The sequence below is a fragment of the Notothenia rossii genome (assembly GCF_949606895.1).
Source record: "Notothenia rossii genome assembly, chromosome: 3".
In the NCBI taxonomy this organism is placed as follows: Eukaryota; Metazoa; Chordata; class Actinopteri; order Perciformes; family Nototheniidae; genus Notothenia; species Notothenia rossii.
This window is the reverse complement of record NC_136901.1, coordinates 88,266,876-88,338,964: the sequence shown is the minus strand read 5'-3', so window position 1 is coordinate 88,338,964 and position 72,089 is coordinate 88,266,876. Positions and strand designations below refer to the sequence as shown.

General features: G+C 39.5%; 1 protein-coding gene and 1 long non-coding RNA gene across 7 annotated transcripts; one reads left to right on the top strand and one right to left on the bottom strand.

Annotated features, from left to right (window-relative positions):
- Positions 1-39,687: 39,687 nt before the first annotated feature.
- Positions 39,688-42,161, bottom strand: LOC307034484. Its single transcript, XR_013806932.1, has 2 exons — positions 40,318-42,161; positions 39,688-40,161 (listed from the first exon to the last, which is right to left on the bottom strand). It is a non-coding gene; the product is annotated as an uncharacterized lncRNA (long non-coding RNA).
- An 8,880-nt stretch (positions 42,162-51,041) lies between these two features.
- tlx2 (T cell leukemia homeobox 2) lies at positions 51,042-66,210 on the top strand. Of its 6 annotated transcripts, none has more exons than XM_079670100.1 (5): positions 51,042-52,160; positions 59,309-59,521; positions 60,799-61,036; positions 65,254-65,431; positions 65,843-66,210. In XM_079670100.1, the coding sequence occupies exons 1-5, from the start codon at positions 51,653-51,655 to the stop codon at positions 65,849-65,851; spliced, it is 1,146 nt and encodes a 381-aa protein (XP_079526226.1). In that variant the 5' UTR covers positions 51,042-51,652; the 3' UTR covers positions 65,852-66,210. The 6 variants fall into 6 exon arrangements, with proteins under 6 accessions (XP_079526226.1, XP_079526223.1, XP_079526228.1 ...); XM_079670099.1 differs by having other exon boundaries at positions 51,044-52,160; positions 65,251-65,431; XM_079670097.1 differs by lacking the exon at positions 65,843-66,210 and having other exon boundaries at positions 65,251-65,834.
- The last annotated feature ends 5,879 nt before the right edge of the window (positions 66,211-72,089 follow it).

Below are 72,089 nucleotides of genomic sequence, written 5' to 3'. Positions count from 1 at the left end.
AAGTACACATCGTAAAAAGGATTGTAATTAGAATTTTCAGACCTCTTTGGAACTCCAACGACTTTCGTGCTTCCCTAAATTGAACATGCACTTTGATGTCTTTTGATTTTATGATTATTACTCTCATTTGGGATCTTGTTCAACCACTGAAGCTGTTGTTGCTAATACTAACTAACTGTTTTCCTTCTTAGAGAGTGGCGCAGTGATGACGTGTTTTGTAGGCCCACCCGCTAGTTAGCATCGTAATGGCTCCCTCGACAGTTATCTGTACGATTTTTAAGATTACATCGTTTTTGGTGAATATTGTAGAAAACATGATCTGTTGCAAAAATACGTTTATGATATCACCGCTAAGCTAATGTCTGCTAATGCTAATGTCTTTTAGTTAGTCACATGTTAGCTGTTTTTTAACACAAAGCTTCAGATACTCATGAGTGGGGTATTTACTGACGTATTTAATGTTGGAGAACAAAACATTACATTTCGTAAGTGTTGTGTTAACCACAGGCCTCTAACCAAAATAATTGTTCAGAAAAGCTTTAACCCCGGGGTGTCAAACTCAAGGCCCGGGGGCCAAATCAGGCCCGCGACTTCATTTTATGTGGCCCCGCAAGAGCTTGCAAAGAATGTAATACGTTTATGTCTTTTCATTTTATGATTATTACTCTCATTTGGGATCTTGTTCATGTTCAAAAACTGAAGCTATTGTTGCTAATACTAACTAACTGTTTTCCTTCTTAGAGAGTGGCGCAGTGATAGTTAGTTAGCATCGTAAGCGCTCCCTCGACAATTATCTGTACGATTTTTAGATAACATACTTTTTGGTGAATATTGTAGAAAACATGATCTGTTGCAAAAAGACGTTTATGATATCACCGCTAAGCTAATGGCTGCTAATGTTCGATGTGATGTCTTTTAGTAGTATAATTGTGTCACTTGCTAGCTGTTTTTTAACACACATTAAAGCTTCAGATAGTCATGAGTGGGGTATTTACTGACGTACATTTTTTTATCTCGTAAGTGTTGTGTTAACCACTGACCTTAATTCCGGCCTCTAGCCAAAATAATTGTTCAGAAAATCCCCCAAATATGGTAAAATGCTAATTTCGTGTCCCTGAACTACTCTATTCCAATCGAGCAGTTTGAAGCAGAGTTTGATTTGATTATGTGTGTCCGTCCACAGTCGAGATGAACATCCTCATTTATCCATTTGAAATTGTGAATTATTACTTCGCAATCTGACCATTCATCATGTTAACGCCTTTTAACAAATGACAGTTTGATTGATATGGGACAATCAATCTGATATGGGAGACATCAGCGATGTAACTGATGTGGGGCTGGATTTGTTTGTAATTGCTGTCAGAGGTGATCTTAGTCAGTGTCCTGCCACTTGGAATGGTATTACTTTGACCTAAAGATGACAGTTCAATTAAATACATTGTCTTCAGGCTGAGAGGATGTGACAGTCACGTCCATGACAGTTGCCATGAGGACATTAATGACATCGCTGCCAGTCAAACTGTCAGTAGTCTCTCCTCCAGTGCTTTGTGTTGTCATGGAATTAATTAAAATAAAGCTTTGAAGGAGGGTCAATACATCACTATATCTAAAGTGCCAATTCAGATTCAGAACAAGAGAAACATTTCAGAATGTATGCAGTTCTGGCTCATCGTTTTGGTCCGTTATGGAGAGAAGTTGCATTTTTTTAAACAAAGTCTATGGGGGGCTGAAATTCAAAATTAAAGGATTTGATCAACAATGTTCGATATTGAAATCCATTTAAAACTATTCTTGAATGCAATGCACCACAATCGATGCTGCTGTCTTGTTGTTTTTTTTGCTGCTGTTCCATTTATCCATTGGCTCCCATTCATTTCTCTCTGGTAAGGAACTGTTAAAGCTCACTTTAGATGTGTAATCCATCACAGTGAGTGTCAAGTCAGCTTTAATTTCCTTCTAAGTTGCATTTACATGAGGTAATGCAGTGCAGATGTTTCAAATCTGATTATTTTGCTCTTAAACTGCATTACCACACAAGGATAATGCAACATTGACAAAATGAATGCTAACTTCGTGCTCACTGATTATACAACTCATGCACATTTTAAAAGTCAACTGATAAGATTATTGATAGACATTTTGAAAGGAAATGAATTGCAGACAATGGCCTACCAAGTAAACAATGGTTCATCTCTTCAATGGAGAATTCTGAAGCTATTTGTGTGTCGAAATACTAACATAATTGACTATAGATTATGAACCTAAGCAAGAAATCATCGTCAAAATCACTCAAAACGCCTCTTAACGGTTTGAGGTTGTAAATGCTGATGCACTTACGTGTACTGATAATGAATCTACTCTATCTCCATCTCCATAGCCTCACATCATCACTACGTGTTTCACAAAACGCTTCCTTGTCATCTCGACATCTTCACGTTGGATCACGGTAATACCGCTTTGATTTACTACCAAAATGATCCTCAGCGATTTTATTTGTGCCTAATGTTTTTAAACCTGTCACATAAATCAAGTGGAATCAAGGGAAGGAAGAGGCAATTCTCTCCTTCCTCCCCCCCTCTGCATTAGCTCATCCTCCTCCCTCAGACTCTCCCCGCCTGGCGCTCACTTCCCGTCTGTAGGCGCTCATACCGGGACGTCGCTCGCTCAGCGCTTCCTCTTGACGACCCTCTGAGGTACATTTGATGTCAGCGTGAACAGCTTGTTTTCCCTTTCTCCCTCCGATCCCCTCTCTCTCGCTGCCTCTCCCCTCTCCCCTCTCTTGCTTCTTATTTCTGCTTTAGTCTGAAGTGCCGTGGCATTATTGGACGAAGGTTTGAGAGGCCGCGGCTCCAGATTGATGGCCGCTGGGGAGCTTGTCTGTGACATACAGGCCTGAGAAGAAGCATAGAGGAAGGGTTCCTCTCTGCCCCATCCATCATCCCTGAGCCCTAATCACCCAGTGATGGAGAACATACAGGATGGAGGTGGAGAGAGTCCTGGATGACAGACACGTGTGTGTGTTTGTGTGTGTGGTTGCACAACGAAAGCAATTCTCTGTCAGCCACTTTCTTCTTAAGATTCAGGGGAGGTTTGTGGAGCAGAGATGATCTGTCTCTGCATAACGGTTCATACAGATAAGACCACATCTCACAGGACTAATATCTGACATCCTTATGAGAGAAGTAGAGTAGTAGAGTAAGTAGTAGCAAGCACATGTTAATAAAAGACAATCCAATCACAACTCATTCATTGAATACAAATAAATAGCAGCATTAACAAAAAGAAAGCGACCGTATATAAGAAATGAGGTAGAAGAAGTGTGTGAAAAGGAAATAAGTGTAGCATGTGGCACGGTCATCTCTCAACAGTCGGTAGAAGTGGCAGCTACAGTAGTTATAACACAAGTAAATTGTAAAATAGTGTGTATTTCGCATAAATGTTGCACAAATGAATAGGTATAGGTTTGGTGAAGCAATTCCACATTTTGTCCACATTTTGTCCACATTTTGTCCACATTTTGTTATCACGTTAAGGACACCACAAATCACAGCGACTCAGCCAACACTGTGAATTGCAAAGGAAACTCTATACCTGACCTGTACCTCCGCAAGATGACACGATGCAGGATGCACGTCCTCGTATACGTCCGTCAGAACCTTTTTTCTTTATTTGGAAAATGCAATAAGGTAATGATAATGTTACCTTTTTAAAACATAATCCTATCCGTTAAAAGCTACGTAGATTAGATATATACTTTGTATTTTAGTATTTTAGTATTTTATTATATATGTTGCATTGTTGGAGGAGCTCAGGTCAGAACAATTTCATTGCCATTTCTACACTGTATGTGCATATAACAATAAAACCTTTGAATCTTGGGTCACCACCAGCATGCAGCGAACCAGAAGTCCTGTCCACTCTTCTAAAACCCAAACAGAACTAAGATCTCTACTGTTGGCTAGCTCAAGCCACAATAAGCCTAAACACGCAGCAATCTCTGGGTCTAGAGAGTAGAACATCTGTGAATGCATTGTCTCCAATATCCACTTCTCTGGATGGAAAAAATTGTAATCTAATTGTACGGAAGACTTCGAAAATATTACCCTATAACAACACATCAATGTCAACCAATACCAAAATGCCACTATTCAAGTAACTATTTATTATTTATCAGATGATATAAGAATATCTTTTAGTCATATTCACACCTTTACAACCACTTCCCAGCAGTAGGTGTAGTGGATGATGCATCGTGTGTTACCATCTTTATCCACCCACAATATGTCAGTCATGTGTCAAGAAGGCAAATCCAATCATGTTGATGCCAGAACTTGTCCTCTGATTTTATTAATTTGTCTGCTTTGGCAATCTCAATGTATTTGTGGTTCAAATGGAAAAGACATAAATGTATTGGAAAGATCTCGGCATTAAACTGGCACCAAAAAACATTGAAAACAAACTGGGTTTTTGTTAACCACTTAGCTGTCACGATCTGTCTATGTTTTATTTTGTCCTGTCTAGATCTGTCTTTGTTTTCCAGTTTTAGTTTGAAAAGTGTGTCTCCCCCCCCCCCCCCCCCCGCCGTCTTGCCTGTCTCTGTGTTCCCTCCTGCCTGATTACCCGATTGTGTTCACCTTGTGCCCCTGTGTTTTCTCCCTCCTCCTCACCTGTGTCTTGTTTGTTTGATTAGTCCTGTGTGCATTTAGGTTCTGCTTCTTCTGTTAGTCTCTGTGAGATTCTTGACGTTGTTGGACGGATTTTGTTTCGTACGAGTTTGTGTTTAGCCTGGCTTTACTTTGTTTGCCTGGCCTTTTCCGTAAATAAAGGAGTTTGATTCAACCAACGGGTTGCTGTATTTGGGTCCTATATATACCTCGCCGTCCAGCCGAAACATTAACATCTTATCAATGTCAAAGTAATTATAACGTGTCAGGGAACACATTTTTAAAAGAGTGAATATAGAAACCACATGTTACACACATAAGATTCGGAATTGAATTGCTACTGTAATTATATTGTCAAAGCCGATGTTTTATTCCAATAGTGGATGTGTTAAGAGGTTAAAAAGCTAAACACACACACACACACACACACACACACACACACACACACACACACACACACACACACACACACACACACACACACACACACACACACACACACATGTATACATCACTTCAGGGGACATTACATTGACTTACATGCATTTCCTAGAAACTTATCCTAACCTTAACCATAACCAACACATGCCTAACCCTTACCCTTAACCTTACCCTTACCCTAACCCTAAACCTACACCTAACCAAGTATTCACCCTAAAATTAATGTTTCCCCTTATGGGGACCTCCAATTTGTCCCCATAAGGGAAGCGAGTCCCCACACGTGACTGTGTAAACAGATTTAGGTCCCCACAATTATAGTAATGCTAGGCCACACACACACACACACACACACACACACACACACACACACACACACACACACACACACACACACACACACACACACACACACACACACACACACACACACACACACACACACACACACACACACACACACACACACACACAGACACACACACACAGACACACACACTTCATCAGGAATTAGGTGACAGAGAACTTTTCCTGCAGAACATCCATCATATCCAAGTCTTCTCCCACGTCTCGGCTTTATTTTGTTATTCGCCACCAAAATGATTAATAGTCACTTAGCGTATTATTGCAGCGGCTCCTGCAATTACACAATACTTATCTTCTCAGCTGTCAGCAATCCATGCAGGGAAGAGGACACGCTCACATGCAGAGGAGCAGAGGCAGAGGTTAAAACACTCGCAGAGAGGATGTGTCACCTGCAACACATCTGCTTTTATCACAGTGTCCATTTGGTTTAGCAGCGACAGAGTGACGTTCACAACAAATAATTCCTGCAAAAAGACTAACATTCACACTCATAGAAAAGCAGATTACTGGCAATGATAAATGACCTGCAATAACAGCCAAACATAATTGTTATTGATGAATTTCTCTGTTGAAAAGCAAAGCAAATGTCAGCTGTCAGATGAAAAATTGCACTTCCTTTTGAAGCATTCATCAAATCTCTCTGACAGGCTTCCTTTTGAATATTTAATACATTACAGTTGCAGATTTATGATGTGCAAAAGATTGACATGCTGATTTAATAAAACAACTAAGGATTTCAGTTTAAAACAAACAAAAGATAGCATTGAAATGTGCAGATGGTAATTGTTTTTGCATGCAAATACATAAGGAATAAAAAACACATGACCTCATTCAGACCGGCCATTATCATTGAAGTAATGCACAAGCTGTTGTTCCAGGTAGGACTGAGCCTCGTTTGTCAATGTCACATGAAAGGTTTTTGCAAGACAAAGACCCATTAAGAGCTCAGACTAAGTGTTTCTTCTTTCGGAATATTATATGATAGCCATTTGTTTTCACTGTCTCACGTAGTAAACATATGACTTTCATCTCGGGAGGCAAAGGGTTTATTTCCGACGTTGGACTGATCTAGCATCAGTTGTTAGTGCAATAGTGAAGACATGCCAATATGTTGATCACCATATTATATTAAAAGGGCTTTCACAAAAGCACACTTTCTTAATAGTCACCCAAGACCAACGTTTAGGATTATTTTAGGAATATAACTGCCAGCAAAAAGTTTTTAAAAGATCTCATATTGAAGGAATTCCTTTGTAATTAAGCACTAAACCCATTTAATATAAGAGGACACACTCTTTGTGGTTTGTTATTAAGTTCATTGTCACTCCTGCTGTTGTTTAGGTGATTTATTAAGATTATTCATTTTGTTTTATATAATCTAAGTGTTTGATGGGACTGGAAGGGTTTTTATATTTTATTATTTGAACCCTAAGTGGTTAAAAAAGACACTGAAGTACTTCAGTTTAGTTTAGTGGCAGCCACTTTGTCAGAAATAAAGTGTCAATTGTTGTATCCGTTTACAGTGCAGCCAAAACAACAAGACAACAAGATATTGGTCAATAATTGTTATTTTTCGTTCATGCTTTGTGTGAAGAAGACTGGTTAGCACATACACGTTAACAAGGGATCAGACTGTTGCAATATGGTCATATTCTCTGGTATTTCCCACTTTACATTTGACAAAGCATTGCCAGGCATTTCACCAGGTACAGGTAACCAAGCGTGTTTCTCTAACCGCCGTTGCCGACGTGTTTTCCTTGGCCCTTTTGTTCCAGCACTGCACCGACTACACATAAGTCTGGCAGAGGCTGGAACAAAAGGGCCAAGGAAAACACGTCGGCAATGGCGGCAAAAGTCTGTGCTAAAACAGTTTGCCTTTTACCATGCCCCTATGCCAACTGTGATGAAGGCAACTTCTTCACACTTTGACCAACCACCATCTGATTTCATAGAGCACACTGTGCAAGTTGTTCTGTTGAACTTTTATAAATGTCATTATTGATAAATGAATTTCAGTTAGCACCAGCCTCAGTGACAAATACATTCCTGTTTCCTGTACTGTTTCACAATAAATATCCCCCCCCCATTTTGCTTGTTGATTGTTTTGAAGGACATGTTCCTTTTGTATTAGCTGTAACTTCATAAATTCCAATGCAACTATAATCAAGTGTAAATTAAGGCTACAATTAGTGTGATGCATCTAGACTAGAGTAACACTGGATTACTTGTATGCATCTTTGTATTACTTGAGTGGAATAAGGCACAGTGTCTCCTGGCTGGTGAACGCCACAAATAGTTAATCACATATAAGAGAAACAAACAAATGAATTGATTATATTACAATGAATGTTATTCCTGAGAAATTGCAGAACAAGGAATATCAAAAACAGGATTTAATTGCATGACAATTTGAAGAATTAAAAGGTTAAAATAATATCAAGCTTGAATGCTTAATTTTGATTTATATTGTGATAGCAGAATGTTTGTTTTAAGTAGACAGCTTCGGTCATTTTTTATCTTTGTAATAACGTGTGTGTGTTTATGTTCAACCTGTCAGTAGTCCTTGAACATCAGTGTCAACTTGAGCCAACAAAACGGTACCTGAGAAAGTGAAAGGTATTTGTTTTGGCCTCCAACCACAGAAAGCACAATTCAGAAAGCCCCTCTTTAAGATTTCATGTTCCTCCTTCTCTCCGCCCTCTCTGCTGGCGTCGCCCATTAAAGCGCTCACGCTGTTCACTTTATCATTCTTATGACCCCCATCTTCGGCATCGGTACTGAGGCTTTCCTCCCCCTCCGTCTCTAATTCATCATCCTTTATAGAGACTAATAGGCTAGGTGACACCAGGGAGAGCTGCGATGACTCCTGGCTGCTCAGATCCACTCAGAGTGAAGGGTTTTCATTTGCCTCCAAGACACGGTGGTATTCATTTGTTGCAATGGCACCCAATTTTCTCCTGGCTTAGAGCACAAAACTCTGTGAATCTTTACGAGGCCGCTTAAACGGAGATGTACAGCCTGAGTTAAGGAGTGGTGTATGATGGGATGCTGTTTCCCTCGTCTGCCTCTCTCTGATAATATCACTTATTTTATATTGCATTAAATGGCATGTATTTTATTTTGTAACTGCATGATGGAGTGGGATATTTGCAAAGATTACATTTGGCTTTACATAAGCTCTCAGAGGCAGTCAGTGTAGTCAAGCGGTGTGAAGTTAAAGGTTTCTTCAATGTTAACATGACATTTCAGTTTCATTAAACCTTCAAGACGGGATTTGATTGCATATAAAGTAAATAATAAACATGGGGACCTGGAGTTGTATATTTGTTTAAAGGGTCTCTTTTATGCTTTTTTGAGTTTCCCTTTCCTGTAGTGTGTTACTTTTCTTCAAAGGCCTAAATCCCAAAGGTCCCTCCTGAATGCAGTGGGATAACTGGAGGAAATGTTAAAAAAAAATTAACTGTAGTTTCTGTTACATTTTGAGAATATACTGTAAGTTGTCACACACTGGGAAACTCACTCATGCACACATTCTAGCTGTTCCTCACAGTCAGTTGCCTCAATGGATGGGGCTTGAAATAGTTAAAAATGAGCACCAGTTTTCTTCAGCCATTATACATTTGACTTTCATGTGACTAAGGCGCTGTTTAAACGGGAACGAAACGGGTTGTATCCGCTACTTTTCTCTTTCGAGACGGAACGCTCCCGGGGGCCAAACGGCTCCGTGTGTACGTCCTATATACAGGACTGTCTCAGAAAATTAGAATATTGTGATAAAGTTCTTTATTTTCTGTAATGCAATTAAAAAAACAAAAATGTCATACATTCTGGATTCATTACAAATCAACTGAAATATTGCAAGCCTTTTATTATTTTAATATTGCTGATTATGGCATACAGCTTAAGAAAACTCAAATATCCTATCTCTAAATATTAGAATATCATGAAAAAGTATACTAGTAGGGTGTTCAACGAATCACTTGAATCGTCTAATTAACTCGAAACACCTGCAAGGGTTTCCTGAGCCTTGAAAAACACTCAGCTTGGTTCAGTAAACTAAATCACAAGTATGGGGAAGACTGCTGATCTGACTGCTGTCCAGAGGACCGTCATTGACACCCTCCATCAGGAGGGTAAGACACAAAAAGAAATTTCTCAAAGAGCAAGCTGTTCACAGAGTGCAGTTTCAAAGCACATCCACAAAAAGTCTGTTGGAAGGGGGAAATGTGGCAGGAAACGCTGCACAACCAAGAGAGATGACCGCAGCCTTAACAGCATTGTGAAGAAGAGTCGCTTCCAGAATTTGGGGGAGCTTCAAAGACAGTGGACTGAAGCTGGAGTCCAGGTATCAAAAGTCACTGTTCACAGACGTGTCCGGGAAATGGGCTACAATAGCCGTATTCCCATGGTCAAGCCACTTCTGAACTCAAGACAACGGAAGAGGCGTCTGACTTGGGCTAAGGAAAAGAAGCACTGGACAGTTGCACAGTGGTCCAAAGTCCTCTTTTCAGACGAAAGCAAGTTTTGTATTTCATTTGGAAGTCAAGGCGCCAGAGTCTGGAGAGGAGCAAAATCCAAGTTGCTTGAAATCCAGTGTGAAGTTCCCACAGTCAGCGATGGTTTGGGGAGCCATGTCAGCTGCTGGTGTTGGTCCACTGTGTTTCATCAAGCCCAGAGTAAATGCAGCTGTGTACCAAGAGATTTTAGAGCACTACATGCTTCCGTCTGCTGAAAAACTCTATGGAGATGAGGAATTCATTTTCCAGCATGATCTGGCACCTGCCCACAGTGCCAAAACCACCAGTAACTGGTGTACTGACCATGGCATTACTGTCCTCGATTGGCCTGCAAATTCCCCTGACCTGAACCCCATAGAGAATATGTGGGGTATTGTGAAGAAGAAGCTGAAAGACACCAGACCCAACAATGCTAATGAGCTAAAGGCCGCTATTGAAGCATCCTGGGCATCCATAACACCTCAGCAATGCCACAGGCTGATTGCCTCCATGCCACGCCGCATTGATGCAGTAATCCGTGCAAAAGGATTCCCAACCAAGTACTGAGTGCATTAATGGACATTTTCAAATGTTTGATTGTGTTTTGCTGTTATAAATCTTTTTTTTTTACTTGGTCTGAGGAACTATTCTAATTTTTTGAGATAGGATTTTTGAGTTGTCTTAAGCTGTATGCCATAATCAGCAATATTAAAATAATAAAAGGCTTGCAATATTTCAGTTGATTTGTAATGAATCCAGAATGTATGACATTTTTGTTTTTTTAATTGCATTACAGAAAATAAAGAACTTTATCACAATATTCTAATTTTCTGAGACAGTCCTGTATATACGATCATTTTCCTGATAACGATGAAGCCATAGCCCCGCCTCTCCCCACCTCTGACTGCTGTAGCATGGTCAGTAGCTACTGACCATGCTACAAATGTTAGTGCAACATACTCCTCTACCACAACCATCAGCAACAAGTGGACATGGAGAACTACATGAACTACACCGCGGAGAATAAAGAGAAGGGTAACCATGGCAACCATGCTCGGGGGTCTTCTTCGCTGCTTTTGGTGTATTTTGTGGCGGAAGTACAGCGCCACTTACAGGCCCGGGATATGTTCTACAGCGTCTCCAGCGGGTCGAGCGGTCTCGTGTGAAGGGACACGTTTATTGAGCCGTATCCGTGTGAACGGAAGACTCTATTAATATCGAATTCGGTTTGTTTGTGTTTCCGTGTAAATGGGGCCTAAATCTCTATTAAAAAACGTAATGGATGCACAATGGCTGTATCTTTAATTTGATATGATTCATTTGGTGCAATGCTGACTCAGAACTGACCATTTTGCCACTGATATACTACTATGATTAGCCTGTAGCAGCTTGCAGCGGAAACTGATACTCATTTGAATGATCCTGCTGGCTGTTAATTCAGTTTAACAGTGTCAAACAAAATCTTAAGAGCCCTATAAGTCATATTTACTGAGGCCTCCCCCCTAAGAGGAAGTTATGTCCAAGTATTTTGCAGAAGAAGACAGACGACATGTGAACTTGGGCTGCTAGCTACGTGCAATTACTCACTGTAAGCCTCTGTGTTTAGTGAGCTTCAAAGTTTGTTCGCAGACCTCCCATGTAATTCTCTACTGCTCTAATTCGCTACATAGCTTCAGACCCTGCTTAAAGTTATTATTATTATTATGTCTTTAGTGAGAAAGGACCATGCATAACATACATTAATCTCAAATAGCTGATTTATACCAGATTTGAGCTAATAGCTAATTTCCATCTGCGGTCCTTGGGCAAGTAGACTAATATAACATAACTTAAGTGTAATGGAGCTAAAGTACATGTACAAATGAAAAGAACAAACATTTCCCAGCTGACTAAAAGAATGAGCTGGAACAGGAAATGTATAGTCCACTAAAGTCAAACTCTTTATGAGCCCATCTTAATAAACCTTTTCATGGAAACTACCATACTTTTTGTTCTAAATGTCGTCAGATATTCAATCGATTAATTCAGAATAGTTGCATTAATATTGTTTGCAGAAGACAAGGTTATCGTATGGTTGTCATCCATGTTCTGCAGCTGTATTAAAATACAACAGCAATATAACACAGTCAGTGTAATGGCGATGCAGCTGCAGGGAGTTGGCTCTTTTTCACATGCAAGGCACTCAGTTTTGCAGTCCACATAAATCTTCACTAGCACAGTGTGGGGGTGCGCTGAAAACAGCTACAAGGAAAAAGCACATAATTAATATTTAAATTGTTATATATGAATTCATTTATCATCTCTCTGAGTTGCTGAGAAGACAGAAAATATTGCAAGCTACATAACACAAACAACAAAAAAACGTCATGGCATAGTATTGTGTTGCCGACTGTGTTATTTGTTTAATCCACAGGTACTATTAGCTGGGCGAGCTGAGTTATAAATCTCATCATCTAAATAAATGAGAAATTATTAGTTGAATTAACAAGGATATGATAACATCATTTACACGTCCCAATTTCAGACAACGTGGGAAGAAGATGCTAAATTACTCCACTCAGAAACCGCTCCTTCCTTAATAGCATTTCCAATAAAGGGTAATAACGTTTGATTAACCAGAACGCGCTTCCTTTGGGGAGAAAAATATTAGAAATGTGTTTATTTTTAAACTGAATAACGAGGGATATTTATCCAAGATGGAAAGCCTGAGGAAGAAACAGCCCTCCAACAGATTTTCTTTCTCACATGAATACTGAGTCACTGCTAATAAATACAAGTACTGTGAAAATATATACGAATCAGACATGTGCCACAAACCTGAAACCCATTGAACAGCTGTACAAGAGAGCTATCAAGGTGTTTGACAGAAAGCCACATTCATACCACCTCTGTACCATCCTTGAAAAACACAATTTCTTGAGTTTTAACAATTTTAAGTCTTTTAAAAGTATGGTTTTTTTTAGGGGAATTCATCCACAAAAAACACACTGGACGCTGCACTAGGTTAGAAACCAGAGGAGACTGTGAAGTCCACCGTAGACGGACAACTTATGGACCAAATGTCCTCTCCATTGAAGGCAGCTCATTGTGGAATAGACTCCATTGTCCCACTCTCAATAGTTTCAAAGGTCAAAGAATGGTTGAGAAACAAACAGACGTGTAATCACCGCTAAATGCACTTTAACACAGGGGCATCTCCTCTTGCACTGTACGCATCTCTTGTATCATCTCTTGCACTTAATATGTCGTTGCTGCTACATTGTACTACCATGTGATAAATACTTGTGTGTGCTGCTCTTGCTCTTTTGCATATCATGTATTTATTTTTTCCTATGTTTATAAATGTCATGTTCTTATGTCGTATGTCAGGGACTACAGATGGAAATGAGCTCAAAGCAAAAATCTGGCATATTTACACTTGAAGCATTATTTGTCTAAAGTGTTCATTAATGTGCATTTTCTCTATTCAAATAAACAATTAAATCAATTAAATCAATAAGACAGAAATAGAATAAATAGCCTGTGTTATCTAACTGTGTTTTAAACAATGTGGAATATACTGCACAATTGCAGGTTTGTTAGCCTGGCATTATGCATTTGTTTCATGCTTTCCATAAAGGACATGTCTCTAATGATAGTTTTGAACATGTTTTAATATTTGTAAATATTTTTTATTTTAATTTAAAACACACCTTTAGCACATCCAGATTCTCTTTGGATTATTTGTGAATTTTGACAGCAGCAAACATGCTATGTTGTCATGCAGGAATGTACTTTCAGTTAACTTGACAGTATGTAAAAAGAAACATTACTCCCTTTTCTGTCTCCATTCATAAACGCATGATTATTCACCAATCCCTAAAACTGCTGTTGCTGGTTTTATCCTTCCCGCCCCTGGGCAAGAAGAAGAGCAAATCGATTTGACAACTGTTTAAATAACTTTGATCAACTATTGACACTTTGCAGATTTAACTGTAATGAACAACCTTAAAGTTATATTGTATTTTCACTTGCTGCTAAAACACTTTGAAAGGTTTTTCTGATAGAACTTTGAAACAGGCAATATATCCGGGTTTTGTTCAAAAGCATGTATTTCTACTATCTGCACAAGGGAACTGCTGAATGGTAAAGCAACTAAAACACTTGTTTAAGATTAGATAAAGATTGTGGGTAAAGAAGTAAATCAATAAAAGATTATCTGTAAAGGGACACAAACTCTGGATATCTGCACCAATATCAGATAAGCCGTCCCTTCACCTCACACCCTGATGTCACCTTTCAAAATAAAAGACTGCTTGCATTGGCACCAAACGTGTGTGTTGCAGATTCCTCCATTATGACTTTGGACACTAACATCAAGTTGCCTGATACAAAATGCCATTAATTGAACCAATTTCGTCCAATAACTTATTCCCACTGGTGCTATATCTCACTACAGGTCTGTCTCAGTTTGAGTTAAACCTCAGAGCTCACACAGTTTGACTCGGTAACTCAGACATGAAAACATGAAGACAAACTGTGGCCCCTGTGAAAGGGGTCAGATCTCAGATCTCATGCAGATGATCTCTACGCAGAACTTCCCATCTGCTCTGCCATGCGGCCCTGCGGTCCCAAGAGAGTGCTTAAACAGACTGTCCAGAAATTAGGAGTGCAACCCAAACTCTCTTGATGGAAAGGAGAAAGTTGTCTAGCAGTTTCTCAACTACTGCCATGACAAAAGAGTCATGAAGAAGAAGAACAGGCTTTCTAACTGTGTGCTTTGAGAGTGAACTGTCAATACTCCACCAATCAACTGGGCGCTTGAGTTAAATGTGAAAAATGACTGCAACACTATCCGACTCAGTGGAAAAGGCATTTTCATTGGACCTTTCAACATAACTTGAGGAATGCTATGTACTTGGTGAATGCTATGAAGGGTAAATCAAAAGGATTGTGCCGCATGCTCATTACTCAAATGCAATCATTTACTTTTCAAATGGACTAACTATAACCAGATGGTACTGTAGCTGCCAGCACAGGTATTGTAGAAAGTGAGAAGTTTCATTGTGGCTCTAAAAGTTAAAACTACAAGTCTGATGCCATTTATGATCTAGAAAATGTAAAAGTACCCTGATACTAGCATTGATGTTTTCCATGAATAGTCTCTTGAGTAAGGTAATCAAAAAGCAAGTTAAACAATATGTAATCAAGGTATCTTATATACCTGTCGCTGTGCTTTTTCCATACCCGACAAGAGCCAATTGTGTGTGCAACCAAATGTGACTCTTTTACGATTAAAAACCATTAAGCCAAAAATACAAATATATTTGACGTCCTAATATGTGCCATTACACATGATACCATATTTCCTGTAATCCACACACTAAACTCTGCCTCCCCCATTTCCAAAGTTCGGATCATTGATTGGTAACTTTGACGCCTGGACCCTGGCCCCCAGCCAGAAATGATAACTGTTCATATGGGACGATGGAGCTAAGTGCTAAATCAATGGGGCCAGCCTTTCTGATGTGGATATAGCGTTACCGGGAAGGCCAGTGGCACGAGGTGGGGAAGATGTTTCCCTGGGGAAGACTTTTGGAGACACACCACCACCGCCAGCCCAAACTCCAGTCTGGGGGTTCATCATTCACACGATCAGTTACACTACCTTCGCAGAGTGCTCGTTTTGGAAGAGTCGCCGTTTGTCTGTCAATATCTTCTCATGTGGTTTAATTGATGTGACAACGATTATTCTCACCAACAGAACGGGTTGACATTTCTGGTCCAGTTAGGGTTAGGGTTAGGGTTTAAAGAAGTTCTACTGATGTATTAAATTGGTCAACAGTGTTGGTATGTGGAGTATTGTTGGGAAAATACTAAATGTGTCACGATTCTTGTGTTATGTCACGTTTTTAGTTTTGTATGTCTTGTAATGGGTTTATTTTGCTGTTCTGTTCTCCCTGTCATGTTTCCCTCCTTGTGTATTGTCTGGTCCTTCTCCCTGTGTTCTTCCTCCGTCGTTAGGTTCCCTGGTTTGTCTAATTGTCTGATTGTGTTCCCCTGTCGCCCTTGTGTTTCTCCTCCCCTGCCCGGGTGTTTCTCGTCTCGTGATTACCCCTCCCTGTATTTAGTCTTGTCTCTTCCTGTGTTCGGTGTTGGTTCGTCTTTTGTTGGTGACTGAGTTCACCGGGGAGTGTTCTGTTTGTCCAAATCATATTATTATCCTTGAACTAAATGTATTATCAGTGTTATCTGCATTTGGGTCCTGCTTGCTTCACTCAACCTTAACAAAATGTTCCTTCTGTAACAGAGTAGCGCATGATAACAGAGGCCCTACGTAGCCGTGTACGTAGCCGGATGTATGACTACATGGATGACGCTCATGAGACACTGTGTTGAAGTTATGATAGCTATGTTCCTAAGATTGGCATGATGACAAGAGAGATAGACAAATGACTGTCATGTTTATTGCTTAACCAGTATTCTTCCATCTTGTTGACTGTAACTCCCTCTCTTGTATATAAGCATATCAAGGACTCTACTCTGGGAACTATTTGTCCCATGCAGCTCTGTGTGTGATGACTACTTCCATTCTTGCAAGGGTAATAAATACATGTATTCTGATATTCAAGATCAAGCCGGTGACGAGTGATATTTTTCTAACAAGTATGTTCCTGTAAGTGTACATTTTAGAGAGTGAAAGACAGGAATTAAGTTCAGGTAAGTAGCGGGGCCCGTTGAGTTTGATTCGCCCGCAGCTGCGAGGTGTTTCTTTAACGCCAGGTTTACGGCTAGAGTCATTTTCTCTCAGGAAGGTTTCTTAAACAATCAATCAATCAATCAATGTTTATTTATACAGCCCAATATCACAAATCTGGTATTCCCTAGGTAGCAGCCATGATAAGAGCTGTTGGAATTTACTAGATTATAAGGGTGCTTCCTTTGTTAGCTCCTTTAGCATAGCATACACATGAAGGAAGATAATGCCCAACATACTCTTCCTTGCAAGTGACACAGCATTCAGACGTTCACAAAAACAACCAATGGTGACCGAAAAAACCCAAGATCTTGGAAGAAGAATTCTCCAACATATGCCAAAATCTTGCCCAATATCTTTTGAACTTTTAATATTATGTTGAACAAGGGGAACTATGCATTTTACGCTAATGACTGTAAAATGATCAAATAAAGTCAACATTTCAAGATGTTTAAACTCAGCTGGAGGTGAGTCCACTACGAGTGGACAGGAGTGTGAGCACAAGCAACAAAATGAAGTATTTTATATTTCAATGGTTTCCATGTTTATATAGCATGCATAACAAAAACATGATCAGAACGCGCAGGGTGAAGTATCTCAATGCACTTTAGTAGTTCATCTACAGCAGACGCACATTAATAATAATGATGTAAGTGCATTATAAAAATATCACTCTATGTAAGTGCAATCTAATTATTTTAGCACTGCTTTTGTCTTTTCCTAAAACCTGATGAATTCTCCTTTATGTCTTTCCTTAACCGTCTGAATCTTTTCACTTAAATTAAAGGAAGAAAGGTTACGAAAATAAATGGGATGTGACTTTTTTGACAAATCCAGAGAAACAAAGGACAATTATTCATCACACTTTCCTGTCAAGGCGTCCAATTTTAACAAAGAAAGGTCATTTTCCCAACCTCAGTTTCAGTTTCAAATGATTCCCATCTTTACAGCAATGCCTGCGCTGTGACTGGACGTCTGCATGATTTTGATCAGGGCTTGTTGATCATTAGGGCCGCACGTTGTTGTTCACGCTAAATTAGCTCGCCCGTCCCAAATGGACATTACGTGCGCACACAATGCCAAACTGCGCTGTTGGGGAGGAGTCTGGGCAATGTTGCTGCCACATTAAAGTTGCTTCCATCATTAGAATCACTGTTGCTTATTTCCCCTGTGAGTCATGAGTTTTTGTTTTGAGGGATGTGTCTATCAACGTTGGATGTGAGGCTCAATTGTAATGTTGAATGGTTATGTGTCAATGATTATGTGTCCCACTATATGTCGTTTTTTTTGTCTGTTTCTTTTATCTGTTTAAATTAAAAAACAAATCCCATGAAACACATCGACGAAAATGAGGATTTAGGTTGCAGACCACATTACCATTTGCCAAATGAGCAATTTCTTAAATAACATCACAGTATTTGTAATCAGCCCCGCTGCCAGGGTCTCTGTGTCTTACTGTGATAATGATGGCTGAACTGGTGGGTTCAAATTAGCCATCGCGTATATTCTTCCCATTGTGTTCAATGAAATGGATTTCATGGAAAGCCAAAATGCATTTGGTGGTCTAAAGCATTTACAAATAGCTGTGACTAAAGTTAAAATCTCTAAAAATGATAACCTCTAATAATTTGTAAGAGAATATGTGTTTTTCATTGAAGAATGAGGGTATAAGGGGTAAACATAGTGGGTTTTGAATAGAAAAAGATGGATTCTGAAGTCAAATTTACCAATAAATGAACAATTGAGGAACACAAATATGTCAATTTGATGCCTCCAGACTGTTAAGGGCATGGCTATTTCTGATTCAACTTTGGGATTTGTGCATCTATATTTACTTTCTTCAGCCCTAACCTGCTACCCTAAGGACCCCCCTCCACTAAACAGCTCTGGGAACATAAGTGGGGGTCTAAAGAAGGGGCATCTAGCAGGCAGACTGAGCAGTTGTGCCTGGAAACCTGATAGAGCGCCCCTCACCCAAAACTTAAAATACCAGCAGAGATCAATAGCTGCAGCATGTTATCTATAGTCCAGCAGAGCGTCGTCCGTCCAGATAGATACCCAACTCATCTGCAAAGGCTCTGCACTAGATCTCTAACTGCAATCAAACATGCACACAAGCAAGTGTGGCTTTTGGTGATCATCAGGTCAAATCACATCTATGGGGAAGTGTTTTTTTGGACCTCTAGATTAACAGGCTTTTGAATATAGGCAACTACAAGCTGTCAAAACAACACATTTTAAACACCTAAATCCCAATAACTTAGATGTTTAGATGTCTCGATGGCACTGGCTATGACTTAGGGCATTAAAGGCATGTTCTCCGTAACATGTATAACATTAACAGGAGCTTGCACACATAGCACGTGTTTTTGGGCCCTTCAGTCAGCAATGTTCTTGTTGTCCCCGGGGATAATAAGAAGTATTTTCTGTATAAGCCTTGTTAAACTTTGGACAAAGTTATTCCAAAGTGTGGAAGTCACTCTTTCTTCAGTACTTGTTGTCATCTCCCTTTTCCTATTTCATTTTAGCTGACTGTCAAGTTTGTTGGAGGTGATTCGGATCACCTGTTGTTCAGGGTGTAGGGACTGGCTCCTGATTGGGAATTGATAACAGCTTCGTCCATTTCCCCCTCTTGGCCAATCAGGGTGTGATGATGCCTTTTCTTTAAGAGAGGTGGGTAATTGCCTTCCTTGAATGATTGCACAAAGCAGATATTGTCAGCAGAATCTCTGGAGTTAGGGCCATTGTGAGACTCCTTTGCTCTCTTATCTTTTCAGTTCTTCCGATTAACTTAAGCTTGGATGAATATTAAAGAACACCTTTCCACGAGGTTACCTGCATCAGAGCAGATACTATTCTTGCAGTACTTTATGCTTTCCTAATGATAACGTAATGTCTTTTTTGTTACATTATATTGCCTTTTTACTGCAGAGGTATTTAACAAATATGTTTTGATTGTTATGAGTTTGGAAACCAGTTTTGTGGTTCTTCTCTATTTGCTAAAATCTTGGTAATCATAACCTCCACAAAGTTGCAAGAATACTTTTCCAATTAGAACAGAAAATAGCCCACACATTGTCAAACACTTCAGTCTTTAAAAAGATATTAAATGGTATGTGTTGAAACAAATGTGTCTTTTTGCTCAAGATACTTTTTAGAAGATTCCAACTCTGTCCATACTTCATGAGGGCAATCTCAGTAAACAAATATTTGGTGTGAAATGCATAGTTACGCTCATTGTTCATCAACAGAAGTAATAAAAAGAACTGTTTATTAATGTTTATATAAAACCCGCCGCCCTGCATGTCCCCCGGAGGAAAAGAAATGCAAATATCTGTACATTTAATGAGTATCGTGTCATCCTCGGCTTTTCTAAAACAATTTCGAAGAAGCAATGAATTATTTTCCTGATTTGAATAAAGACAAATAAAACATTTCCCTATAATTAAAAGCTGGTCTGCAGCCTCTGGGCGTCTCAGACATTGTCTCAAACAGTGAGAAAAGATGAAAAACAGATCCTGCATAATCTGCCGCGAGTCAGCGCGAGTGCACCTTGCTCAGACGCCTGTGAGGAATGCATTCTGGGTACCGGGCTGTCTAGCCTTCATGTCCGTCATCCTATATAGCAGCAAAGACAGAACACTTGTTGACCTCTCTGCTAGATGCATGGGCCGTTAATGTCTTCCCCCGTCACCCCCTATATTCCTGCTGCCTTTGTTTTGAATGCAGGTTATGATTCTCCAGGCTCAGAGGTGATAAATCATCGGATCACCACATCAAGCTGAGTTGACGCACGTCCATATTTCAATTTTTTATGGACGGTCCGTAAACAGGATTTGGCCACAGAGGTCAGCCGACCCCTCAGGGCGACGAGGTCAAGTTTAGGGAGACTTCTGAGCAGATGGTGTTTAGAGATCAGTCTGTCACTCAGGAGGAACTGAGAAAGAGGAGAAAATACACTTTACGGCATTAATTGACTTGTGTGTGTCTCAATATTGACCCGGCTTCCCCTGAAACGTTCCCCTTCTTGTCTCCAAAACGAGACACTTAAGGTCAAAACGTCACCAAAACAGTCCTTAAATACCACTTATTCACCGCTCACTTAAATATTGATGATAATCTGAGTGGCTTAGCCCAGTCCTTTTTCAACTGCAAATCAATTCCTTTAGCTTCTTATGCAAACAACAAAGAAGCAGGCTTCTCATTCATTTTGTAAATTGGAGGTCATTTTCAGGTTGTGATTGACTGAGAAGAATACACGTAACATGACGCATTCAAACAATGTATCATGAGATTTTCTAATTTTGAGTTTTAAATGAAATAATGGCCCTTATAATATTGCTTTTAGTTGAGGGACTTAAACGGATTGGATCAGGATTACACTTTTTTGGTTGAGTCAGCAAGAAATACAACTCTATTAGAAAATATCAGTTTATTTGCTAAGAAGGTCTTCAAGGGGAGAGTTAACTACAAATCCCAAGATGCGTTTAAACTTCAAATCACAAAATTCTGATATGAAAAAACTGATTTTACAATCTGCAGCCTAAATTAGTTAACTTTTATGTATGGGTCAGTTTTGGATACAGGACAGTGGCATGTTTGCAAAAACAAAATGTTTTAAAGGTGCTTACACTTAAACCACCACCGAATCATAAATCTATCGATTAGATTTATGGTTAGAAAATTATAAAAGTAGCGTAGGCATGTTGAGATTATCCGACTGAACAAAACGTGATCCGTCTCTTAAATGTGTCTCAACCACAGATCTTATTTCGAGCTATTTTCCAAAATCTTATGGAGAAATTGCATTGCTTTTTTGTCCCAGGAACCCATGCGCAGCTTACTTCCGGGTTTTAGGACGCGTGACTGTGGCACTCTACTGGCATTGCCGTTTGGAGCCCTAGCGACAAACCATGACAACAAAATTATTAAAACTAGACATAAAGAAATCCTGACTTTCACTTTTAGCCACCATGCTAGAGAGCTAGCTCAGTTGTTGACATCCTTCCTGCTAATATTTGTAAGTAAGAATTATAACTACTAACTCAAAATAACCAGTAATACTTTAGAGATGACAGCAAAGAGGGCAGACCATTACTAACTCTGCCTTCCTCTAGCTTGTCTTTTTATAATTTATATATGGAAAAAGACACATAATAGAGATGGTTCAAAAAAACATTAAGAGCACAGAGGAGATTACCACGAGCGAGTAGCAAACTATCAATATGTTCTTTGTTGCCTCACACTAAAGGAATCCAGCCTCGGCTCTCCTTCTTCAGTATGTTGTTTCCAGTCTCAATCAATCACCTGTTTTGTTGGTTGGGGAGCCATCTTTGCATCGTGATGTTAATCAAATAAACAGCACATGTTTTACACGAGTTTACCAAGCCATATTCATCACAGCTTGCTTGTATTCTAATGGCGTAATTATTCTAATGTTGATTAAGCCACTTGGGTAATTAGCATTTTTGATTGCGACCGCAACCGCAGGTGAATTAAAGGGAGGAGAAAATAAAAACAGAGACAAACTAAATTCTCATATTATAGAAGCGTGTAGCGAGCTGAATATATTGCTGTTATAAGAGACTCATTTGTGCAAATGACTAAACTTCAACACATTTTCTTTCTTAATTGACCATTTAAAGTTAAGATCAATAGCAGTGGAGCAGGTTTAGGCGGTGCAGCTGAGGGAAGCCGCAGCCTTTAAGTGACTGAGATCAGATTCCTGGAGCGAGATAGCTCAGTGAACTGAGCCGTGACTTAAGGCACCCCTCTTAGTGTACTTTTTTCTTGCTTTGGGAAAACATGTCTGTTGAAACAGTCAACAGAGTGCACCGACGCACAGTGGGCTTACCCTGCGTTTACTCAGGTTACCCCAGATGGACGCCTGGCCACATGGTCCCTGCGGCCCTCCAACCACAGCCCCCTGCCCTTCAGAGGACAGGGGATATGTAGAGGAGACATTGTGTGTGTGTGTTTGGGTTTGTGTGTGTATGTGGGTTTGCAGTTGTGTGTTTCGGCTACCTCTCAGGCTGCGTTGCAAGCCGTCATGCTACATTTGACATTGGAAAACTTTATCTGCTAAAGGATTTAACTTAAAGCGGACCTATCATGCTATATTTGAATAATATAGTGTTGGACCATACCTATATAAGGCATATTTATACTTTTTATTTTTCAAAATACCAAACAGATCATGCATTTTAGCCATTCCTCATTTCTCTCAATTTAACACTGTCTTTGCATGGGCTGATTCTGTGAGAACAGCACCATCTACAGGCCTGGCATATGTACTACAGCGTCTCCAGCGCTTTCCAACGGCAATGTCCGTGGCTGTCTCCTCCTGATTGGTGGAGTTGGCCCAATAGCCGTAGCGCCACTTCTGTGACGTCATAGAAGTGTTCAAATCTGGATCAGTCTGTATCACATCCGTTACAGACCCTTTTTTAGAGATTTGGGTATGGAGGAAAATAGAGAGGGTTGTGTTTTCTGACACTTGGTGAGTTCCCTGGAACACCGGGGACACATATTCATGTATAAAAGACGTACAAAAGTGCATTTTGCATGATAGGTCACCTTTAAATATCAGTATGACAAAATGCATCAAGTCTTATACACGTGAATAGCAGCCAATTAGGACATTACAAATCCATTCCTTTTCGCCAACGCCTCACCTCAACACCTTTCAAGGAAATTGCACTTCAAGGAGATAAAGATTACATTATTCCTTTCAAGTCATTAATCATTAGCCTTTAAAAATGTTATGGCTACATCACCTGATTTTCCCGCCAAATTGGAGCAGTGCAACAGGCGGGAAACACATCTCATCTTTTGAAGTGTGTATGGTGATGTGTAAGCAAACCCTTTGAACACATTCAGCAGAGCATGGAGCAACATTAGCATTGGTTTGGTGTCCATCTGATGAATGCAAGCCCAAAAGTCTCTCACTTTTAGGTCTTATTCTGTTTTCTAAAACTCAAGAGGAAAATGGTTGGCTTCTAAATGCTCCGACATGTTCTCCTGGTATATGCTGACTTTGTTGTTGGAGAGATACTTTGATACAAAGGAGCTAAACGGACCAAAACACCTTCTGTAATAATGATGTGTTTGTTGTTCTAATAAGATTCTACACCATCATTTATCAAATGACACTACTTGTCGTTGGAAACCGTTGGGAGTCGGGCCGGCAGGTGATCCGATGGCCAACTGTCAATCAAAATCTTAACGAAGTCAGTTGGGAAGATAACGGAATCCTCAAGAAACGCCTTCAGCTGTGTGGTTTGCTCTTTCTTTCAATGAAGATATACTCAGTGCTGATATAACTGACGGTATTCTGACCAAACAGACGCACATCTATGTCATTGGGTCCTTGGGACACACACACACATAAGTCACGCCCTTAGTCCTCAGAGGCTTGGAGGTTGCTGACGATCTGGTCACTGTGTTTAGCTGGACACAAACGCATTATTGAAGCCTGACAAGAGGGATTTTAGTGAGATATGTGAAATCTATTGTGATTATTCAAGAATGCAGCGGCTTTGCTAGTTAACAATATATTTGCTTGTGTGATCTCGTCATCTGTTAGCAGCTTGAGCCTTTATTTTTGTTCGGCAATATTTTTGTAATGTACCCACAATTCATTTGGAATAAGTCGTGCAGAACAACTACAGCCAGAGCTTTCCACTGTATCACAAAGACTGGATCTGCTGACGGGCAAGCTCAATATGTTTATATCATAAGCCCAAAGTGTCCATGTTGTCTAACTCAAGAACTCTTCGGCATTGGGAAATTATATTAAAAAAACCTGTCCCAACTCACGGTTTACTGACTAAATGTAGAGCTTTCTACAGATCCACGTTTACATATTGTTACAGTATACAGTATTCATTATATTATATTCTTTACGTTTGATGTTATTCTTTTTCACATACGTATACTTACGTTATTTATCCTACAGTTTACTTGCACCATTGTCTTAAGTACGCTATACGTTGCACTGTTTGCGGACCCTGGGACCATTACCAATACATACACTGTAGCTTTTGTCCATTTGACAATACAAGCTTCATATCTTGAATCTTGAGAATGTGTTTGTTTACCTCTCATGAATCTGTTGACCGTGATGATCTATCAATCATTAACCAGTTGAGTTGGCCCCCTTTAAAATGTGTGCTTGTGATATTTCATTCTTGAATCCCGAATTAAGGCCTTGCAAAGATTGTGTAGGACAACATTTAACATGTGCAGTAAGGTGGATATTGTGGGGCAGTAAGGGTGCTGGAGGCTGGGGGCTGGTGCTGATGGTGGGGGTATGATGAGCTGTAGTGCTCATCCATCAAGACCACTTACACGCCATAGGATCTGCTCTATAGCTGAGGGGGGAAATTAAGTTATAGACCCACATCTGCTGATACCCGCTGGTTCATTAGAGGATCCGCCTGCTTCGGCAGCAACTGCGGCACCGAACAAACTGCAAAAAATCTGCAGCGCCTTTCGAATATGTAACCCATCCTTTGTGGGAAGAAATACTTGAAGAAAATTAAATGGATCCAGTCCAAAAGAAATGTGTAATCGTTAAAACCTACACATTTTTCATTTTCTCCCAATTTAGCTGTTTAATTTGATTACACACCTTCAAAATCATTAAATGAGTTTCTTATTTCTTTTCTGTGGTGAATAATTTAATATTTCACACATTTTGAAATCAACTTGTGCATTACATCAAGATATAGTAAGAGTTTTTATGCATAAATAAGAAAAGTACCCAGTTTTTGCCAATTACACAACACTGTCCAACATATGTTCTGATTACACGTATTTAAACAATAACAATATTATAAGATAAAAGGTGAATATTGGCAGGATTTGTTGAGACGTGCATTTCTTGCAGTGCATCCCTTCAGAATCAGAGCTCTTCAGTTTAAGGAGGAGTAGACAAGGAGGAAGGGCAGAGCTTCAGAGTTCATTTTGAACAATAGGCCACTATCAGCGTGAGTCCGCCACCACAGCCCAACACGAATTAAACTGATTGGAAGCAATTGGTTTGGCGCTCACGTTGCTGACATTGACAAAAAAAAGTTAGTTGGTTGTTGTTTCAATTAGTGGAGGTGGGGTGCTGAGAGGTGGGAGCCGGGAGCTAACTGAGGAGGGGGGTGGGGGGGGGGGGCTGCTTTTACTTATCGTGTTCTGAGGATTTGGTTGTATTGGAGATAATCAAGTATGATACAGGTTTGAGTGTAAGCTCTACTGTTACTGCAGGGCAGACACATGTTCAATTAATAGCTGTTTTGCTCGTGTCAAGCGTGTATTTGTTTTAACAGGCTTTTTTTTGTATTTGGCCCTGTGTGATTGTTTTGCAAAGCACAGGTGTACTCTATTTAGGGTAATAATGAACACTTCTTTCAACTACTTTGAATTGGTTTCATATCGTTAGACATTTTTAAAAGGCTCTTTACCAAAGCATTTTACTGACTTTACACTACTGCACTATTTCTCTGTGTTTTATTCCCCATGTTTTTATGTTTAATTATTTTATCCTACTTTATGCTTTGCTCTTGCTGCTTGTTTTACACTGATTTTATGTCTTATTTCTTTCTGAGATAAAGCACTTTGAACTGCAATCCCCTGTATGAAAGGTGCTATTCAAATAAAGTTATTATTATTATTATTATTATTATTATTATTATTATTCTTTCATTTCTCTCTTGATGAATGTCTGTAGTTCCTTTAGGTGTTATTGTTTGTCACTTAAATGCATTTTGTATTGGCACCGAGGAATGACCAAACTATCAATGAATTCAACTAAACACAACAACAAACTTTATAATTGAAGCTACATGATTTAACAGAAAGAGCTAAAATATAGAAAATATAATTTAAAGGAAAGGGATGACCAAAGTTGAGTTTGTTTGCCCATGTGTTTATTTATTCATGGCTGTTTTCTGACTATGCATTATCACTTTTAGCGTCACTCACATCATCAGCGAGAAGCCATTTTAACTTTTGACCAATTGACGCCCAACGGGAATATTGATTTTTATTTGTCAGTCATTGTCCACTCAGCTTACGTCTAAAGGCCCGGACACACCAAGACGATTTTGGCCGTCAATGGATTTCAGGCCGACGATGAGCGTCGACACACCCTACTCAGATTGGTGTGTCCCGCACCGTCGTGTCTTTTCAGCCGTGCCGACACCTTTTCGGCAGAAAACCCACCGATTCAACATGTCGAATCGGGGGGCAGTCGGCCAAAGGCTGTCGGCAAAATCACTCTGATTGGCTGTTCAGCTTAGCGAATCAGTGCATGAGAAGCGAAACGGAAGTGAGGGACCCAAACAAACGATAAAGAAGGCAAATCTGAGATTTCATTTAACTCCAGCTCTCGACGCAGGTTGGGGAAAGCCCCATGAGCTTCTCGCTGTAGAGTGAACATGGAACGCATGCTATTTGTTATTTGTTTATATCACGGAGTCTGTTCTTCTTCTCTCGGTTATCACTCAGTCTGTCTTCCGGTTGTTGCCTCTTTTGAATGACGAATACACACTACCGCCGCCTGCTGGTAAGGAGAGTTATTGCCACTCACGCATGTGCAGTTCGTACGTGCTTCTTGGCCGTCGGCTGAAGTCTTTGCGGTGTGTTCCAGTGCGACACATGGCCAAGACGCAGAGACGTGAGGCGACGCAACAGTCGGGGGTCCGTCTGCGTGAGTTCTTTGGGGTCAGCTTGGTGTGTCCGGGCCTTAAGACTGACTTGACATACCTGTTAAGTGTGGAAAACGTTTAATTTACAATGTGCATATCAAATATGAAAATAAACCAACTTTTAGGTGTCACAGGTCCTTAGCACAATTTCTGTTTGCAGACAAAACAAACAAGAACAATGTTAGCCACTTGTGGTAAAAGTACAATGTGTTCTTCAAATACATGAAAGCAAACACTTGAATCGATAATATATCTTTAAGTTTATCCAGACTGTTGATCTTTTTTCAATTTACCATTTCATTTCTGACAGTTGAAGCGAAGCTACTGAGGCCTGAAACGTATGAATGATGGCACTTAGTGAGAAACTACCGTCCACACCCCATTAACCTCCATCCTTCACGGAGTAGATTGCACGATTAGGGCGAGTCATGAGTCAGATGTGTAAGCCAACATGCCTTCCTCCAGCCCCTATGTCCTCTCAGTTTGAGATGAGAGAGTGGGACGATGCTGGCTGCTTGACTCTCTGCTCTCATCAGGGCGCTTCCTCTCTGAGTATTGCTTTTCCTCTTCTAGATTCTTAACTATAATCACTGCTATAAACACGAGAGGGGAGAGTGTCACGGAAATGATAACAGCAGACTAAACTGACTTTTATAAATCTACTTTAACAACTTGCAGTTCAACACAGAAAATAAATCATGTGTTGGCTCATGAAGCAACCCTAACCCTAACCCTTGAAGATTATGATTTTAAATACTTTATTCTCTTAAAAAAACAAGTCAAAATAAGGCTGAAATTACTTCATGTTAGTGTGTGCCTATATTTTATATATTTATAAATAAAGAGGCCGTTTCCTAATATGTCACAATCATAAAATAATCAAACAATAATTAATTAGTTTTCGCTTTGTGCTTTTAATTGGAATTTTTACTTCTTTTTTTTTTAAAGTACCACGGAGTAGTTTATTCAACAAAATCAATATTGAGGCTTTTGTTAAATATTTCTGTTATCATATTATTAATTGTATTTTATTGGGGTGTTTATCCCACACCACTGCATCTAGAAAATATGAAATTGGATTAACTTAAATGATTATATAGTCCACTTCATACCTGTAAAATAATAACAATAACCAGATGTGGAAATGTTGTGTCTTCTTGTATAACTTCCAAATGCAATTTACCAAGCTGAATAATAATGTCCTGGTAAGATCCATCATAAATGATTAAAACAACATCATTTTAGTCATTCTTTTTGAAGATTTCCATTCAAATACATGTCTGTTAAGTAATCAAATGATGTGTAACCCATGGAAGTCCTTGTATTTGCGCTCACACAGACGGAGTGTCTGTCGTAACATCGGGGAAAGATCAAATGAGGCGATCTCCTGGTAGTGAGAGATACTAAGCTGTAAAAAAAATTATATTTGCCACAGATGCTGCAAAAGAGAACGAAATAAGATTGTAACTTTAAATGGCATTATGTCATATTTTTTTTGTATAAAAGTAAATTAACACTAACTTATGTTCTGGCCATTTTGTATAGATAGTTTGAACAGACTTTTTTGGCATTGTTAGACGAAGAATGGAACTTAAACATATTGTAGAAACAGGAAGCCCATCAGCCTGTACGTAAGAAGTAAAGCAGCCTAATGTCAGCCAACACTTCAACATGTCCATGGCAAAACAAATAACCCTAACCCTAAATATCATCAAAGTCAATGTCATTGTTTGTTTCAAAATCCTCCAATAATTCTGTGAAGCAGTGAAACACAAAGGTTTCTGATTTCTTCACATAAAACACAGCTGTTACACTGTCACCGTGGAGATAAGCTGGAGCAGTGTCCTTATCGCAGAAGATCAGAGGCTCCATCAGCATCACTATCTTCACTGTTAACGGCCATTAACCTGATCTCCCCTCACCCTCCGCGAGCTGAGGGTACTGCAGCGCAGAGATCACAGATAGGCCGATGAAAGTAAAGCATGGTGGTGGTATTTGTGTTTCTCCAAACACTCTCAGCTTTGTCTCGGGATTATTATGGGCCGACATCAATGCTCTGAAGCCCATATATCATGTCTGCTGTGATGGTGGCTGAGGGCGTTCTCACACGCTGTGAAGGAGACTTCCTGCTCAAGATCTGTTTCCAGCCTCTGTGAAAGAAACAAATCTGCAACCGGTCAGACTTATTTCCCTGTTGATCCAGACGAACGTTAATGACTGCAAATGCTGTCCTGTTTCCCGACGTGTGGAATATTCTCATATGAGGTTCTGAGTTTTATGTTTGACCCCTGCAGCTTCACATGCTGTGTGATGATTCGGAGAGAGCTTAAATAGATCTTTTATGTAGTTGTTTTGTGTCTAATTGTTATTCTTTTATATGTTGTGTTTTCACTGAGGAACCATGGCAAAGATAATTTACTGTCACCTGCAGAGAGACAGACATTAACATTTTGCTTATTCTATTTCTAATTATTCCTACATGGAACATTTGGAATAAGACTGCTATGTAATGCAGTTTCTTCATTACTAAAGTTTTGCACCAAAGGTAAATTCCGCTGCTCTAGTACTTTAACTAGGCAATATTTGTCTGTAAAACTACACCCAGGTGGGTGTCCTGCTTGGTTGGCCTTATCATGTGATCACATGACATTTCTGCATTTATGTCAGCCTGATCTACAAAGTGGGGCTGCTACAGAGAAACGGGCCCCATTCTTACTAATTGAAATAGTGTAGACCCCGTTGCCCAAATGTAATTATAGCATCAAGTATGGGCACTGGAGGAAACAGCAAGATACAAATTGAAATTTAAGAGTGAAATACAAACTGTCTCCAGCAGTGCCTGAGTGCTGATAGTGCCCACAAGACCTGGCCTGCTAATCTGATGTATGTTAAAAACAGATTTAAAAAAAACACATCCTGGGTCGATTGCAGTAATAAACTAAGAAAAGGAAAACAAATTGAAAATATTATTTAAGGCACTTTTATCCGTGGCAAAGTGCATTGCCCTCCTTACACACATTAGGAAGAATTTAATATTACAATTATAATATATAAGGGTAGCCAGGGATCACACCTCCCTACAATTTATAACCGCTCGCTCAGCAACTGAAACACATTGCGTGGTTCATTAGAATCAGTGCAGTACCATTTGAACCATTTATTAAAAGCTTTTTTTTATGTTTTAAATGTGAAACATATTCCTGCTAAATACCTCAAGCTGTAAAATAATGTAACTTTCTACTGAAATAGAATGTAGATTTTAATGAAGTGTAATGTAACATTTATATTATATTATATTTATTTTACACTTCTTATTCATGATACTGAAATTAAAGTGGGTTAAACAGAGACAAGCTTTGTGCATGTCAATGGTCTGCAAAGGCTAAAATCCTGAGTTTCTCTCCCACACACTCCCCCCCTGCCTGAGATGCATCCATTGCACTCCTGTGTCTACTTCCTGAACAAAGTGACATCACTATGTGACGCTCCGCTTCTATTGGCTAGTGCTCCAACACAATATACGTGATAGGCTAAGGGGTAGGACATCTATAAGCAGTTGACCAATCACGACAGAGCCGGCCAGCTAACCAATCAGAGCAGACTGGGCTCTGGTTTCAGACAGAGGGTGAAAAGAGGTGCTGCAGCACAGGCAGTATGAGAGAAATAAAGAGCTTTTTGAACATTAAAGCATGGAGACATGTCACAGTAGAGACACTAAATACTGATATGAACCTGGAAATGAGCAGAATAGGGTTTCATTAATAAAATGAACTTCTGTAGCTTAAAGAAAGATGATTTTCCACATCATGTTGGTTTTAATCGTGGAGGAATTGAGCCCTCCATCAGCAGAGCAGCGTAATGACAGCTAAATACAGGGTGTCGACTCTATCAATACCCTTCTCCCCCGACGCTGCTGTTGTGACTCCCCTCACGTTCAGGAGCTGTCAGCGGGTCGGCCCCGCAGCTCAGAGTGCAGATGACAGCTGGAAGAGAAGAGCGGCTGCACAGGAATGAAAATGGCACGGCCTGGACAGCATGGCGACAAAACGTTTCAAGAGGCTGGAGAGTTCAGAGGATCCAGACAAGAGATGCTATCCAGATGCCTCTCTCTCTCTGCAGCCTCAGTTCAAGTGCTCATTCCTTCAGTCAGAGTGTCGATCAATGAGATGTTTGGCTGCTTGTTTTCTCCCCGAGCTGTGATCTTCAGGCTTCTTCTCTGCCAAGACAATGGCAGATGGGAATGTGTCGATATCAGCAGAGGCCTCTGAGCGTGCTCGGACACGCCACGCAGAGTTCAACAGTGTCACGCTCCCACTCTGACTCTGCTGCTGGGTATCGCTTCTGTATGATATCCTTCTCTCTTAAGTAACTCTTGAAAACGTGTGCCTGCATGTTCTTCTGTTTATTTTTCCTCCGGGTTTGTTCCGATAAAGCATCGTTACTCTGACTGATATTTGCTTTTACAAACCGCTAATAATCTTTGGAAATGAAAACAACCTCGAGACGGAAACAGTTGTTGTTTCTGACTCCACAACACCTGCTTCATCATTAACATAAGAAGCAGCAACAGGCTCCTTTTAAGCCGTGACATAAATTAACTTGTGTCCTTCTTAATAAAAGCACCAGATCTGGTTTCCGGAGGACTACGAGCACTAATGCATTTCCCTCCTGCTTGCCGACGAAAGAGGCGTTTCACACACAAGCTTTTGAAAATGGCTTCGTACGTTCTTATACCAGATATTTCAATCTTGACACTTTGATGGGTGGACAGTCAAAGGAGAGGTGAAGTTGCAATGCGGTGGAACAAAACAATCCCCTTAGTTACAGTAGCAGGAATTTGGAAAGAGGCAGATGTGTAAGTTCAAATTTCAGATGATACACCAACAAGCCTCTGCAGCGGTGTAAAGGTATGTGCCACGCTTTCCACGGGCGATCAAGTTTTCGATGACACGCTAACAAATGTCATCTTCTTTCTCAGGACTCTCGCAAACAAAAATGGATCTTTAAATGTCCAGACATGGCGAGACAGCTGAAATCTTGGAATAGCTGACATGTCTGCTGTGTGTTTTCATCCACCTATGGCGCCCTCACCGCTAAAATCTAGTCACCACAAGTGGATTGACCTCGCTTTGTAACCGGAGACGTAGTTGTACTTTGGAATTCGCAAACTTTCATCTCTGCAGTCAAAACCTTTCATCGCAAGTGGCTCGGCGTCTTGATCTGCCGTCAGTTATCTGCCAGCAAAAGTAAACAGTGCTCACACTTAAAGAAATATAGGGTAACAGAGACACTGAGAAACATTTTAATTATGGGAAGCTCACGGACGCTTAGCGCTTTTAAGTGATTCACAGCTACAGCTTAGGAGAAGACAGAAAGAGTGTTGGAAGATGTATTAAGTTCCTTTAAATAGTAGCTAAGGACACGAATGAACTTCTCATAAAGGTCACGTAAAATTCACTGAACACAGCAAAGTGAATCTTTTTTTATCATTAATATGTACTTCAGTATCACATACACAAATAGGGGGTTTAAGGGGGCATATTTCGTAGATCAAAAATATTCTACCTTTGATAAAACTAATCACAAAAACAACTTGTGTTGTCATACATTCCCAATCACATGCATTTTCACAAAAAACATACTATTTGAACCACTTCTGTGTAAACAATCTCCAATTGCAGTTGACTGAGCGAGTCTGGTGGGTCCGAAGGTTTTTAAATAGTAAGACTTTTGTGAAATATTACTTAGTTTGGCCAGAAGTGAGACTACTACGTAATACACGCTCGGGTTAAACACGACTGCATGAGATGTTTGATAATGATGTTTTTTTGTTGTTACCCTCGTCCCCCATTTACATCAATTCATCAAGACTTGTTCAGTTTTTTGATTTCTCATTCTAACTTGAGGAATTGAAGAACGACACAGTTATCTACACACATTTAAGGTAACACAGGGTAAGTTATTGATACACAAATGGTCTGTTTGTAGTTGAAGCAGTCCTTAACACCTCAAAACCTCTTTGGAAGAGGTCTGAGTTGTGGAGTGCGTACAAACCCCAACTATGAGCTCAACTTCCACATCGAATACCGCTGCCTGTGTTCTTTGTACTTCCAATCAATCTTCTTTTACCCTAAATACCATCCTTCCCAAACCGTGTGGCTTCAGTTGTCCAGACTTCAGGGTTTTTCCATAGCGAAGTCAAATCTGTAACAATCACTAGATACTTCAGGAACAGTCAATAGGAACCTCCTTTATTAGTCTACCTACTGCTCCATTTCCACAGATACATGGATGCTCATTATCGGATTTCAGTTACACACAACCACATGCACACCGTCCTCATTTGTTCTAACTGATTTCCACCACGAGCAAAGCTAGTTTGCAGGGCTGCATCCGAGCATCTCACTGCCTTTAAGACTCCTTCTCTTCCCTCTTCCTGTAAAAGAGCAATCATTTCTTCATTAGCCTTTTATTTGTTTCTAACTGTTCCACTTCAGGGGTAACACACACAGTTTATTTGGGTACTCTTAATTACAAAAGGGAGATTGTGTGCCCTCCTCGCCAAAATGAATGTCTCTCTCCGCCTCCCAGAGGGCAACAGCAGCTTAGAGTTGGACTGTATCTGATTGCATTTTCCAGGATTGATGAAGTTATCGAAATACTGACCAGACTGACTCGGACCTTATCTCGCTCGTGTTGGGCTGTGAAGTCTTTAACCTGTGTCTTTCACCCTTGAGGTGAGGAGGATTAAGAGGAGAAATGCCTTTATTTCCTATTTGTTAGTTTTTCTGATTTTTTTTCCGTTGGAAGGAGAAACCCGGGGGCTGTGAGCTCAGTCACGATAAATTACATTGCAGTGCTGTTTCTCTCTCCAGATAGCCGTTCAGGAGGTATAGCTACCTTCAGGATCTTTTCATTTTTCCTGCCGTTATTAAACACAGTGATAGAATCGGCTCCCCCTAGTTGATTCAGAAACGTCCGGGTTGACAACAGAAGAAGAAATATGGCCTTCTGTTTGCTGTTCAGTGTCACCTTCAACATCACACCGAAGACAAAACACTTCCGCAGAAAAAAGGGAAATACCTCCACATGCACAAATACAGAAATCTCCTACAAACACAGTTCATTAGAAACTCATTTGTAAGAGTGACTTATGTTAACTGATAACATTTACAGTCAATACAGAAATTAGTCAATCAGTGCATGAAGGCATCCAACTATGCATGATTAGATAGGAAGTAGTTTGATATGGGAAACACTCCCTAAAGGCCCGGACGCACCAAGTTGACCCCAAAGAACTCACACGGACGGACCCCCGACTGTTGTGTCGCCACTGGAACACACCGCCAAGACTTCAGCCGACGGCCAAGAGGCACGTACAAACTGCGCATGCGTGAGTGGCAATAACTCTCCTTACCAGCAGGCGGCGGTAGTGCGTATTCGTCATTCAAAAGAGGTGGCAATAACTCTCCTTACCAGCAGGAGGCGGTAGTGTGTATTCGTCATTCAAAAGAGGCAACAACCGGAAGACAGACTGCGTGATAACCGAGAGAAGAAGAACAGACTCCGTGATATAAACAAACAACAAATAGCGTGCGTTCCATGTTCACTCTACAGCGAGAAGCTCAAGGGGCTTTCCCCAACCTGTGTCGAGAGCTGGAGTTAAATGAAATCTCAGATTTGCCTTCTTAATAGTTTGTTTGGGTCCCTCACTTCCGTTTCACTTCTCATGCACTGATTCGCTAGCTGAACAGCCAATCAGAGTGATTTATTTTGCCGACAGCCTTTGGCCGACTGCCCCCCGATTCGACATGTTGAATCGGTGGGTTTTCGGCCGAAAAGGTGTCGGCACGGCTGAAAAGACACGATGGTGCGGGAAACACCAATCTGAGTAGGGTGTGTCGACGCTCATCGTCGCGTGTCCGGGCCTTAATGCGTCCATTTCTCTCAATTTCAATGTTTCTGATAAACTGATTAACTTATTTCCGCTAGACATTTACAGTAAAGACAATATGGAGGTTTCTATCTTGTCATCTAATACGCTAACAGAAAGTGAATACGCACCCTAATGTCCCTCAATGTCAGATAATGCAAACTACTTTAGATTAAAGGAATAAAAAAAACTGTATTTGGTGAAATTGTGTTAGATTTCAACACCTAGACCTGGCTGTATAAGCAGACTCACTGCTTATGAACTTACCTGTTCTATATTATATAAAGTCATAACTCTTACCATTGGTGGGTCGCCTCCAGTGGTTCATCCAAGGTTTTTTTCTTCCAGCTATATGCATTAGCTTTGCTTTAGTCAGGGTTGATGAGAGCCTGGAGACTGAACCATGCAGAAAATGGAAAAACCAAAAGACGACCAAAAAGTTGCCAAACATCTCCACGGAGCTGTAGAGTTGGGTGATAATTATCTGTGGGTTTTTACTGCGAGTCACTCCTCTCACATAGAACGTGTTATTTGATTAAATTGTAATTTGATCTTTTAAATGAATGCTGTTTTTTCCATAGCTTAATCAAATCATGCTTTAGTCAATATTATAGGGGGAAACTAAAGTCGTTCGCAGTGAACATTTAGCACATATGTTCATTATGAGCCATTTCCACATAGAAATATCTTGCATTTTGCTCCAATATGATTATGTTGTCTTTAAAAACATCTGGCAACATTTTTGTCCATCTAAAATGTTGTTTAGTTCATGCAAAATATTTATATATGAAAATGGTATTACATACACAATAAATCCAAAATCTGGGAGGGTGAGGCTAAAAGGCCTTAAATCTCATCCACAATTGATTAAGGGCATCGAACTCAGTGTACATTAATCCAGTTCACGGCCATTAAAAGAAGAAGAATGCTGGGGCTTGCAAATGGCAAACTACGACTGTCAACGGCATGATGTATGGTAGCTTATTATATTCCACTCATTATGATTAATAACATAGGAAGGAATCCTCCATTCTTGTCGAGATGGAAAATGTAATTAGCTGCCTTGGCTGGCGTTGCCAGGCCTGCTCTTGGCTGCTCATCCCCAAGATAAAAGAGCCAGCGTACAGCGGGAGACTCAGCATCCAGTGCATTAAAAACTTATACAGCAGTTTACATGAATGCACTCTTTTCTGATAAATACGCTGTAAATGTTGCAAAATTACATTTAAACATGAGTTCAAGATGATAAGAACATTCATGTTTAAAGTATTTCTATTGTTCCTTTCCAAGATGGATTCAAAGGTTTGAAAACTGCAGATTTTTTAAGAGAAGTGACATTACTACTCTTAATAGAGTTTTGTCTGTATCTGTCGTTGTATGCCTAGTGATGACCACATACTTGAGTTACAAGCTTGTCCATGTTTGTGTTCTCCTCAGGGCGGAGGTGTGTGAGAGGTGGGCGGAGGGTTTGGAGGGCCTCCTCATCATTTCTGCAGCTGCACCTGCTATCAGCACCTATGAGACTGATCGAGCTAAACATCAATTAATGTCGTGATATCCTCACGGAGAGCCGGCTAACCTGGTCTGATTACAGCGATGCTCAAACAACACACACTGAGGGAAATGGTGGTTTAGTGTAGTGCTTTGCTTCTGGGGCATTTCGTTTTTCTTTTATCAAGAGCGGAGTACAGTACAAACTGTTTTTATTTATAACGTGGCTTAATGCAAATCTGCAAACATGTCGGAGGGGAAATAAATCTATTTTCTAGTGTTATTGTATGTTTGTACAGGAAGTAAAAAAGGCATACTTGGTTTGTTTGATTTCGTTTTTATTGGTTACATGTTAAAGGACATATGCAAAACACATTTGAAGAACTGAAGAACAAACATCCTTGTTGCAATTTATTATCCCAAAAAGAAGAAGAAGCCAATTGGATTTGCTAATGAGCTTTGAATTATTGCAAAAAATAACTTCTGTCGCAAAAAAAAGTTGACAAAACATATCACCCTTCCCCCTTTTTGAGAAGGTGCAGGTCAGATGTTTGGTCTCACAAAACATCTTTCTTGACGACCAAAAGTGCATGATGGGCTGACGACAGGTGCATCCAATCAGAAAGCACTCATTTGGGCTTTTTTGGAAGCACGTCAATACTGGATGTCTCGCCATATATTGGGTTTTATTTAAAGCAAATGTTTCAAAGTTCTCACTTGCTGCTGTATACTTGCATGGACATGTTTGGTAATGGCAAACATTTGGTTAGTGTTAGTCAACTAAAACAACAGTTTGAGGTTAGAGATACTAGACTTTTTGAAAGGTCATTAACCTGTTTAGCAACATCTTGCAAGAAACAGCGTCTGAGGGCTTCTTAACATTTAATAAACTATGAATGTGTCATACCCACTTAACGGGAAGAAACTCAGCTATCAGACAATTTTAACAATTTTTAGCCAAACGAAACACAAGGGTAATAACAAAGGCGAAAAGATGCTAACACACTTGGCACAGAACTCACGGTGAAATAGCCTTATTACTTATCACTTATGCACAAACAATATATCGATTAGCAAGCTGATATTCCACAGATTCCAGAGGTATAAGTATCATCACTGAGCGATCAGAACTCGCGGCGAATCAACAACAACAAACAAATTAGCTTTACGGAGCCAAAACATAGATATTCTTACCTTTTGCTGTTGTTCTGATCAAATGTTGTGTTCAATGGCATTCAAAATATAAAAACGCTGCTGAAGGTTAGTCCAATGTGTCTGTGTCACTTTGAAATGATTCCTGATAATCCATCATCATATTTATGACAAAAACTATGACTTTTCATATTAGCTGCTACGAGAGTGTATGACAGCTTCCGGTTACGGGGCATTCTGGCTGTGGATCACTCATTCACCAATGGGTAATGTTTAGATGAATTTTAGGGACTTCCCTTCGATTCTATTGGCTCTAACGGTCAAAAACTGGTGTCAATCATCAAAATCAACCGATGGGTTCCCAAAGATGTGGAAAATGCACCCAAATGACCCCAGAAGTGTTGTTTTTTCTTCTAAATCTCTCTAAAAAAGGTCAAATGTCACTTGTTTTGCATCAATCTTGATACAGGGTATGTTATAGTTTGGATTCCTAAAGCTTTCAGTCTACTATCCCATCATTCAAGTGTGGTTTTCACTATAAGAAATGTTTTTTTTTTGGACGTACACTATAATTTACTTTTTTTTACTATGTTCAATCTGAATTTACTTTAAAATAAAAACATCTATATTGATTCTGATTTTTCTACATCCAACTCACAGGTTTATCATTGCTTTGAGAAAAGAGATTATTAATGTACCCCTTTTAGAAGGGAAGTTATGGTCCTTTGTTCTGGGAATGTCATTTTCGAGCCTGAGACCTGAAAAACAGGCTCGGGGCTTAACTGGTTAATTATATTTCACTTTCAAGTTAGTGTCTGTTTTGATGTATTTAAAAGAACTCTGTAACTAAAACAGACATCACAAAACCTTGGTAGCATAGAAATGTGCTTGTACAATCTAGTAACACCTTAGAAGGCAAGGTCACCAGGAGAGACATGCACTGAGACGTGCGTGGCTCTTCTTAGCTACGATATGTAGTCTAAGTACGCACAGTGCAGTCTCAATCCAACATGCCTGAAATTGAGACACACCCCGAGGTGTTGTAATGTTTCCGACAGTCTGAACCTCCTGACAACATTGGCAGAGTTGGTAAAGGGCCAGTTGTCAGGTGAAACACGTTGTTCTGGTTAACTAAATGTACTGTCATGAAGCAATGGTTTCATTTGGCCACTCAAGGTGACACTGAACTCGTGTCTTTATTCTCCTTGGAAGTTGCTTTGAATAAAATGCCTATGTTCTCGTTCCTGCCTGAATCGCCTTCATTAGACTAGTTGGCTTACTTCCCTAACATAGGGACATCACTGTGAAACACTATGTCCAATCACAACAGAGCCGGCCAGCTAACCAATCAGAGCAGACTGGGCTCTGGTTTCAGACAGAGGGTGAAAAGAGGTGCAGCAGCACAGGCAGTATGAGACAAATAAAATGCTTTTTGAACATTAAAGCATGGAGACATGTCCCAGTAGAGACACTACATACAAATATGAAAAGGAAAATGAGCAGAATAGGGCCCCTTTAAGTGTCTTTGGGAAAACTGTAAAACATGGATGTTTGGAACGCTTCATTTCATAGTTTCTATGTTCGATATGCAACAATTTAATCTCAAACTATTTGAATGTATCAAGCTCTCCACCAGAGATCTTTGTCATCATGCTGGCACTGACAGCCAATGCTAGCATGTTGGAAAATGAGACACGGCAACGCAAAATAAGCTAAAAAAAGCTTTATTTATAGCTGGTGTACACTGAGGTGCTGTTAAATACAAAAACAGATGTGATACATTTAGTTTCTACTGGCTTTGTGTTTGTGAAGAATCATTAACAGGTCACATCCAAAAAAAGACACGGACAAAATAAAAATAAAATCTGACACTGACAGCACTTATGAACTGAACATGAAGTCCTGCAGCGTGAACATTGGTGCACTTAACACCTTGCTGGCTCTGCAATCACATCTGCCCTTATTGGCCTGGATTCAACTCCCATCAGCCCCCTCTGCACGGTCTCAGCCTTCCTACTGCCTCAATAAAGAAAATATAAAGAGTGTGTGTGTGTGTGTGTGTGTGTGTGTGTGTGTGTGTGTGTGTGTGGACTGACCAATTCTCCTATTAGAGGAAGGGAAGAAAAACACCAACAGCAATCGACTAACAGCAACTCGAGATGGCAGGCCCTCATCCATCACTCTGCATGTTCGCGGACGCCATATGAAAACACAAACAAGCAATCAATTGTTTTGCGCACAGCTTGAAGCCTCCTAATCGAGCACATTTATCTGACGCCGCGGTGGTAGCCCCAGCAATACTTTAATTTGTGAGACATTATGTTGAGTTAATGCCTACCAGGTTGCCGTTCAACCGGGGGGACTTGGAACATTTGACGGCGTCGTAAGAGCATGGCGTAGCGCTGCATTGTGCTGGGACGCGGCGGTGTAAATGATCTCACCCGCTGCACCTTTAATGGGATGTGAAATGAATTTATGTGGGAATATTGCATTGTATCAAGGCGTAATTGGAGAGCAGACTGAAGGTGGTGCTCGGCGGTCGGGTCTCTGCTTGACCGTGGACCGCCCCTGTGAGTGGATGGAAAAAGGGGGAGTGAAAGTGAGGAAGAGGGAGGGGAGCCAGGCTCTCTAATAATGATGCGCCCTCAGGCCTAATGTGCCATCTCTCTCTCTCTTTTCTCCCTCTCTCTCCATATACTGGTGTAGTACACACACACACACACACACACACACACACACACACACACACACACACACACACACACACACACACACACACACACACACACACACACACACACACACACACACACACACACACACACACACACACACACACACACACACACACACACACACACACACTTGTGCTTCATTCTGGCTCAGATGTGAACGATGCCAACAAAGAGTTCATTTACAAAGGCCTGCTCTCTTTCATGCTGCAAATTTCATTTACCATAAAGCAATTATTTGATTTCTTGACTCCAGCCTATAAAAAATGTTTCTTTCCTTTTTTCAATAAAGGAATTAAATGACCTAAAAACCAGAGATTTAAATGTCCATTATAGCCTTTTTTTTTCTTGTGGCTAACTGATTTGAGACATTACCAGGGCTGTATAACGAGATGCAAATGCATACTTGTTTACAAATATTATTAATCTTTCTATATCACTGTCCCTTTGTTTCATAATCTCCATCACTATCAGGTCACACCATTACAGTCCTGCTGCACAATGTCAGTGTCCATTGCATCAAGTGACAAGCCACAAACTGATGGTGACTGAATCCAGTGAGTTTAACTCCCTAAATAATAACAGTCAGACATACTGTTAACAATATGTCATTTTAACACAGCTTCAGTTTAAAGGTTGCTGTCTTTTGTCTCATATTGGGTAACTCTGTTCCACTCTATTCAAAAAGTGCATTCCCATTACCATATGAGGTGTTAATGAAAAGGGAGATACACTTTAGTTGGAGATCATCATTAAAAACAAAACTCTTTACTCCTAATGTCCTGTCTTTAAAAAAAATACATTTTTGTTTTGGTCTTCACAGACCCATATGCCGGTTATGATTTCCTCATTCATTTCATTTGGCTTCATCAACGTGAGCTAGGAATCCAGCTTTGCAAATCTCTTGGCCCTTAAAGGAGATTAAAATGCAAGAGCTGCTAATCATAATAACCTACATTATAACAATAAGGAAAATCACCCATGCTACTTTCAAAAGAAATGTATTGTATTTTCCCTGCCTCCAAATGGATAATGGTAGGCTTAATTGATCATAATAGTGAATGGAATTTAGAGAACATATAAAAGTGTAATAAAACAAATTAGAAAACAAACACTAGTCTATGAAACTAAGCAAAGAAAATTAAATTTGCAAAAAAATATAGGTAAATAAAATATGCATCTGGGTTGTCATTCCGAATTAAAACACATACACAAATTAAACTGACAAATTATGAAACCAATGATAACATTAATTAACAGAATATGATGCTGATGAGGGATAAACCAAACAAACTGACATTAATTGAGAACAAAATAAACTAAAATAAGCTTTTCTTTAAAGATTAATACTAAATACTATTGAATTATAGATTTCAGCTGAGCCACAGAGGCAGGAGTGGAGCTTACCCTGCATTACAACCCATGATATCATTCATACACGTGCACTTTTGTTTGCAGGCAGATGTCCGCCCCCGCCCCCCCCCCCTCCTCCTCCTCCCTCTCGCCCCGGGTCTCGCTGCTCGCTGCCCGGGGCTGTGCAGCCTGATCCCGGCCTGACAGGCGGCTGGTGGCTCTTCAATGCGGCAGAGAGGAAATTAAATTACCGCTCCTGTTGCCCGCTTTGTAAACAAGACAAAGCCAATGATACGGCCAATTACACTTAAAAACGGCGCATGTGTAGGGCAGGCTCAGAGACCATGGAGAAAGACAGGAGTGTGCAGACACTTTGTTTTTATTCTGTCCTGGAGAAATTTGCTGTAGTTCAAGCACATATTTATTTGTACATTTGGATTTATTTGTAGGTATAGGTTTATGTAGGCTATCGTGCATTTTGCACACAATTAGTGATGCATTGTGAGCTTAATAGGTTTTCTTTGGAGAAATGGTTACAAAAAACGTAAATATAATAACATGCTCACTAAATATTTTGACTTTAGACTAAACCGATTATTTAGATTTGAGGCTATAATATCTAAAATATTTTTGGGAGAGAAAATATTTAATTATTGGTAAGAAAGACAACCTTAATTTTTCGACCTATATTTCTGTTAAAAACAAAGCAGGAAGTAGTTTATATAAACCTACAAATAAATACTAAAAAATGTCCTTTGCTTTGGTGCATCTTGCTGCAGTTGTGCAACTCTGGGGAAAAACATGTTGATAGTTGTGACACCTGCAGAAAAAAGAGAAATACATATTAAAATCTATAAATCCTTGAAGGCTAGTTTGTAGAATGTATCGATTGGTTAGAGAGCATTGATTGAGAAATATGACTGACTTTAGTGCAGACATAATGGACTTAACATCTGTTGCAAAATTAAAACTCAAAGGCATATCTACTCATTTTAGGGACAAAACATAATAATAATAATAATAATAATAATAATAATAATAATAATAATAATAATAATAACTGCAAAGTATAATAGTAATAATAATAATATTCTCAAAAATGTAGAGTCATAATACAAATACAAAAATACAACAGTGATAATAATATAAATAATAATGTTTTGTATTTTCTTTACAAAAATACCGAATTCATTGACAGCTTTTTAACAAACCTCTCCTCACCAGAAATGCTCCACAAACTCTGCCCTCACAGTCTCACAATAAACCCGATGAAAATGGCACAGAGTAAATAAAATAGATGGTCTTTATCAAAAGTAAATTAGATTGAACTAAATAGTTCACCGGAGGGGAAGAGCAGTTCCTGTAATTCACTTTAAGGTTCACCAACTTACTCAATAAAGCGCTGGCTAGGAATCTAACTGATGTCTAATCGATAGGTGTATCCGAGGCAAACAGCAGGGAAGAGCCAAATGAATCGGTTTGCATTTAAAAGGAAAAGTGGGAAAGATAACGTCAAGAAATCTGGCGTGGAGTAATGCAATGAAGGGTTTTATTTTACCTTTTTGTGTCGATTTTTCCTCTCTAAATGGACTCACAAGGGACAAAGTTAGAGGTTAAAACACAATATTTCTTATGCAAAATATAAAATAAGTCGGAATTATAGCATAACATTAATAACAACAGGTCTTAAGACATTAAATCAATATTTATGCAAAAATAATTACCTGTTTTTCCTGCAGATGTTGAGGCCTGTATCGCTCAGTGAAGCAGCATGACAGCCCTCCATCCTCCCAGTCCAAAGCCTGCATTTCAGCGATTTCTCCTCCCTTTTTTCCCACTGTTCTGCCTCCCCCCTCCTCCTCCCTTCCTCCCCCTCTCCTCCCCTCTCCTCCCTTCCACTCCGTCCAGTTTCGAGTCGTCTGATCCGGGCAGGAGGCGCCAGGTTTTCCCCTGAGGGAGGCAAAGAGTCAAGGACTGAACCCTCCAAATGCAGAATAATGTAATTCCACACTCTCAATAAAAAGGGTTCCTCCATGCAGAATGGCTCTTCAGTGGGTTGTAGAGTGTTGCACAAGATCTGAATAAAAAAGATCCTGAGGGTAGAGATGATGCTTCCTCCATCACAGAAGTCTGTACACTCTTTAGAAAAGAGGTTTCCCAGGCAGCATCGATAATGAATATTTGCAGGGTTGCAGCACGTAGAAGCTCACTGGTGATTAATCGCAACATGTGCTGTTAGCAGTTTTAATGCAAATTTGAAGTTTACTGTACTAAGTGATTTTGGTGTATAATATTGGGTTATAGCTCTTGTTTTTTTTATTATAATAGGCCAACAAAAATGTGCATATTATAAGAATATAAGGTTGTATATAAACTATTAAGCTTACAAGGTGTACATTTTAAAGTAAATGCACCTTTAAAAACCATGGTGCTGCAACTAAGTAAACTATAGGTCAAGTTTAAGAAGCTCTGCAATATCTATTTTTCTAAGTTTGAGTTATCAAATTTTACTGGCAAAAATGTATAGTTTTCATCTTAGCACACACTTTATTTATCATATTAAGAAACATTGTTTAAATAAGATGGTTTTATGTCATGGGTTTGTAGAACCACAAATAGCTATTTCTCATCCAAGCTATACCATTGAGAAAGCTGAGGTCATGTCCTTGTATTTTATCTGGGAATAATGCATAATTCAGCAACCTAAAGTGCAAGGTTCAACACGTGTACATGTAGTAAAAGGGCAAGAATTATCAACAAAAAAAAAAAATGTAAGCGTACATAAACCTTTATAAACGTTGGGCAATAAACCTTAAAGAAGGTAAAACTGAACCAAACAATTTAGCAGTAAAGTAATTAAATTAAATATAACAAATACATTGGGTAAATTGTGTGGGGGCCAATGTGAGTTCTTGGCCTCAGTGTTATTTAAATCCAGTCTACGGCCCTGCCAAAACTACAAGGTTGAAGAATACATAAATGAATAATAGAGATTAAGAATTAGTATTTGAGGAAAAAATAGCTTTCAATTTTTGTTTTGTTTACTATATGGTCGACATGGCTCCTTCCCTGACCATTGAACCCTGTTTTGTTTTAGTGTATCTTCTGAAATCCCCCTTAACAGCAGCAGAGAGCAGCTCCGTGAGGGAGGAGGATGACAGGCTCGTCACAATAATCTCTGACATCCTTGATTGCAGAAGCATTTTTTTCCTCCTGCAGGTCTGGGATCATTTCAGCTGTCAATTTTAATGCGACCGTTATCGGACAACTTAGCGGCTAGACATCCATTATCGGACGCCCCTACTGTGCCTTTTCCAGTTTTTTATTTTTTACACAACATTTGGAAGACGACTGCTAAAAACAACCAGCTGACAGCTTGTCAAGGAGTTTAACCATGCATATGCATTTTTGTTGACACATTCATATTTAGTTTGTTGTCATTCTCGGCTAGTGAACGAATTCACGCCAAATCTCTAAAAAGTCATTATTAGATTAAAACGGAAACAATTATATATTAACATTTCTCAATCTAAAATTCGTTGAATGCTAGCATCTGTTTGAAACACACTAGCAAATGTGTTTCCCCTCATCAGTTCTCTTTACAGAAACAATTAGACAACACCAAGACCAAGGAAGCGTTTTCCATGATGGACTGTGGAAAAACTCTAACAACAAACAGACTAATGACACAAAACGGCGCCTAACAAAATCAAAGCAACAACAGCAGTTAACAGCCTTCAGAATAATAATACTAAAGACATGTGCGCTGTCCATTTACTCAGGTTTCACCAGTATCTCTATTTTATGCCATTTTATTTTCATGCGTAATATTTCTGGAGACACTTCCCCTTTTTTGGTCGTATTTCCCTGTTCGTTTATTCAATGTTTAGGCCCCTGGTCCCCCTTAATAAAAAAAGCCAAACCGACTCCAGGTCTGTGATATATCGGGGAGGGCAACTGTGACAAATTCCTTTTGTCTCCGCTTTGCTGGTACTTTATTACCCAGACGAGCAGCATGGCCTGGAGATAACGATTCATCACGCACAGCCGGCAACCATAGACAACGCCTTTGGGCAAAATCAGCGAGCAGCTTTCATATTGAGGGAGGGAGAGGGTGTGTGTGTGTGTGTGTGTGTGTGTGTGTGTGTGTGTGTGTGTGTGTGTGTGTGTGTGTGTGTGTGTGTGTGTGTGTGTGTGTGTGTGTGTGTGTGTGTGTGTGTGTGTGTGTGTGTGTGTGTGTGTGTGTGTGTGTGTGTGTGTGTGTGTGTGTGTGTGTGTGTGTGTGTGTGTGTGTGTGTGTGTGTGTGTGTGTGTGTGTGTGTGTGTGAGGGGGGTATACCTTAATTGGCAATTGGGTTTTATTGCATTAGTAAAACTGCTGATTATCCTGCACAGCATCATGTCACGTTGGCACTTGAAAGCTATAGGTAGACCTCCTATTGGCTTATTTCATACAGCAGCCCATAATAAGTCAGGGATCTTTATTTAAATTATAATAATAATAATTTAAATTCCCTCATGCTTTGCCACTATAGCTTATTAGATAGACTTGTAATGATCCTGATGGGAAAAGTGGGTCATGGCAGCAGAAGGATGTATAAGAATGGAGCAAAAGCCTAATGAAGAAGCCATTGGCAGATTTAAAAGCCTCTTTATATCCAGAAACAGTGCTTCCCTACACACAAATGAATACATATATGGTCAGTTGTGTGCAGTGAAATATGTTTGAATACATTTAAGCTGAATAGGGTGTATCCGGGTGCTGTTTTTGGCTTTTTCTGCTGAATAAAAAAGGTGCAAACTTTCAATTATAACAGAAAATAATTTAGTAATTACTTTGTTCTCCTCAGATGTATGTACATATAAGAATAAAATGAAAATAGATCATAAAATAAGACATTTCATAGTGTTTAAGATGACATATCAGACTGAAGAGTCCCAAACTGCACATTAGCTATATCTGACATTTTTTTTTAAATCATTTTAATTCCCTTATTGCTTCTTTAGCTTGTGCAGACTAATCACAGTGAACGGCCTCGATTGCAGAGAATAATGAAACAAGACACCTAGCTTTGGATGTCAGGCTCAATGAAGAGAAGTGTGATATTGCTCTTGATGATTAAAGGTTTACAGTTTTAGCATTGTGTTCAACATGTTGGCAAATAGCCTCATTCACACACATGCAGAGAGCTGCCTCATGTGAACAGGCCGTAATGTGTGGTGACGTAATGGAAAGGTTTAAGCTTTAGGAATGGTCTCTCAGTAAAATGTCCTCTTTAGTGACATGGTAGTTACACTTTCTCATTAAAAATGGAAGATTAGTCCAATAAAGGTTTCCAATATTAAGTATCACAAGATAAGCTTAATATTGTTCATTTCTGTCTTTTTTCTCTTGGTCTACAAACCGAAAAAATGCCATATTTTGTTCAATTGTAATCATTAAAGTATGTCCTTAGGTCTCTGATATTACAGTAAGTTCGCGCAGGGCAGATATATAACTTGTACTGCTGTAACAGTTTCAAATCATTAGTATTAACCCAATAGCTTTTCAAGTGGTTGTATGGAAAGAGGGCACCCAACAGAAAATGTGCAGATCATTTCATTGTTGTGACAGACTAAATATTGCTCAGAATGTATGTTAAATGTGGTTTCTTGTTTAAGTTGATAAGACAAATCTCACAATGCTTAATAACCTTTCATTGATTAAGGCAGCTATGAAATAAACAGTAACACCAACAATGGTAAATAGAACATGTAAAATAAATACTTGTGGGATCCACAAGTAAGGAGGGAGAACATACAACCCCACATTTGGGCATTTACTCAGGATGATGTGCCTATGCACAAAGTTCCCCTAATGGCAAAAAGAGCAGAGTTTATAGCCTCCACCCTTAGGTGCTAACAACTACAGGGGTGCTAGAGTCACACCTGTGTATTGTAAAACACAAGTCAAACAATAATAACATGACCTTAAAATAATCAACACACATTATTAACCTATGTATAACCAATACATGAACAAAAAAAAACATTAAAAAAAACCTACAGCAATATTTCCAACTTTAATCCACCCCCCTTGATACTTGGTGAAACCTTCCCGGAACCATAAACCGGTGTTTGTTTCCCTAGGGACCGTTTTGAAAGTGGAATACGGCATTGTACACAGGAGAGCACAGGTAAGTGTTTAGTTCTGGAAAACATATCTCTATCCAAAAGTAGCAATAACAACTCCATTTATTTAAGACCCGTATGTTGCATTTTCCTATTCTTAGCCAAGGAACGATTGCACTGAGCGCGAATCAAGCCATCATATAATAATTATGACATGTGGTGTGTGTCATAGCCAGTCATAGCCGATCATCTGACATCCAGAATGAAGAATTGGGTGCACACAAAAAAACATCTAAAAGTTGTGTTTTACGCAACACTTGCTTGTCTCATTCTCCTACAAATGCGCCAATAGTTTCCGTTCAAAACCTGCTACCAACCCTGATATGTTGGCCATAGTGCAAACACTTAGCCGCTACTACGGCTCAAATGCAATGGAGACCGAAATCCAAACAGTTGAATGCACATGGCATCAACCTGTTCAAACAGTAGAAGGCAATACAAGTTTAAAAAATGTGGATTATACAATTAACTCAAATATACAGTGTCACAGAATATAGGCCAATACTGTGCCACAATAACAGCCATTCCTCAACGTGAACTAACCTTTAATTTAGGTCATTCTCCACTGAATTGGAGCTAAATGCTGCGTTGCTGCCTGCTGATTGATCCACACTTACAAATATATTGTATTGTTTTGATGGTTAAGTTTGGGAACCCCTGTGTTGGTTTGTCTCGCTGAAGGTGGCGCACAGTGATCCCAGGCATGAGATGTGTTGTCTCAGAGATGCTTTCCAACATTATTCTTCTCCTTCCGGCCCATAGATCTCTCTGGTTTTGCATAAACGGCCAATTACCTTGTCAGTAAGCTGATCTGCGGCTCGGTGCATCCTCTCTTCCCTTTTCATTTTATTGTAACGCGCAAATATAAACAGGCCTAATAGCAACTCCTCTCGTCCCCGCACGTTATTGATATGGCCTCGAATTCACACAATTGATTTTTATGCTTCCCTCTAGCCACCTTGTGCAGTTGAGAGATATCTTTATTCGCAGGGAAAGTGAAATAAGTGCGTAATAAAACGGTGATATATTAAATTCGTTTTTCCCCGTGTCGCGCTTTTATTGTGAGACATTTTTCATTTTTATTGAATTGAGACCCCGGCGATCCGAGTCGTCGCTCCGGGCGGGGAGAGGTTAAATAATTTGTGCAAATCAGCAACACATTTGACTTCATAATTTCACTGGAGCTGCTATTTATTTGTTTAATTATCTATCTATCTATCTATCTATCTATCTATCTATCTATCTATCTATCTATCTATCTATCTATCTATCTATCTATCTATCTATCTATCTATCTATCTATCTATCTATCTATCTATCTATCTATCTATCTATCTATCTATCTATCTATCTATCTATCTATCTATCTATCTATCTATCTCTCCATCTATCTATCTCTCCATCTATCTATCTATCTCTCCATCTATCTATCTATCTCTCCATCTATCTATCTATCTCTCCATCTATCTATCTATCTCTCCATCTATCTATCTTCCTTTTGCTCATGAGTCTATATGTTTTTTCGATACATATGCTAATGGTTGCTTTACATTTCATTACTTTGTGATAATGTACCTTATAGTGCCTTTAACTCGGGCCTGCAGTGCACACTTCCCGTCAATATCACTGGATTTATGGCTTCATTGTGTGCAACAGATTATTGCTTCAGCAGCTCTCTCTCACACACACACACACACACACACACACACACACACACACACACACACACACACACACACACACACACACACACACACACACACACACACACACACACACACACACACACACACATCAATCTGCTCGACTATCTTGTAGGACACAGTGTACTTATGTAACCTGCCATTAAAAATGAAGGGGAACCATTCAGGCCCATTCTGCAGCATGATGTGCAGCAAGCCATTTTGTTTTATACTCGCTCAGTGAGCATTGATCAGGATATTGGTGCTCTGGAAACTGGTGTGCTGGGAAACTCTTGATAGGTGAATATGTGGCTGGTTTAATTGCACAGACAGTGAGAACACACATAAATATACCCGTGTTCAATGGATGCTTTCTAAACGGATTTCAAGTTCTGTAACAAATCATGTCCAAAATGCAGGAGCCTTCTCAGGTGGAAAGTCACCAAACTAAATCTTATTATAGAAAATGTGTCCAGGGGCCTACATGTAGGCTATGACCCAATGCATAACAATGAAGATACAAAACTAGCACTTGTATTATTTTTCGTTTTGTTGTTTTGTCTAATGTCTGTGTGCACCAGGAAAAGCGCTATACCATTATTATTATTTATTTTGTATTTTTGTAAACACTTAAATGTCCCAACAATAGCAAACCTTACAGGAAAACATTTCAGAAAAGGAACCCAAAAATAAATTATAAATAATCCCAATTCCCATTTCCAAACTCGCAAAGGACATACAACAACTAATTAATTAATAAAATAAACAATTCCTTTGATTCTTATATATTTATATATTTTATGATATTTCTCGTTGAATATTAAACTGAAAATAATATATTAAATATTAGACATAACTATTTTTTCTTTTGATTGTATTCCGTATTTCTACCATGTATACGCGAACCAGTTTGAAAACAGCTTGACCCGGAGCTTCAGCAGCGCTAAAAGGCACACAACCTCCCGTTTAACACCAGGAAAGCTTCAGAAAATAAAGAAAGCTGCGGCTTCTTTAAGACATCCGAGCAAAAACAACTGCCCTACAGAGGAGAAGGAGGAGGGAAGGGAGGGAGGGAAGAAGGGAGGGATGCGAGGGGATGACCGAATGGCAGCTTTTACGCAGAGGGTTGTCTCACCTGCTGAAACGCACTTCACCATTCAGCACAACAGAGCCATCTTTCGCTCTCACCTCCAATTAATATCCACAGCAGCGAGGTCAGCGCTTCCTCTTCGCCTCTTTGGGTTTGTTTTGTTTTGTCTGTGGTTTGATTTTCATGCGACGAGCTTGGGTATCCTACCATGCCCTCTGCGTATGGATCGTGTCTGCCAGAATAGGCGAACAAAGCGCATCAAGCCTCTCCAGAGAACTGCTTCCCCTCCAAAAAAGCACGGATTTGTGTCTGTAAGTACTCAGGATTTTGGCTTTTTGTTTTCCTGCTGATAAGCTGCCCTGTGTGTAGTTCAATGGGAGAAGCACAATGTTAAAGATGGATACGCTTTTTTCTTAGCGCGATGGATAGGCATTTCATTTAGGGAACACCCGATCCCAATGCTGGACAAAAATAATGGCAAGATTTTGGATAGCACCGGACACGTTATTGGTTTCCTGGGAGTAGAACAGACCTGTGTCGATGCTTGAAAACCAAATACTGCAGCACACACACATTTCCCGAGGCGTGTATTATCATATGACAAAATTACACTGATATTGAAACACATCCCCGAATAAAAAAACTATGGAGCACACCGGGATCGAGGAGGTGAACCAAACGCACCAGCAGCAGCATGAGCCCATCAGCTTCGGCATCGACCAGATCCTCAACAGCTCGGATCAGTCCAGCGGCTGCATGCTGCCCAACCGGACCGGAGACCCGGATTACGCGCTGGCTCCAAATGTCTACAGCAACGGGTACAACAGCGTGTACAACCCGGCCTGCTCCATGGCGGCGGGGTTGGCCGGCTCCTACAATGTCAACATGAACATGAACGTTAGTATGAACATGAACATGAACGTTAACGTGAACTCGGGCGGCGCCGGAGGGGTGATCCGGGTCCCGGCGCACAGACCCATGCCTCCTCCGCCGCCGCCCGCAGCAGCAGCGCCGCATCCGCCCCCTTCCACACAACCGGGATGCATCGGACCCGGCATCGCCTCTATGGCCGGGATGGGGATGGGGAACGCGGGGAACTTCACCTTCCCGTGGATGGAGAGCAGTAGGAGATTTGCCAAGGAAAGACTAACAGGTAACAACTCGATCAAAGGTTATTTATATATCCCAATATCACATATTTTACATTTGCCTCAGGGAAAGAAACCCCACAGTTATTCAGGTTTCATTTTTGTTTTAAGTTCAAACACCGTACACTTACAGCATCTGTTTTGCATTGCTTTTAATTCCATACTTTTGTATCTAACATGTAGAAAAAAGGGTTTCCTTTGTGCTCCTGCAACACCTGTAGTCTGATTTGTGTTTCCGATAATTATACAGTCTGTTCTCAAGCACTTTCAAATTCGTTCCTATTATTATTATATATTTCCGGTACAGTTTTGAATGTCTGACATTCAAGTGCAAAACAGCCCCTAGTGAAGTGTTTCCTTGTTAGCAAAGGACAGACTAACATGTAAGAATCGTTTCCTTCGTTATCCTGCAACAACTGTAGTCTGATTGTTGTTTCCTATGCATCTAATTCATAAATCGTCCCAAAGAGAGACATTTACAGTTTCAATTTTTTATTAAATTAATTATTTTGACTGGTACGGTTCACATTAATCAAAAATAACGTCACTTGGCAGCCACAATGCCTATTTTCTGTTTCCCTTTGCCACATTTTAAATTAGCTATACTTTTTCTCGTTGCATATGGCTTTGAAATTGCATACAACAATATCGTTTTAAAAAGTATTCATTAAATTCGTGAGTGAAGAGCTAGTCTCCTGTGGCAATGACACTTTTATATTATTATATATTTTTATTCTCTTAATTGATTTAGTTTTGGTGGGAGGGGAGGTGGTTCCTCTGGTCTTTTTCTAATGACCCCATGAAGATGAAAATGAAAAACATAATGGATTTACGCATGATGTTCCTATTGTGTTTCATTTACATCCACTTCATAATAAATCAACCCAAAGCAGAGTAGCATTATTGTGTATTTCCCATACGTCCTTACAGGTGTGAATTTCTGCCATTTACGCGTAAAACAGTCCCTTAAAAGATGAAGTGTACAGGATTAAACTTGGCCTAATAGCTCGACATGAGAAGCTGATTTTATCTTTAGCTTGTAATCTATAACGCATCTCATGCATACACAGTCAGTTTTATTAGCTGGAAGGGCAGTGTGATGAACGAGAGGAGGGATTGACATGGACATGCTGATGAATCAGTATTGGACCATCACTCTCCATTTACAGCGGATGACGGATAACGACGTTGCCCGGCTTTTCATGAGGATGAATGATTTTTTTTTCTATGAGCCAATTGAGAAAACAGGAAGATGAGTCATAATAGTAATAACACATGGCAGGTTAACATGTATACAAAAGTGGAAGATAACAGGTTGTATTTGTATTATTATTATTATACATTCACGTTTGCCATTAATAATGATACTTTTTTGCTTCAATTTCGAGATACAAACTAAATAATTATGTATAGCTCTCAAAAAACTAATAATTCTGATTAATTTCTGATACTTGATTTTAATTTGCCCAGCTGCAATTTAAAAATCCAGTTCATAAATGTAATGACAAAGCATTAATACAGCTGATTTGAAGACTTAAATATTGGGGATTATCCATTCAAAACGTTTAATGGAATAACCATTAGACTCGTTTCATTTCAGAAAAAAACTGAAGAATATTTTTTAAATAAACAGAAATTAAGGATGCATTTTCTTTTCACAATACAATATAATTCTGTGGTATTCTAAAGTGGAAATAGTCCGTGTTATAGTACATTTAATTTAATGGGTTCTAGCTCATATGTTTGTTTTTTTTAGGTTCAAACACTGTCATACACTTACAGCATCTATTATGCATTGTTTTTAAATTTTTGCTAGGCATTTAAAGCTTCCATATTGAATTAATTTAATTATTTTGACATTTACAGCACAACATTATCGAAATAAATAATAATGTGGCAGCCAAAATACTCATATCCTGTTTCCTTTTGCCAGATGTTGAAAAAAGCCATATTTTTTGTATTTGCATAAAATAAATAAAGATGGTAGAAATAGCATAACATAAGATGTAACTTAGAATAAGTATTCCTTAAATTCGTGAGTGAAAGACCATGTCTCCTGTAGCAATGAGACTTTATATTGTTATCTGTTTTATCTTTATTAATTTAGTTTAGGGAGGAGGGGGTGGTTCCTCTGGTCTTTTTCTCATGACCTCATCCTTATGAAGATGAAAATGAAGAACATCATGGATTTACGCACACACCCCCTCACCCCCTCACCCCTTCACCCACCACCACCACCACCTCTCCAGGCATTAAATATTCACTATTCTTTCTAGCTGATTAATTATTAAATACTGGGGGACGATATGTCAACTGCAAAAAGATACAGTGTAAATAGGCTTATCAATTCTGCTCATAGTCACCGAGGGCCTCTCGTTTAATTTCTCTCAGCTTTGTGTCGCTGTAATTATTTCACAGCTTATATCTTTCCACTGTATTGATCCTCAGACACACACAGACACACAGACACACAGACACAGACACACACACACACACACACACACACACACACACACACACACACACACACACACACACACACACACACACACACACACACACACACACACACACACACACACACACACACACACACACACACACACACACACACACACACACACACACACACACACACACACACACACACACACACACACACACACACACACACACACAGACCAGATTTAGCCTGCTCTGTTTCCTATAAAAGGCCGTAAATCAAATGGACTATCATCTATCCTGATGGGCAGAGAACCATTTTAAATCTCTCTCTGTTTCTTTATTTCTCTTTTTCCCTCTCCTCGGTTTTCCAGCTGAAACCGGAGGAGAACATCGGCCCCTTGCAGATTTAAACAGCTAAACATTTAGCCAAAGGCTTCCAGCTCTGGCAGCGGGAGTTGTGTGTGTGTGTGTGTGTGTGTGTGTGTGTGTGTGTGTGTGTGTGTGTGTGTGTGTGTGTGTGTGTGTGTGTGTGTGTGTGTGTGTGTGTGTGTGTGTGTGTGTGTGTGTGTGTGTGTGTGTGTGTGTGTGTGTGTGTGTGTGTGTGCGCAAGATGTAAAATAAACCAGTTAAATTGCAAAACAGACTCGTTTTTCACCCTGGCGCGCGCGTCCTTGTGGTCTAAATTCAGGTTATAAATCACGAGAAGTTGTTTCAGAGGATTACGCTTTGAGGCAATATGAATCATTTAATCCATCTCAGAAGAAAAAAACAAGACTTGTATTTCCATTACTTGATTTATTGATCTCCAACTCCTCTCTGTAATTAGGCTACTCGTGATCGTATGGCAGTTATTATATACATTATTTGATCTTGTTTCACCGCAAATGTGACGTTTTTATTAACCCATAATTATCATCATTAATTATCAGTAATAGTATTAGGAGCAATAGGCCTATGTTGGTGACAGTAGGATATAGTAACTTATCTATGTCTGATCTCTCGTTCTGTCTCATTCTACTCATTCAAAATGTGACTTGACTTCACTAAATTTTGTATTTAAGCCTATTATTATAAAGAAAAATAAAGGCTATAATAGTTATTTAATAAATGAAAATTGAAGAACATGTTCACAAAGTTCGTTAATTCACATTATATGTAAAACCAAAGTCATGCATAACGGGCAAACAAAACATATAATGTAATATTAATAACAATAACCATAATGATAACCATAATAACATATCATCATAATAATAATATGGTAGAAATAAACAATAATATGGAGCTCTACAGGCCACGTAGCTTCAATAAAAAACATAATTAAACAATTTTTCTCTCCAATAGATCTCCTTCTGGCTGCTAATGGCCGCACACAGAAACATGTGACTTTATTTCCTCTTCGCGTTTCCGTGCTGCTGACTCTCGGTGTGACAGAAGACAGTGTCCCTGCCTTTTGTCCCGCATATAGTGTAATAAATAGCAATATATGTTCATGTTATATTTCAATATCCCCTTTAGAATCCATCGCGGATATATTTATTAGATTGCTCCAAAGGTAATATCCGCAGTGGGGAAGGGAGGCGCTGTCACAGAGAAGTGTTATTAAGTATAGCTGCTTTTATTATGGGAAACACATCCTCCATGGTAGCATTTTATTTTGTGTTATGCTAAATTGTGTTACCCAGGCAGCAGATTCAGTATTCTCACATTTTATTTTTCATTTTTAAGAAGGAGAAGAAAAAGCCAGATCATTTTGTTTTACTTCATTTTCATTTTTATGGGAACAAGATTTGTTCTACTTTACAAATACATTCGATGCGTTTATGTACATATTCAAAACCGGGAATTGAAATATGTCCCACAACTGTGTTTTTAAATCGGGATTCAGAGCAAATAAAAATACGTTTGTACCTATTTGCATCTTTCACTATACAATCACGTTTTATCTCGTGGGATTTCAAATCTTGGCAGCAATGTTATGAGTAAAGCTCCATAAGCTACACATGGATGTTATCTGTTTAATTCTGACATATTTTTTTAGTTTGACTAAGCTCAATTCTTTAAATGTTTTACCCTAAGTAAAATATATGGTTTACAATCATATTGCCTTATTCCTTTACTGATAAATTACTGCAGTGAAAGAGCAGTTGTAACTCATGATTTAACAAAAAATACACAATTGGCTTAATATAAAGACACAATGAATACATTTGTGTGCCATATACTATATATATGAATACAGGAATATCATGGATTACTCATTTATTTAATTTCAATATACCTAAAGCAGTACAGTAGGCTATATAGTCTCTGATTAATTTTGATTTAAAATCCAGATTATGTTGTGCTTTTAAGACCATAGAAGCACAATTATTACAGAATTGCTTGCCCTTTATGGCTTACAGTCCAAATTATAAAACCAATGAATAAACCTGAATGCATATCTTTTTCTTTACCCTCTTGAGCCTTAGACTTTCTGCTAAAGTGTCACTGTATCATATATTTCTCAGCGTTTTGCCCTCTTAGGCGAAGCTGTTGTGCAGTTGGCAGGTCTGGAGCCTCCTGCTGCATGTTGGGTTTCCTCTGAACGTACTTGTATGGGCCTGGTCCATTAGTTAGCTCACAGATGGCCTGAAATAGCCGTCTAATGCAGTATTATTTAGCCAGACCTGCCGCTGGGAGCAACAACAGGCCTCGCTCTCAGCATGTGACTACACATAGTTTTAGGCATCAAAAAGGACCAATTAAATACAACCATCGTATAAACTCTCCATAGGAATAAGACAGATAATCTTATGAGGTTTACAAAACATACCATTAAGTGCAATAAAGTCCCTATAAAGGGCCACAGAGGTGCTACAGTTTGCTGTGAGTACCTTATAGAAACATCAGATACATCATGGGGATGTTGTCACCATAAACTCATGATTAAAGCCTGTCCAAGCCCCAAAAGGAATATTAGAGGGATAACATTTCCATTTTTACTATTATTGAGCACCAGAGAAACCCATAATGTGAAACCTGATAGGAATATTACCACAGCAGATTAAAAATAATAATGAGAGGAATGAAAACAAGACGTGTACACTATAAATCCAGCTCACAACACAATCAAATGTAGTGAGTTTTTTATTTCAGGCACTAAATTTGCATTGCTAATTTACACTCAGGTAATGATAACTTTATGTGACCTACTGTAGCAGCTATTCATCTTTATTTGACAAATCATTTGCTCTCGTACGCTTCAATTTGCCACTCGTGCTCAGCACCATCAGGGGACGTCGGCAGCTCCCTGGAAATGACTGCAGAGTGCATAATAGCTTCATGTTCCATTTTCCATTCAAATTGTCATCGTCTGTGTGGCAAATGAATTTTCAGGTCGCTGTAACTCTGAGAGCGGCACGTGGCCCCCTCCAGGGACACCTATGCAGATGTTTTCATATTCATTTTGGCTTCTGGTGAGCTTTTCTGACAAAACAAAAACAAATAAACACCCTGTAAGACAGGAGGCAAACAGCTTGCTGGGGAGGAATGACACAGAGAGACAGAACGTTTTTTTTTTCTTCTTCCTGTCGTTTGATTTACATTCTGCCTCAAAATGAGAATGTGGCTGGGGAGTGGATCTATGGCCAAGAACGATCCCCTTACATTTATCGATCTTCTGTTTACCCATGGCTGACAAAATAGACAGGGTTCATAGATATTTTATGATGCAGGAGATTTCTTGTTATTAATACCCGCACCGTGATATGTGAACGTGAACCACAGGGCATGGATAGAATAAAATGCAGGCTCATGGCAGAGTGCAATTCACGTTTTTTTAAAGGAATAAAATGACAAAGGAGGTCCCAAAACAATCCAGTCCATACATGTATATATCCTTTATTTAGAAGGATAAATCACTACCTCAAATTCAACATCAATAACTTCACATTGTAGGTGGTCTATTCTGCAAAAGATGTTAAAGTTGTGTAATTTTGCATGATCAATCCTGTGATATTTTATTGAAAAATGCTTAATGTTTGATATTTTGTTCAGAAATGTAATATCTTTAAATGTTATTTGTCTGATGGCAAATAATTGTATCTTCTGAAATGGTGCCATGCTAGCTTGAGTGACTGTGAATAGATTTTATATTTGTCCTGGCATTGTTTCAATTAGGTAAAATGATTATAGTAAGAATGCTTTCACCACAGTGTCAATGAATGACTGATTCTCATTGGCTAAAAAGTGTGTGCTTGATTATTCTCTGTAAGACGTTTTGTGAACAAATCGAATATCTTCAAATGTGATTTGTGTGATAGCAACAATTCTTATACAATTATAAATAGTTTAATCAATAACATTGTTCTCTGCTACATTGAAGGTCTCTGAATAGGTTGCTTATGAAATGGTTTAAAATAGCTTATACCTTTATCACATTGTCAATGGATGCCCTTGGTTTCCTTGATTCTGATTGGCTTAAAGTCTTTGCTTCACTCATCTTTGTTAGCCTGCTAGTTGTCACTTATGTTTCTAAATGGTAGATATGTAATTTTGTAGCAAAACCCTTCTCAATGCTAACTTAAGAGAGGAGCAGTAAATTAGATCAGAGCAGCCTCTGTTCATCATTCAGCCTTCCTTCATGTGATTAGCTGAGTATGCTTTGGCGCCTGCACTGCTGCTGTGCTCCAGATGTGGGACCTGAATGTGTCTCCCTTTCCTTTAGGGGAGCAGGCAGAGGATATCCGAGCCGGAGAGGCCACAGGGGGGCCGGGGCCCGCCGGTTCCCTCTGTCCTCTCCCCAAAGGAGACATCGGCAGGGTCCCTGTCTGGAGCACAGTGGAGACGTTAGCTAAATGCTATTACCCCGAGCTCGCTCACCTGCGAGACGCCAATGGCTTTCTAGCAGACTATCCTTTTCCAAAGGGGGCTTGCCCAGGTGAGTCTCCCCTTCCCCCCACCGTCAACCTTCCCTACCTCACCCATGTGATTGTTAGATATTAAAAGTACAAAAGAAACACCCCTTTTTGGGAGAAGGGGTGGGATTAAATAAGTGTAAACTTCTTCCCACCCCTTTTCGGTTGCGTAATTAAGTACATCATTTGTTTATATATAATTTAGAATCAGTAATACTTTTGTATATCAATTTGACACTGCTTAATGTTGTATACTATAATAATTCTCATCGTTACATTTCACTATAGGCCTAATTGTTATTTTTTTGTATTATTGTTTTACACATTCAAAATAAATCTCATCAAATGAAATTATGAAAATGTGAAAGAATATTGCAAAAGCAGAATTGATCTTCTGGTAATTTTTTAAGTGGAAGTGTTGCCTGTTGCAAGAGATGACTTTCTGGAATTGTATTTACAACTGATTCCTTCTAAATGTCTCCCTATGACTTTTCTTTTCTGTACAAAACAGTTTTCAAAATCTGGCTGGGGAATATTAGCAGTAATTACATTTATCTTCTTCAAATGGCAGCTTCTGGGCCTTCTCTTAGACTCCCCAAACACACTGGCTTTTCCCAGAGTTAAGACAAAATGGACATTCATTTAATCTAACTACAGACTGGAAAACAAAATGGCATTGATAACATCAGTGTAGACAAAAAACCTCAAGAGAAATAAGATTATATTTCAGAAGATCATTGAAGTTTAGAAATGGAAATTACAACTACACTAATAGATATCCATGCTTAAGACTTAGGGTTAGGGTTAGTCCAAACACCTCACTTAAGAATAAACTCATACATGCACTTTTTAAAGGAGTAACTTGATGTAAGTTTGAACACAGTCCACAAATTCCTTAAAATCATCAACTACATCTGTGTTGTCTCTTCAAATGGCAGCTTCTGGGCCTTCTCTTAGACTCCCCAAACACACTGGCTTTTCCCAGAGTTAAGACAAAATGGACATTCATTTAATCTAACTACAGACTGGAAAACAAAATGGCATTGATAACATCAGTGTAGACAAAAAACCTCAAGGGAAATAAGATTATATTTCAGAAGCACAGATCATTGAACTTTAGAAATGGAAATTACAACTACACTAATCCATCCTTAAGATTTAGGGTTAGGGTTAGTCCAAACACCTCACTTAAGAATAAATTCATACATGCACTTTTTAAAGGAGTAACTTGATGTAAGTTTGAACACAGTCCACAAATTCCTTAAAATCATCAACTACATCTGTGTTGTGTTCCTTTCAGCAGCCCTCTCACCCTTCTCGGTGACCCGTCGTATCGGCCACCCTTACCAGAACAGGACGCCGCCCAAGAGGAAAAAGCCTCGTACCTCCTTCAGCCGGGTGCAGATCTGCGAGCTGGAGAAACGCTTTCATCGCCAGAAGTACTTGGCGTCTGCAGAGCGTGCAACCTTGGCAAAGGCCCTGAAGATGACGGACGCACAAGTCAAGACCTGGTTTCAGAACAGACGGACAAAATGGCGGTGAGTTTCCAGCCATACTTGAATTGTTATCTGGTGTGAAAGTATAGAAAGGGAAGCAAAAGTCTTCTACGTGCCATATTATGCTCGTATCATCTCCCTCATTTTGTACTCAAGCAAAACAGAGAGGCTGTAGTGTTTGTTTTTTTAAACATTAAGACGGCATGTTCGTTCATAGTGAGCCACTCTTTCTTACGATTGTTCTTGTGCCATAAATCAACGCTGAATGTGTCGGTATTTTTTCACTCTTGAATCCAAAATCCCTTCCAATGTTTTACTTTAAACCAGGGGGTGTCAAACTCAATTTCATCGCGGGCCACATTAGCATTATGGTTGCACTCAAAGGGCCGGTGGTAACTATATAAAATACATATATAAATATATAATATATATAAAATAATGTATTATATGACATTATTGCCTCTGCATTGGATTATTATCGGATAGGGTAATAACTTAGTAATTAACTACGTCTGAAAGCAGAAGTCCAGGGCAAATAATTGCAAGTATCTTCAGTGCGCATGTCACAAAACAAAATGCATTGTGGGACATGTAGTTTATGGCCAACCTGCTTCTGTAAAGTGGAATGTAACCGTATAATAAATGTATTATATTCTTTGCAAACTCTTGCGGGCCACATCAAATGAAGTCGCGGTCCGGATTTGGCCCCCGGGCCTTGAGTTTGACACCCCTGCTTTAAACTCAAGTAAAAATAAAATGCAGTTGAAGCATTCGAGACGTCACACAACAAAAACAGCTATTTTGCTCAGACGTAAATAATGGTGATAAGATTCCAGCCAAAATGTTGGTGTTATCTGGAAACAGAAGACATAGTTCTCTCTTCTACGTGCCATATGTGGCTCATATCTTCTCCCTTCACCAAAACAAAGACGATGTGGTAGATCTCCTTCCTCCCGTTTTTTCTTGTGCCATGAATGTGTTTTGCTCTTGGATCAAAATGCTTATGCACTGAAGCATTTGAGGTCTCGGTGAACACAACACCTATTTCCTCAGACTGTCAAAATGGCGGTAAGATTCCTGGCAGACTTTTGGTGTTATCTGGGGGAAAAGTTAAGAGAAGCATCCTTCTGTCTTCTACGTGCCACACTTGGCTCATTATCTTTCCCTCATGATCTACTTAACCAAAACAAAGACGATGTGGTAGAAGTTTTAGTTGTCGCTTGAGAGCTACTGTTTTTTCTTTTGCCACAAATCAACACTGAATGCGTCTGTGTGTTGCTTGTTGGTATAAATTCTTGTCAATGTTTTACTCTAAACACAAGTTGAATGGCCCTTCGTGGAAGCATTTCTTGAAGTAGAGAGAAGGGAACCAAAAGCATAATTTGTTCAATCTTTTAAATGCCATATTCAGTCCCTCATGATATATTTAAAACAAAGAGGCTGTGGTGGATTTTCCAGAAGCTCTTTGTCTGTATGAGAGCCACTCCTTCCTTCCGCTGTGCCATAAATCAACACTGAATGCGTCTGTGTTTTGCTCTCAGGTCCAAAATGCTTACCGATGTTTTACTTTAAACGCGGGTAAAATGGCCCGCAGCTGAAGCATCCGAGGCGTCGTACAACACAACACCTACTTTGCTTAGCTTAGCTGCCAGTCGAGGCCAGTTTACTTGACCAAGCACAATTACTCCTGAGCCTCCTGAAAGGCCTTTTAGAAACCTGCTGTCCAAAGCAATACCGAAACACTCACAGGAGGAATTGACTGCCAGGTCCAGAGACACACACACACACACACACGCACACGCACACGCACACACACACACACACACACACACACACACACACACACACACACACACACACACACACACACACACACACACACACACACACACACACACACACACACACACACACACACACACACACACACACACACACACTTCATTCTAACGGTTGTTTATAGCCATTTGGAAGTAAATGAGCAGGAAATCAAATTAAGAAGCCCTGCCCTTAGTTAAAGGGACAGGACTCATTTTTCATAAACATATTATAAACAGCTAAATTGCCTTTTAGAGTTTTAATGTTTAAATTACGCTAAAGCTTTTTCCAATGAGTATTCAATTTAATAACCATTGGAAACACTAAAGAACTTCTGTTGTTAGGTTTTGGACGGTTACGATCTACACGTTCTTTGGCTTATTTGTCTTAAACAAACATATAACAACATATTAATAATATGTACAAAAACATGATCATATATAATATTGTAATTTGGTTTGATGATCCCCGTTGTACATTAAGTTAAACAATTCCACTACAACTACTTCCTGTGGCAATGAAAATATATGTGTTACTAAAAAATGTAATAAAAAGGAATTTGCTTGAAAGAACCCCACCTAACTAAATCCAAGACTAAACGGCATGTCAGGAGAAACAAGGGAATTGGCTTAACTGGTTTTTCTGATTTCCTAGTTTTGCTGAGATTTATGCATTTTCCCTGTAGTGTGCACCTGATAGGATGAGCATGAGGGATGTCTTTGCGTGACGACTACGCTAGTAACAAGAGGATGATCGAATCAACAGCCAGGGAATCAGATTATGATAATGCTGTTAACAATAATGTGTGGCTAATGGACGGAGGTCGGTGTGCATGAAAGAGTGTTTTAGAGGTGTGTTTCCGCCCGTGATTTCTACCTGCCATTTGGATTTCGTAGTTGAATTTGAAGGCAGTTATTTGTTTGTTATGGATGCTATGTTATTAGTTACATTTCTATAGTTTCAAAAAGGTATAGTCATTTCTTAATTGGGCTTTATGCAGATTATAACAAACAGATAATTATTCAGAGCAGGGTAAAATAAGTATACACACAAAGTAGAAAATGTCGTATCAACCACTCAAACATCTGCCAGGAGAATTTTAAAAATGATGATAGAAACTTCAACTCAGGAAGAGAAAACCTGATACAGATTTAAAAATACTTGAACCCTTTTCCCACATTTATCTCCTTATTTAAATGCAATACTTTTCTTTAATACCTTTTACTCTTACCCAAAGTATGAGGATCACGCAAATTCCCTGTTTTGACTACTTGAATCTGGATACTTTCCAACATAAACCCTAATATCCCGTTAAAACCATGTGTCATTAACTGTTTCTATGTGTTTTGAAGGAAAACACCCATCTGTGCCACTTCTCAAACGTTGAAATCAGCACCAAACGACACTATGTATGTAACTGTTAACATATGCTCTGTATGTTCTGAGAAGAAACAAAGACAAGCAGGTGTAACGTTTCACCTTGAGGCAGGCAGTGTTGGTTCCTCCTCCCCTTCGATAGCCACTTCCCATTACCAGCATCTGTCACTCAGCCCGATCAGCTGTCATTTTGCCTGGAGCTGACACAGCAAAACTGGCACAGGTGTTGAATGAATGTACGGTAAAAGGGAAATTTGCAAATGCATACTTTTGCATGCAAATTCTCTAAGAAACGTATAACTGCCAGAGAACGCATCATAAATAATACTGAAAATCCTGTTTCAGGCTGGTGTTGTTTCTATTTCTTTTTACTTTTATTCATCCATCAGTTACAACTATTAGAATAGCCTTATTATTTATGTGGCAATCTCTTATTAAGACAGTTTTCAGACATTTTTCAAGTGACGTACTTAAATTCAGTGGTCCCTTACCTTTTTGGTTAACTTCATACCATTTAATTTAGCTGATACTTTTATCCAAAGTGACGGCAACAAACCATTAAGACACAAACTTAATATAGCAAGAAACCAGCATGGTACATCGGCTTTAAATAAGCCAAACCATAATCAAATGAGCTAAACCTTATTTAGCTAATGTGAAATAAATAATGAAGCAGTGTCGAGCTGTATAAAGTTTTTGATAGTTACCAGTTCAACCAAACACGTTTTTCTTTGAAGCTTGTCATATCAAAATAGTATATTTTTGGCTTCAGAAGGTACAATTACCCAGGGATGAAGAACATACAAAACATTTATCATCTCAAATTCCTTCAGATGTAACTTGTGACCACCTGCAGGGTCCGGACCCCCGGGTAAAGCACTACTGCTTGATCATATACCCTTGAAGAAAGTGCTTCTGCTTCTTTATGAGCATAAGGGAAACACACTGCTGGTGCAAGCGGCATTAATACATTTTATGTACATACCGAATAAAAAATAACTATTATGTAGCTCTTATATCTTCTTCTCTCCCCTTTTTGTCTCCCCCCCCCCTCCACCCAGGAGACAGACTGCAGAGGAGCGAGAGGCTGAGAGGCAGCAGGCCAACCGGCTGATGCTGCAGCTCCAGCAGGAAGCTTTCCAGAAGACGTTGAGCCAGCCTCTGCAGCCGGACCCGCTCTGCCTGCACAACTCCTCGCTGTACGCCCTGCAGAACCTGCAGCCCTGGGCAGACGACAATAAGGTGACCTCCGTCACCTCCGTGGCATCTGTAGTGTGAGAGAGAGTGTGCGTGTGTGTGTGTGCGTGTGGGAAGAAGGAAGGGCGGGAGTGAAAGAGGGAGGGAACAAGCTGAGATTGAAACGTGTCGTCAGTGTGAATGGACAACAGGGAAGAATCTCCTCCCTATTTCTGACGTTCAAAAACGCAGCATCATTATGGGATTGTCATAGATACAGGAAGTTGAATGGACATTGTGTTTCCTCACTTTTTGATCGTTACCAGCAACATGGTGGGGGAGTGTTAGTATCTGTTACTGCCAAGACCTACAAAACACTGTTTGCAGAGGAGCCAAATTATACAACTGTTATCTGAAATATCTAAAGTATGTTGAGTCATTCTCCTGCCTTACACCACGTTTCCGCTTTCCCTTCAGCTGATCTAAAAGAGAGGAGGGCACTTTATCCATAAGTGCCAGGAAACAAAAGGACACCTCTGTACATGCCCAACTATCAAGACTGTCCCCCCCTTTTGCCTCTGGACCCCTCACGAGGCAGCAGAGACTCTCTGCCAGTAACGGCAAAAAAAGACCTCCTGTTTTTCGCTTTTGACTTTGTACAATGTAGTAAAATGCATGTTTCAACCCTTTTCTGTGTGCACTCGGAAGTACCACACTACCGTGGAGGTGGACTGCGGTGTTCAGGTGGTTGTGGATTGGTGGAACTCCTGATGACGAATTCCTCATTATGTTCAATTTAAAGGTGTTTTATATTAAATGATATTGTGACTTTTTGAAAAAGATGACACACCTCTCTGTTTTTCTTTCCTTTTCTCTGGTTCGTTCTTTCGTCCACTGCCTGTTTGTTCTTTGTCACCATTACGATAACCGTGCAATAATACTTTATGATTTCAGCTAGCTAGTTAGCCTCATGGGATCTAGCTATGATTACACATTAAAGTTTCAAACCACCCAAAGGTAAGATACCACTGAATTGTATCAGAAGGACAGCGCAATACCTTTTTCTTTATCCATAAAAACTGATGACTACAGCTCCCAGGTGTGAGTGTGAAGGAAGGCGTTGCCGAAAAAACAGCGAGCATGCTCAGCAAAACCCTCCCTGGATAAATAAAGGTTTGAAAACTGATGCCAGCTCAAATTAGACCGAGAGCACACGAGGAAGTACAGATTGTGCAGCTGCCGAGGGAATATTTTAAATTCAGCGGCCTGGTTTTTATTTATGGTTTCTGTTTTATTCTAGTGCTATCTGTAAAGGACGGTGTTTTTTAAGTGTGTGTCCCCATCAATGTCTTCTCTCAACTCTTTACTGAGTCAAGGTTTCATGCCAGGGACGGACTGGCCATTGGGAATACTGGGAGTATTCCCGGTGAGCCGGTACCGAAGTGGGCCGGTCTGACAATTCACTAGCGGTACCGAGTTTCCCGGGCTGATTTTTAGTCCCAGTCCGCCCCTGGTTCATGCTACAAGAGAGCTGAATCTCTTACAACATTTCTGGCATAGTTTGAAATCAGCTGTTGCAAGACTCAGATGATAAGTCATACTGTAGTAAGCACGAAGCTCCTTTGTTTTTGTTTTTTCTAATGAAATGCATTTCGTTATGCTATCCAGTCATTCTGCTGACACACACAGGAGGAACCTAAATCACACCCCCGAACAATCCCTCAAATACCACAAAACGTTGTCATATCATGTTTCATGTTCAGGTTGATGTTATTTTCTAGCCAGGTCAAGCAAGTTAAAAGCTGAGGTAAAATGTAAACTAAGTCTACACACATAATTTAATCCTCAATGACACCGGCCTTATCTCTTCAAAACCCACCCTTTCTGAACGTAAGCTCCCACACTATTTTTGGAATCGGCTTCCATTGTTGTCTAGGTGAATCTCGGCCACATACACACCAGACAGTCGTAAACATTTGTTATCGCCACATCCACCCTATCAGGAGAATGCTTATCGCTCAAGTCATAACAAAAACGAGCTATCTAGAATGCAGTAAACACATCATTCAGGTTCCCTGCCAGTAAGTAGCTTCACCACAATGAAATTCACAGGAAATGGGACAACCATATTTTTTCAATTTGGTTTGTATTATTGCTGTCATTTCAAAAGAGTTTAGTACATTGCTCATTAGGCCTTAATCTGCATTGCTGATGAGGAACATTCATAACATGACTTGGCTTAAATAAGTACACGAAAGAGCAAAATGTCCTGTGCAAACATCTGTCAGGGACATGGATTTGAATATGAAAGGATCTTGAGTTTAGGAGAAGATATTTTTCATCTACTCTGAAACAATTTGGAACGTGTTTAAGATGAACTTCTTTATGCCAATAATCCTTCATACTCAGAAATGTCACCTGGTGAGTTCATGTTTGCTTGCTTTAATTTTCAAAAAGCTCTTTATTTTTCTCATACTGCCGCAGCACCTCTTTTCACCCTCTGTCTGAAACCACAGCCCAGTCTGCTCTGATTGGTTAGCTGGCCGGCTCTTTTGTGATTGATCAACAGCTTAGAGATGTCCCGATGTTACATGACCATGCATGCTTCTGTCAAATACCTCCTGTTTCCAATATATACTCAAATATGCCAACTCCAGGGTAAACATTGTTTACCTAGCATCTGGCAGCTCTTAGTTATTGCTCAGAGCAGGTTGATGTTCTGGTTCGAAACAGCTGTCTGCAACTGCAGCCACCCCCAACAACCCTGGGCTTTCTCTCCTTAAAAACAGCGCCTTCGTTTAGTCAGTGTTCAGGGCGTCTTGCCTGGATGGGATCCTGTCAATAGCAGGCAGTTCTCCAGGTGACGCCTCCTCCACCCCCATTTCCTCCGCTCCCTGCTGCTTTCATCTCTCTGTCTCCGATGCCTAGAAGACGTGACTTGGCCCATTTTCGAGAAATTCCTCCCTTTACTGTTTTCAAGGCGGTGCATTGTGTTTTACTACAGGTGCTTAAGATTTTTTGTCATGGCTGTGTATTCGTTTTTCTCACCCCCTCTCTAGCCTCCAAAGAGCCCTGTCCTTATCCAATACAATGTCACCACACAAGATGAACAAGAGAGGCTCAGGGTATATCAGACTTCCTATCAAGCACCAGGAAAGAAAAACTATTCACCACATACGTTGCGTTGTGCTCCGTGTCACGCTCCGTCTGCTCCCACAAGTTGTTTCCATTCTTGAGAAACGCAGTCAACATTTAAGTCATTATCAGGCAGCTGTTGTGGCTTCAATGAGCGGAGCAAAGTCAGGTCGATGCCTGAAGACGGGCTGATAAACATTCTGGCAGGCCTCCAGCAAATGTCTTATTTTATACGAAATGCGCACTTCGTAGAATTATGGTTTGTTTAGATAGTCCAACACTAAGGTTATTAACAACCAAGGTGTTGACAAGTTTTGCTAGGGAATTGCTGAATGTCTACAGACTACCTAACACACACTTTTACCAGAAACCACAACCATTACTTAGGCTTTTATTGGAGAAACCCTAACCCTAACCCTAACCCTAACCCTAACCCTAACCCTAAGCATCCAATAGAAAATAAATATCATCAAAGTAAAGAGATTTTCGTATTAATTTAGTTTGTTTTATGTCACATTTGTTACCTTTCAGAGCTAAGAGCCCGAATAGGACTGTTAAAATAAAGATTAGCTGCGGTTTACTGAGGAGTCTGGTTTATCTACCATGTCTACTTAACTATGGCTTGATTGCCAAAATGTTCAAGTGGGATTATCTGCCACTCATTTCAGTGGTACAACACCTGACTGATGAAAGCCTAGGCGTGATATTGTTTTTGTTCTACGTGATAGCACATGTAATAATATCAGTCCACAGTCTTGGCGACCATGTTCAGGCCATGACAGCTGCTGTAGCCGTTAGATTTTGGGAGAGACCAACAGCCGCCAAGGTCTATTAGATCGCTGCTTATGTGATGACATGTTTGACTTTGTTGACGAAAGCTCCGTTGACTTCAGTTCTTAGTTTTTGTGTCGTGGAAAATAGCAATTTGCAGATTGCAGAGGATTTTTTGATGTCTGACAGTTTCCATCAGATGCTTAGTGAAGTCTTGATGTCTTCATGAGGATGTCTCATAAATAGGGAGGAGATTAGCACAAGCATGAGCATTAGCTGTTCTAGGGTGCAAACACCGTTTACACACTACAGCCACATAAACACAACACACACAAAGAATCAAAACACCTCATATCATGAAATCAATCATTCAGTCAATAACTAAAGAAGACAAACAACAATTATCATCTTTTCACCCATTATTTAGTTGAAAACAAAATGAACAATCAACCAATTTCTACGAACATTTAGTCAAAGTTCAAAGTCAAAGTCAACTTTAATGTCAATCTTTCAATCTAACGTTTCCAACAATCCCGAATACAAAAATACAAATATTTATATCCAATATATATACAATCAACAGACACATGTATAACACACTTCTACTACAAATATAGTTATTCATGGCAAACAATAGTCCTTGTCTGAAAATACCCTTACATTGTTTATTTATGTATCCTGCGCTTTCAGAAATATTACATTTCAAGGAATATGGTATTAAAATAGAATAATGATTTTAAAAGAAATGTTTGAATTAAATTCTCGGCCAAGGGTGATTTCGACTTTCATTCATACATTTATTTTCTTACACCATAACTCATAGAAAAATGTAAAAGACTATACAGGTCAACACATTTCAACTCCGATGGAGCAGAGGTATTCAATCGTAAACATTTCAAAACCAGGGCATTTCTGCTTTTCCCAGAGCCATTTATTTTTCCACATATTGATCACCTAGCATTAGCAATGACTCAGAAGCACAAGGCCCTGGTGATAAATGTAATGGTCCTGTAATATTTAGTTTTGTTATGTTGTCCATAAATGTTTTACTGCTCAGGATACAATATAATTCTTTATGATGTCCTGTGGCTTCCTTTATATAAGGTAACCTCTTGAGTGGAGACTGTTTCAAATCTTGATGGATAGACAGATGCATTTTTTTAACCAGAGGACCAATTAATTCCTCAGAACACAACTGACTTAATATTCATATACAGTATGTGTGGGTACTATGAATCACCATATTCTTCTTTGATATGGAGATTATTAAATACATATTTCCTGTTGTAGCCTAGAAGGAAAATGCTGGAGCATCGAGTCACTTCCATCAAGGCGAGTGAAGAAAGAAAAACTCTCTCCGCAGTCTGACAGCGTGACCGAGACTTCAGAGTAACTCAACCTGCTGACATGACAAGCTTTCATGAGCCTCTCACTTTTATTCACACGTGCGCACACTCACACATGCATGTTCTCACTCTCGTAAACATGTGTAAACAGTTGCACTTATGCATGGTCACATACATACTGTATGTTAATGCAGGGCCAAAAAAGCGCACATGCACACATAAATATGAACATCTTGCTATGACCATTGCAGAAGGTATTTTTTTCTCTGATGGTGACAGCAAGTTAAGAAACAAGTACGGAACATTTGGATCAAGAATATAAACTAGTCTATCGTTAATAGTATTAAATAATCGGTGAAAATCCCAATACTTAATTTATCCCTGAAAATTGTTTCTGTGAAAGTTGCTCTGTTTTAAAATGACAATAAGTAAAAAATATTTGTTCATATAAACACAAGAAGTTCATGTAAGAATGTGCAATTAAAAGATACATTTATAAATAACATATAATCAAATACATATATTTATATAAGCATAAGCAGTTGTGTTGTAACAAAATGTCCAATCAAATAAAAATACAAATAGAATAATAATATTTTAAATAAAGATAACGCGTAATAATGTGCACATTGTTCTACAATATATCAATATAAAATGATTTACAGTAGTAGTAAAAGCTATTCATACAAATGTATACGTTCTTGGAAACGTGCTCTGTTGTCAGGTAATTACTAAGCAAAAATTTTATAAAAAGTATTTTTAGAAAGTCATATATCTCTACACCTCGATGATTGCAAAGTAAATGTGTTGAGTTAGTCCAGGGTGTCTTTCATGAGAGCGGCTCTGCAGACGTGTCCTGGCAGTCTGTGACACATTAATGCTTCTCAAGCTCTCAGGCATGCATGAAGGCTTCTCATTCCTTCTGGGTGACACTGGTGCTGCGGATCAGTGACTCAACACCTGCTGAATACGGGCCGGCAACTTACACACTGTGAGGCAATCATTACAGATAGAGAGATTTCACAATTAAACAACTCGGATGCTGTTTGACCATTTCTGCCGTTTTTTTCAATGTGTGGGATGTTTTCTTTTGCAACATAAATTAAATAAACACTTATACTTATACTTGGTAAGTATATGGCCCTATACCAGAGGTGGAAGAAGTACTCAGATCCTTTACTTCAGTACAAATTGCAATACTACAGTGTAAGAAATACTCTGCCACAAGTAAAGTCATGTATTAACAATCTTAACTAAGCAAAAGTATGAAAGTATTAGCATTAAAATATACTCAAACCATAAGTAAATACTCAATATGCGGATTTTCCATTTGAATTGTCCAGCTTGTAAAGGAGGAGCTACCTTTAATTACTTTTTTTACTGCTATGTATCTTTTTGAATACATAATTTTGTATTTATATATTTTTTATTAATAATATGAATTTGTAAAGTTAGTAAAGTGGAAATATATG

Excerpts from the sequence above, each read along its gene's own strand:
- tlx2 (XM_079670097.1), top strand. The coding sequence starts at position 51,653 with ATGGAGCACACCGGGATCGAGGAGGTGAACCAAACGCACCAGCAGCAG. Across the intron at positions 59,522-60,798 it reads TCCAAAGGGGGCTTGCCCAG|CAGCCCTCTCACCCTTCTCG; the intron begins GTGAGTCTCCCC and ends TGTTCCTTTCAG. Across the intron at positions 61,037-65,250 it reads AACAGACGGACAAAATGGCG|GAGACAGACTGCAGAGGAGC; the intron begins GTGAGTTTCCAG and ends CCCTCCACCCAG.